The sequence below is a fragment of the Pipistrellus kuhlii genome, unplaced genomic scaffold, assembly GCF_014108245.1.
Source record: "Pipistrellus kuhlii isolate mPipKuh1 unplaced genomic scaffold, mPipKuh1.p scaffold_m20_p_3, whole genome shotgun sequence".
NCBI classification, from domain to species: Eukaryota; Metazoa; Chordata; class Mammalia; order Chiroptera; family Vespertilionidae; genus Pipistrellus; species Pipistrellus kuhlii.
The window spans coordinates 186,864,874-186,936,549 of record NW_023425529.1 but is presented as its reverse complement, the minus strand read 5'-3'; the positions used below and the strand labels follow the sequence as shown (position 1 = coordinate 186,936,549).

At 45.4% G+C, this 71,676-nt stretch overlaps 3 protein-coding genes across 3 annotated transcripts in view; 1 reads left to right on the top strand and 2 right to left on the bottom strand.

The window, feature by feature from the left end:
* Window positions 1-6,589, bottom strand: part of LOC118729191 (zinc finger protein 596-like) — a 10,395-nt gene extending 3,806 nt beyond the window's left edge. Inside the window, 5 exon segments of the mRNA XM_045588991.1 lie at window positions 439-530; window positions 1,945-2,040; window positions 3,019-3,145; window positions 4,745-4,828; window positions 5,798-6,589. Of these exon segments, the coding sequence (XP_045444947.1) occupies window positions 439-530; window positions 1,945-2,040; window positions 3,019-3,145; window positions 4,745-4,756 (327 nt within the window). The 5' untranslated portion in view covers window positions 4,757-4,828; window positions 5,798-6,589.
* Window positions 6,590-31,162: 24,573 nt separating this feature from the next.
* On the bottom strand, window positions 31,163-35,219 carry LOC118729738 (zinc finger protein 239-like). The gene is made up of 2 exons (XM_036457155.1): window positions 35,065-35,219; window positions 31,163-32,110 (listed from the first exon to the last, which is right to left on the bottom strand). Exons 1-2 carry the CDS (start codon window positions 35,207-35,209, stop codon window positions 31,170-31,172), a joined length of 1,086 nt encoding a protein of 361 aa, XP_036313048.1. The 5' UTR covers window positions 35,210-35,219; the 3' UTR covers window positions 31,163-31,169.
* A 10,069-nt stretch (window positions 35,220-45,288) lies between these two features.
* LOC118729737 (putative protein FAM90A20P) lies at window positions 45,289-49,856 on the top strand. Its single transcript, XM_036457154.2, has 6 exons — window positions 45,289-45,459; window positions 45,901-46,100; window positions 46,554-46,659; window positions 47,013-47,212; window positions 47,645-47,750; window positions 48,481-49,856. The coding sequence occupies exons 1-6, from the start codon at window positions 45,382-45,384 to the stop codon at window positions 49,261-49,263; spliced, it is 1,473 nt and encodes a 490-aa protein (XP_036313047.1). The 5' UTR covers window positions 45,289-45,381; the 3' UTR covers window positions 49,264-49,856.
* The last annotated feature ends 21,820 nt before the right edge of the window (window positions 49,857-71,676 follow it).

Here is a 71,676-nt window from a genome sequence, read left to right as displayed (position 1 = left end):
TTACACAATTCTCTCTTTTTTAAATCCTCCCCTGGGAATATTTTTCCATTGATTTTTAGAAAGAGTGGGAGAGAAGGAAAAGACAGAGTGAAATATTGGTGTCAGAGAAAAACATCAATTGATTGCCTCCTGACCAGGGTCAGGATGGGGAGGAGCCTGAAACTGAAGTACGTGTCCATCACTGGAATAGAACCTGGGACCCTTTGGTCCACAGGCCACAACTTTCCTGCGGAGCAAAACTGGCTAGGGCACAATTTATAAGACCTCAGGTTATGGTTTTGACTTCAGGTTAATTTCTTCCCTAAAACCAAACTAACAAAACTTTCTGCTGTGAAAGTCCTTGATCTCAACTTTAATTAGATAATTATGCCAAACTCATAACTTATTTAATTTTCTGTTCTTTATTTAGAAGAACAGGTTCACACTGATAAAGCTTACCACTGCATTGATGAGGGATGTGTCCTTCTTGAGAAAATGTTGAGTGGATAACATTTCTTGTTTTTTAAAATCATCTCTCCTTTCTGAAATGACTAGGGGGAAATTATTAGGGAGATTAAAATGTTGAAGAGACCCAAAGCCCATTTGTTTTAAATATTAACACATAAATGGAAAGCACATCAAAGTAAGGCATACTATAAGGAAAAACACATTATAGGCATCAATTGACATTTTTTGGACTAGAATATGAGAAAAATAAAATGAAGATGGCAAACTGGGGAGGAAAAGAGAGGGACAGATTTATAGAATAGGTCCATAAAAAGGGATATTTTGTGAATTAAAAACACACACAAACACATCACTTTTATTGATGTCAGACACAATGGACAGTTTCATGAAGTAATACAGTCCCAAGACAATGGAGTATAAAATGACAGCAGACAAGTTAATACTATTCCTCCCCTTACTCTCACCCTCAGCACTATATCCTCCAACCTTCTCAAAGTCTTTATTAATGACAGCCATGTCCTCATGGGACTCATAAAACTCTCCTTCCTCCACTCTCTGACTCACATGCCAGTGAATAAAGGCATGCTTGGCATAAAACAGGTCAAATTGTGCTCCAGGAGAGCCCATGACTCAGCAATGGCTATGGTGTTTTGAGGCACTGCTCAACATGCACATATCTCACTGTATTTTGGCCAGATTGCCGTCAGATATACAGTGGTAGGTTGCTAATTAATACAAACTCAAAAATCATTGGGGGAGCAATCCACAGACTAGATGGCATGCTTGGTCTTGATGGTGGGAATGGCAGCACTAACTATGTCACCAAAGTAGAAAAGGCAGCAAGCCAGGAATTTCCCAAGGAAGGGCCATATTTCACCATCTGGTTGGCTCGCTCAAAGCACACACTGGTAATCTCTACTACAGTAAGCTGCTTATAGTAGGCTTTCTCAGCAGAGATAACAGGGGCACATATGGCCAGAGGAAAGTGGATTTGGGGTTATGGGACTAGGTTTTCCTGGAATTCTCTAAGATCGACTTTCAGTGACTCATCAAACTCGAGGGAAGCCACGATGGAAGACACAATCTGGCTAATAACGTGGTTAAGATTAGTGTTGGTTGAGTGCTCAATATTGAGTTTTCTCCCACAGGTATCAAAGATGGCCTTCCTGACAACCGTGAAGGCACAATCAGAGTGCTCCAGGTGGTGGTGTGGGTGCTGAGATAGAGTTACAGGGCTCAATTCCAGCTATGGAAGTCTGGGGGGGATGGATGTCAATAGAGAACTCCTCTAAGTACATGAATATAACCTTCCCTGAAGTTAAGAGAGACACCTGAAGAGAAGTTACTACCTGCAATGTATAATGACATCTCAAGAATTTATCTCCTACGTTTTACAAAACATCACTAACCTCAGATATCTCCATTAATCATTCTTAGTGCCTGCTTACTCACTGACAAGGCTCTTTCTTATATTGAAACACAGCCTCTGGAGCTCACCTGGATTCTGGCCTTGCAGAATAACAATCTCTTCTCCTGAAAGTTGCTTTCCCTCCTTGAAATGAGAAATCACGTATGAATCGTAGAGCTGACTGCCTGTTTGTACGAAAATGATACATGGATTTTGAATTCTGTGCTGATAACAGTATATGGTAATCAAAATAGGGTCAATTAAATGAGAAAAATAAGATAATCTCTGAAAGTCAGCCCAGGGAAGCGTATACTGAAAGTAACATGGGTAGTCAGCCAATGACATCTCTTAAACTTGTCCCAAAAGATATTAAGGACATATCATTGCTGTTGCCCATGCCCAAGTTCAAAGACAGACTATAAAATCATCAATATTTTCATGTAAGTTTTCACAGTGCTTAACTATTATGACCAAATAAATACAACTTCTACCAGGGGAGTGGGGGGAATCTAAGTTCTATGTGGAAAACAGTATGTCTTGTATTTTTAATACTTTGTTCTGATCTAACAGTACCTGCAGCAAAATAATTATTTATATATTTTAAATCAATACATTTACTTACACATTCAAAAACTGAGTTTCTGCCCTGGCCAGCTTTGCTCAGGGGTTGAAGCATCGGCCCTCAGACCAAAAGATTCCAAGTCAAGAGCATGTACCTCAACTGCAGATTCAATCCCTGGCCCTGTGAGGGAGGCAACCAATTGACATTCTCTCTCACACTGATGTGAGACTCATTCGTCATTTAATGAGTGTGTGTGTGTCTATCTCTCCCTCCCCCCACATCATTCCACTATCTCTAAAAATCAATGGGAAAAATATCCGCTGGTCAGGATTTAAGAAACTAAGTGAGCTCCCACCACTGTGTGAGAATTGGAAATTTAGTAGCAAGCAAGGGAGACATAAAATTGTGTCAGGAAGATTACATTCTATTGGGATTACAAAATGAATAAAAGCAAAAAGTAAAGAAAATTTCTGACTGTAAAGTAGCTGTAAGAGTGATGAAAGAATCAAGACAAAGTTTGGAATAAGAAATGGGAAAGTTTTTCGACATATGTGTAGACTGAATAAATATATACATGCACAGTACATATGAAGAGACTCACCAATCGAGAGCAGATGACAGATGCTCTCCAGCATTACGTCTGTGAATAGTTTTCTCTGGGGTATGTCCAGCAGGGCCCATTCTTCCTGGGTGAAGTCTACAGCTACATCCTCGAAGGACACTGCTTCCTACAACATTATGGACATTGTTTCAGACAGTGCCAGGACTGCCAACCTCTAGGGGAGGATGGTTCAGGTAGGTCACGGCATTAAGGAAGTGGCAGCTGAGTGATAGAAAGTTCAAACAGTATTTTGGGTCCAGCCACATCATTCTCATTGCTGATATACCCACAGTAAATATATAAAACCTCACTGTAAAGAAGTATAAAATGAGGTGTGATGTAATATAACCTGGAAACATAACAATAAACTTGTAATGATGACTCCAAATCATGATTATGAAATTTGCACTTGAAAATTTATAATTAAAACACTTCACCAATTTCAAGGAAACCTACAAACTCATCAGAAGGACTTGGGATCGGCAGGTGCAGCCTCTTGTCTCCACACAGCTCAGATGCTCATGACGAAGCATAAAGATAAACTGCTCAGCAGCATGTGCTGAAGGCCAGGAGTACCCCAACTCTTTCTATGGTCCGGGGCCTCTGGGTCTCACTTTCTCTGGGACCTCCAATTACAGCTGTCATTGCCTCTTCTGTTTCTCCATCTTATGTCTCTATTCAAGTTTACCTGAAGCCACCTGATTACTCTGGGCTCTTCACTTTATCAAAAATTTCCACAAGACTCTAAGTTTTACTCTACCTTCTATGTTCCTCCTCCTGAATTACAACCAAAATTGAGGAAACAATACTCGCTATGCATTGCCTCCACTTAATCAAATTTGAAGAAAGAGAAAATTACAAGAAGAAAATTCATGACTTGGGACACGGGTAATAATGAGAATTTTGGTTTTCTTTTTTGGATTTCAAAAGTGCAAACATATTCTATAAAAATTTTAAAAGGCCTGAGATTGGAAAAAATAAATGAATGACTCCTGATTGCCTTCTCTGGCATAATCATGACTTATTTTCCCCCCAATACTAATCAGCACGCCTGTCAGCACCTGTAATTGGCTGAACTCACCTGTGGAAACACCTGCTGCCCTTCCTGGCTATAATATTATGCTCCTTCCTCACGTGCACTCACCTCAATCCTAAGGCCATGACAGTTAATGATATGATTAATGTGGAACTTTTTTTTTTTTTCTAACCAAGCCATAAATTAGATGAGAAAACTAAGCCTTTCCAATATCTCCTATAAATATACAGCATTACTAAAGGCTGGGATATCTTATTATTATTTTTTAAAATATATTTATTGATTTTTTACAGAAAGGAGGAGAGAGAGATAGAGAGCTAGAAATGTCGATGAGAGAGAAATATCGACCAGCTGCCTCTTGCACACCCCCTACCGGGGATGTGCCCGCAGCCAATGTACATGCCCTTGACCAGAATCAAACCTGGGACCTTTCAGTCCGCAGACCGACACTCTACCACTGAGCCAAACCGGTTTCGGCTGGAATATCTTAGTTTAATGTTGGGAAAGAGATTGCCATTTAATGAGTCCTTGACCCAATACGACCATTCCAGAGTACCGGGGAAAATGAACTGAAGTTCAGATCTGTGAAAAGTCTCGCGTGTACTCAGCACACCCATGCCTGTAGAAACAATATACCCACATACTGGCAATGGAGATGCATTTCAGTAGAAAGGCTAATTCCCAACTCACCTGTGATGCCATGGTCACTAGCTCAGCTGTCAGCTGTCTCTTGGGTTTTCATTGACACACAGTCCAAGCAACAGGAGGCAAAGCTGTGGGAGGAGAAAGAAGCCATGAAATTTACTTCTCTACAATTTCTAGACCCAACTGTCACGAAGCCCCACTGCTTCACCTGGAGGTAACCCCCAGCCCAACCAGCAGAATCGGCAGTGTTTGCTGAGTGAGCAAACACTGTTTGCTGGAGAGTTCTCCTCTGCAGATCAAAGGAAGACACAAACACCTATAATTTAGAGAGGAGGGTGGTACGGGAATCAATCCAGGTGTTCAGGATTTTCCAATTCCCTCTTGAGACCAAAACACAGAGATCCCTGACTCAGGCCACAGGTGTCCCCACCTCTAGCAACAGGCTTAATTAGACATTTCTCAGGCTTCTATTCTTAGCTGGCACACAGCAGTGTTTCTCCAAGTCTACCCTGCTCTCTGGTGCCCCAGTCCATTCCTATGTCCTGTCCTTGGCCCTCCAGACACTTTTGTCCTGAATCATTTTTGTCTCCTCCAAGTGAGGCTCCAGAAATATCAATCTTTCAACAATGATTTTTAGATAAGTCCTGCAGGAATTTGGTTATGCACCAAGAGAATTAAGATTACATTTTATTATAGTGTTAATTCATTGATGGATTGACTTATTCCATTCAGTGTAGCCAATGGCATCTACTTTGAAATTTATCCCTGAAGAGACCCTGCATCAGATAATACGTGATCACGTGGGTTACAGAACTCCTATCATGTTTGACAATCCTCTCAGGGAAGTAGGCTTAGGAAATATAGGATGAAAGCATTTTAATAGGAAATTCTGTTGCTCCATCTGATATTTTAGAAAAGTGGAAGCTGAACTGCTGCCCTTTGCCAGTCATATTAGCTGCAATTTTCTTTAACCTCATTATTTCAGTGTGCCTGAGAAAGCATTTATAAAGTTAAACCCACCCTTAAAACAGCAATAATCATGTATATTTCATAAACAAGTGATGATAATGAATCGTAACAGAAGTAGGTTTAACTCACCATTTGTAACTTGGAATAGTCAAGTTTCATTACATGTGATTCTGTGCAAACAAATATACATACAATTGCTTATCTGTTCCTCAAAGTAACCCTACTGATTATGACTTATTTATAAAGTTAATAAATGGCATGATTAGAAGTTCAGAAAACTTTAGTAATGTGGCAAAAATCACACAAATACAAGCATATACCATGCATATAAGCATATGTCAAAAAGAAACAGATATAATTTGCATTTGCCTCAGCCTGCCTTTTAAGCAGAGAATCCTTAAAATCCAGAGGCCCATGCCCTCTGAATGGCTCAGCTGGTCAAAGCATTGTCACGTATACCATAAAAGACTGAGTTCAATTCCAGCTCAGGGTATATATGTGGGTTGCAGGTTTGATTCCCAGTTGGGGTGTATATAGGAAGCAATCCATCAATGTTTCTCCTTAAGATTGATCTATCTTTTTCTCCCAATTCCTCTCTAACAGTCAATAAAAACATATCCTTGGGTGAGAATTAAAAAAGAAAATTCAGAGGACCCATCCTTTTTTGCAATGTATTCTCCTTTTTGCTCTTTCACCAAAAATTACTGCCCATGCTGGTATTCTGTACCACACAGGAACCATTCCATCACCCTCATTCCAGAACTTCACTTCCACTCTTCTTCCTACTGCGCCCAGTGTAACGTGGCTACCGGTTCCAACAGTGTTCCCTAAGACCAACATCACTTCCTATTCCTACTGACCGTTTGCTACATCTGCGGAAGAATACCGCCACAAGAAATCCAAAAAGGACCACACCAAGATACATCGTAATTAAAATGCCAAGAGCAAAAGACAAAGAGAGAATCTTACAAGCAGCAAGAGGAAAACAGTTAGTTACCTGTAAAGGAGCAGCTGATTTCTCAACAGAAACTATGCAGGCCAGAAGGGATTGGCAAGAAATATTCAAAGTGATGAATAGCAAGAACCCACAACCAAGATTACCCAGAAAAGCTATCATTCAGAATGGAAAGGCAGATAAAGAGCTTCACAGATAAGAAAAAGCTAAAGGAGTTCATCACCACCAAACCAGTATTGTATGAAATGCTGAAAGATATTCTTTAAGATGAGGAAGAAGAAAAATGATAAAAATTATGACCAACAAATACATATATATCAACAAGTGAAACTAAAAATCAAGTGAACTAAAAATCTGAGGACCAGAATAAACTGTAATAGAATCAGAGGCAAAGAAAGGGAGTGGATTGATAATTATCAGGGGGAAAGGGGTGTAGACGGTGTAGGAAGAGACTGGATTAAAATTGTACATCTATGGATGAGGACAATGGGGGGGAGGAGGTAAGGGCAGAGAGTGGGGTGGGAACCGGGTGGAAGGGAGCTATGGGGGAAAAAGAAGAAACAATTGTAATAATCTGAGCAATAAAGATTTATTAAATTTGCCAAAACCGGTTTGGCTCAATGGATAGAGCATCGGCTTGGGGACTAAAAGGTCCCGGGTTCGATTCCGGTCAAGGGCATGTACCTTGGTTGCGGGCATTACCCAGTAGGAGGTGTGCAAGAGGCAGCTGATCGATGACTCTCTCTCATCGATGTTTCTAGCTCTCTATCCCTCTCTTCCTCTCTGTACAAAATCAATAAAATATATTTTAAAAAATTTATTAAATTTGGGGGGGAAAGAAAAAAAAGAGTACTGCCACACAAGGCATCTCCAAATAGTGCCTTTTTCAGGGCTGCCCCGACAGTAGGAGTCACAGCTCACAGTGGCTTTGAAATGGCACGTCCTGCTTAGTTAACAGGTCTTCCATGCTCCCAAAGTATTTCCAACTCTCTCCAGGCCTTTGATTTCACACCTTCTCACCCTCCCCTCACTTTCAATAGATGAGGTATTTCCTTCCAAGTGGATATGTAGGTTGACAAGTTCCTGGGTCTAACACCATAAAATGTGCACATTTTCCTGCACTTATACCCTTTAGTTACTCCTTCTCTCCCATTGCACTGAAGAACCATCTAGACTGCAATGAAACCACTGTCTTCTGTTTTGTCAGGAACCTTGTATTATTTACTAAAATGTTTATTTCCTTTACAAGCGACTTGCCCCTTTTCTCAAAGCATCCCCCCATCATTTAAACTTATCAAATCTCCTGCATCTTCAAACTAAAACTCCTCTGAACTATTTCCTCTTCTGGTCCTTCTCTACTGTCCCGTCTTTACAATCAAACCAAAAGCTGAAGGTGCAGTTACCTTAGGCTCACATCCCTCCCCCGCTCTCCCCTTCCCCCCAGTTGGCTAACTAACATCACCACCAATGACATCGGCATAAATAAATGCAATGTACACACATCAGGCTTTTACTAGGATCCAAGTAATAAGTGTAATATGACTTCTTTTGAGGAATTTACTTTCCCCTCGGCTCTCTAACATGTCAGCCTTAAGGCTAATATACTCATCCCAGCTCCATATCACGTGAGCAGAACTCAAACAACCCTGCAGGAAGATGACAAGGCTCCATGCTAGGGGTGTCGAACTCAATCAGAGAAGGGGCCAAAATCTAAAATCCAGCCTAAATCGCGGGCCGAATGGTTTACTGAACAGTCATAAACTGTCATTGTGATGGAAACGCAGCGGAGTGCAGTGATGACAGCGCGGTGCGGGCCACATTGCAAGGCCTGGCGGGACGGATTTGGCCCGCGGGCCTTGTGTTTGACACATGTGCTCCATGCGAATTCTTCATCCCTTTCTACTGATGCATGCTGTTCACTCAGCTTCTTTGTTACTTTTTCCAAAATGAAAGCTACAGAGCTCATGTCTGAGGCCCACTCTGAGCTCTCACCTCTGCTTTCCAGCTATCATGCGCTTTAAGAGATATGTCTCAGGATACTGTCTCCCCTAAATATCACTCTTTACCTACTCCACGTTCCTTTCCACGTCTTTACCAGACAGCTAACGTTTGAAATGTTGTAGACTCACTCAGACCATATCGAACACTATTAAGTATTGCTATCATTTCTACACTGTTCACAATTATCATTCTTCATTCCTGTAGGGAGCAGTTATAGGGTTAAGCCTCCGACTGACCTGCTGGCAAAGCTGCAAACAAGTCCCAGCTTAGAGGGCACAGCCCTCTTAGTATGATTAAGCTTGATCTTATGACATTCCCTAGTTCTTTCTTTATATATATATCTATATATATATATATCTATATATATATATATATATAGATATATATAGGTATATATAGATATATATATATTTTATTGATTTTTTACAGAGAGGAAGGGGGGGAGAGAGAGAGCTAGAAACGTCGATGAGAGAGAAACATCGACCAGCTGCCTCATGCACACCCCCTACTGGGGATGTGCCCGCAACTCAGGTACATGTCCTTGACAGGAATCGAACCTGGGACCTTTCAGTCTGCAGACCGCCGCTCTACCACTGAGCCGAACCGGTTTCGGCATTTTTTTTTTTAATTTATTTTTTATTTTTATTTTTTTAGCTCCCTAGATCTTTCCTGGGTAGCTAATGGGCTGTGGGAGGTGCAGCAAGTGCTGCCAAAACCAGTGAAACTTATAAGAACATTGTAAATCACCCCGTTTACTCTGACTATAAAATAAACCATCAGCTTGCAGTCTGGATCTGTTCTGTTATCTCAGTCACACAGAGAAGATCCACCTAGAACCCAGCTTATCCTCTTTGTCTGTCTTCATCCTTTGCCGGCCCTCCCTCAGGCTCGCCAAACCCTTTGCTGTGCTAGTACAGCCCACATTCCCACCCAAATTCACAAACACAATTTCCCACCCCATCATTACTTCTCAGTTTGAAAGGCAATTCCTAAGATATGTCCTCAATAAATTCCCAACAAAATGAACACTTCCCTTCACAAAAATTCATCCATAAAATAAAGGAGGTCTGTCTGGTATTGTGAAAACAATCGCTAGTACTTACCAGAACCCAACAGATGGCAATCCCATGAAGCCCAATCTTTTTTTCTTTTTTTTTTAAAATACATTTTTTGATTTTTTACAGAGAGGAAGAGAGAGGGACAGAGAGTTAGAAACATTGATGAGAGAGAATCATCAATCAGCTGCCTCTTGTACACCCCCTACTGGGGATGTGTGGGCAACCAAGGCACATGCCCTTGACCGGAATAGAACCTGGGACCTTTCAGTCCGCAGGCCAACGCCCTATCCACTGAGCCAAACTGGTTTAGGCATGAAGCCCAATCTTTTCTGAGGACGCTGCCCCGACTGCCCTGACACCCCAGGGCCAGAGCGCCTTCCGCTCTGAAAAGTGCGCCATTATGTTGGTGGGCTCCCTCCCTTTCATGGAGCCGATCACCACACCAATACTGGGATCCAGGGAAGCAACCCGACTAATGGAGAGAACAAGTCCAGTAAATCTACCAAGAACGCCTCTGTCAGGAAGTGTTTCCCCTCTTATTACATAAGTCAAGCAGATGAATTTAAGAAGACAAACCATCATTTAACTCTGTATTTCCTCTAAAAGCTTCAAAGGCAGCCTGCACGCCTCTTCCTAGTTTATGGATTTTGGTTGTTCTGGGCAGTATTGTAGAGAATATGCAGTGAGAGAATGCTTTCTGCCCTTTATTTTGTAAGAGGGTTGTAACCTGCCAACATATTTTCAGGCTGCAGGCATCAGTCTGATTCTACATCAACATAAACACTTTTGCTGAAGACACCCGAGGGAAGTATTTTCCCCCTCCACAACGTGCATTTTTACTACCAAGCAAGAAATAGCTCGTACAGTGTCGGATGGTCTCTTCAATTCACAGTCATGCGATGTCCCCCAAACCATAAAACTCTACCAGCTTTGAAATATTAAATCCCCAGAATAACCAAGTTCTCCATTGATATTACTATAAATAGAATTTTTTTCCTTTTTTATTTTAGTAAGTCTTCACCGGGGATATGTTTTTTTTTTTTTTTTTAAATTGAAATAAAAAAGAAAAATTTTTTATTGATTCCAGAGAGGAAGGGAAGGAGGGAGGGAGAATCATGGATCTGGGGCCTCCTGCACGCCCCGCCCCTTCCTGAGGGTCCATCCTGCATCCCGCACCTGCCTGACCCTCCGGGTTCACAGGCTGTGGTAACCCCGGAGAGACACCGCACTCGGACACAGACTAAAAATGTTCAGGAAAGCGCGTTTATTTCCTGCGCAGGGTCTGCAGCCAGCTGGTGCAGGGAAGGCGGACGGACCGCAGCCCCAGGCTCTAGGAGCCTTTTGACTTCTCTTCCTCAGCAAGCAAGCAAGCTACGTGTACAGAAGCGGGTGTCTGCCCTTGGCCATCAGCCAGCCATTCCTAATCCTTTTACAGGCGGCAGGTCAGTCCTCCCTCCCTCCTCCGCCCCCGGCCTTACCCTCTGGCATCAGACAGTGGTCAGCAGTGAGTTGTTTAGGAAGCCGGGCAGCGGCCAGCGGAGTTTTTCGGTCCACAAGGCGACCTCCGCCGCGGAGCCGCGCCGGCCGGCTTACCCTGGATTCTCAGAGGGGGGGCGGGGGGAGAGGAATATGGACCGGCGGCTCCGGGATGGACCCGGGTGTCTGCCCGCACCGGACACTGGGCCCGACCCGACCGCACTGCAACAGCCGCCTGCCCGCCGGGCTCTCCCTTTGGGAAGCGCGCACCTGCCTCCCCCGGTGCCCGGTGCCCGGTGCCCGGTGCCCGCTGCACCCTCCTCCCTCCTCCCTCCTCCCGCCCCGCGCCGCCTCCGCCCTCCCCCCGGGCACCGGCGGGCGGGGACGGGGCCCGGGGGCGGAGGTCGGGGCCCGGGGGGCGGCGGGGGCGGGGACGGGGCCCGGGGGGCGGCGGGGGCGGGGGCGGAGGCCGGGGCCCGGGGTCCGGGGCCCGGGGGGCGGCGGGGGCGGGGGCGGCGGCCGGGGCCCGGGGGGCGGCGGGGGCGGAGGCCGGGGCCCGGGGGGCGGCGGGGGCGGAGGCCGGGGCCCGGGGGGCGGCGGGGGGGGGGCGGCGGCCGGGGCCCGGGGGGCGGCGGGGGCGGGGGCGGCGGCCGGGGCCCGGGGGGCGGGGGGCGGCGGGAGGGTTCGGGGCCCGGGGGGCGGCGGGGGCGGGGGCGGCGGCCGGGGCCCGGGGGGCGGCGGGGGCGGGGGCGGCGGCCGGGGCCCGGGGGCGGCGGGGGCGGGGGCGGCGGCCGGGGCCCGGGGGGCGGCGGGGGCGGGGGCGGCGGCCGGGGCCCGGGGGGCGGCGGGGGCGGGGGCGGCGGCCGGGGCCCGGGGGGCGGCGGGGGCGGGGGCGGCGGCCGGGGCCCGGGGGGCAGCGGGGGCGGGGGCGGCGGCCGGGGCCCGGGGGGCAGCGGGGGCGGGGGCGGCGGCCGGGGCCCGGGGGGCGGGGGGCGGCGGGGGCGGAGGCCGGGGCCCGGGGGGCGGCGGGGGCGGAGGCCGGGGCCCGGGGGGCGGCGGGGGCGGAGGCCGGGGCCCGGGGGGCGGCGGCGGGGGCGGGGGCGGAGGCCGAGGCCCGGGGGGCGGGGGGCGGCGGGAGGGTTCGGGGCCGGGGAGGTGCGCGGGGAGCCGGAGGCCAGGACCAGGCGGGGCGGGCGGGCGGGGGCCGGGAACCGGCCTGACAGCGGGCCGTCCGCTCCTTACCGCTCAGGGACGGCCGCGGGGAGCAGCGCGAGAACCGCGTCCCGGGCGCCGGGCGCCGGGCACCGCCCCGGAGGGCGGCCAGCGCGGGGCCGAGCGCTGGGCCCGGGCTCCGCGGAGGGCGGGGGGAGCCCGGGGCGCCCACAGCAGCCGGTCCCGGGGCGGAGGGCGACGGAGACCTCACGGGCGGACCGCACCCCGCGCACAGCCACCTCCTCAGGAGCCTCTTCTGCCGCAGGATCTGCCGCAGGGGCGGGGCCTCCGCCGGAAGAGGCGGGCCGAGGTGACGTCATCGGCGGGGCGGGCGGGGCCCGAGCCTGCCGCCCCGCCCCCGCGCGTTTCCCGGGGGCCATCTTGCCGCAGGAGCCTCTGCAGGCTGGGCCCATGGGGACAGGACTGCCTCCTCCGACTCCGACTTCAAAGGAGCTTCGAGCTGTGAGCCCTTCAGCGGGAGCTGTGCACGGAAAGAGCCGCACGCTGCCCTGACAGCTCAGGGAGGCCTGCGTGGCGGTCTTGCAAACCCAGAGACCTCAGATCACCACAAAGGATGGTTTGAAAAGTAAATGTCTCACAGGTTGTAGTGGGTAGTCATGTCCCAGATATTTCACCTGACAAAGATCAACTTTGATCTTCTTTACTGAGCCCCTCTGCCTTCCCGCCTCTGAGATAACATACCAGTGAGATGTCTGGGTAACTTGTAACTTCCTTTTTACCCTGGACCCCTCAGGGCACAACAAATGGCCTGGAGACATCCCTCATTGTTATTGTTATCAAGGTAATTGTCAACTGTTAACGTTAGAGCATCCTGTATCCATCTCTGTGAAAGAAGCTCACATCCTGCTATCCGGTCTTGCGGGGTACAGATCACTTTATCTATTTCCTACATACAGGCCACTCAAGGGTGCTTATCAGTTTGTTTCCATTCCATTCCATACTTTGATATCACACTTCAGTTCCACACTTTAATACTTATTCAATATTGTATTTATCCTTATTGCTATTACTATTTATCCTTATTTATCCTTTATTTAGTATTTATCCTTATTACTATTACTATAGCGGCTCGCTGGGTCCAGGTGGGCGGAGGTGGGATTCCAGGTCTGCGGCTCCTGCACTGAGAAGGGGCGAGGACAGAGTGGTCTGTGCTGGAGGGGGAAGCGGCTGTGAGAGGTAAGGACGCCAGACAGCGTGCTTTTATGCCGGATTCCTGGTTCCCCAGCGAGGCAGACGAAGCCCCTTCACACTTAACTTTTTGTTGCACGATTACTTAGATGACTTGTAAGTTCAAGACCTTTGGGATGGATCCACAAGCACAGATGGCATCCCATGAGTTGGTTAGGTCATTAATCACTACCTATATCATAGCTGCATTATTTTCTTTATTCACAGAGCTATCAGAAAGTGATACCTTGAAAGGAATATTCAACGACATGTACTAGAGCACAGTAGGACTTTATTCATGAACTAGTGGCCCAGTGCCTGAAATTTGTTTACGGGAAGGGGTCCTCTCAGCCCAGCCTGCACCCTCTCTAATCTGGGACCCCGGGGCAGTCAGACATCCCCCTCACAATCTTGGACCGGTGGCTCCTAACTATTCATCTGCCTGCCTGCCTGCCTGCCTGTTTGCCCCTAACTGCCCCCCCCCCCCCCCCCGCGCTGGCCTGATCACCCCTAACTACCTCTGCCTGCTGATCTGATTGCCCCTAATTGCTCCCCCGCTTCTGACCTGGTCACCCCTAACTGTCCTCCTCCTCCTCCTCCCCACCAGTCTGGTTGCCCCATGCAGCCTGCTGTTAGGTTGACTGGTTGTTTTGGTCATCATGGTAACTGCCTATATATATATATGGCTATCTCCATAATTGGTGTAGGGACCACTGCAAAGGGGAAGAGAGATTGGGCTCAACTCTAAATGCAGGGTGGGGGTGGGGCATGTATTGGAATTTATAGCCAAGAGCAGAGTAGGGTTCAGTGGGTAGAGAAGAGGAAATGATGCCAATGGAATTAGCTAATTACTAATAAGAGAAACGGAGCAAAGGGCAGGGCAGACATTGTAGGCATGTTCCCTGCAAAACATTGCTGGGGCGAAAGTGAGGGGATGGGGTGGGGTGGGGAACCGGACAAAAGGAAGGCAGAAGCAGACCCAGTACGTTTGGGATGACTAGGGAAGGTACTTGTCTGTCAGTCACCCCTGGGGACCGAGGTCATAGGCCAGGAGGGACGTGGCCACTGCCAGCCTGAGCAGATTTGGGGACATAGAATCCTTTAAACTGAAATCCCTTCTCTGGCACATTGTGACTCACGCCAGCTCTCGAGCCTGTTTTGCTCCTGCTCCCCTGTATTTGCCCACATTTTCCACGGCCCCCACACACTGGACCAATGGCTGAAGCTACAGGGGTGCTGGACTGGACCCACTCCAACATGGAAAGGAAACTCTGGACACCAGCTCCGTGTCTAGCTGTCCTGAAACCCCAGCTACACTTCTTCTGTGACTGGGCCAATGGGAAACCCTGGCGTGTAATTCCATGGAAATTAAGATTTCTACCATATTTCATCCTCCCAGGGGGGCTCCCTAAATGCTCCCTCCTGTGGTACCCCAGAACCCCATTCCCACTAGCAATGGGGGAAGACGAGCCATGTTTTTCTCAGATAACAGAAACATCAGGGGTCAGGAGGGTTCGGCTCAACTTAACAGGTTTCTTGTTGAAGACAGTCCAAGGTGACCAGGTGATGTCTGGGCAAAGATGTAGAATGAGGAATCCGGTCAGATCCCAAGGGAGATCCTATCCCAAGGATGGGAGATTCTGGTAACATGACTTGGCAGGGTTCTTGCTAAAACTGGATTCTACAGGGAAGCACAAGATGGGCCTAGGAAAAAATAATTGGGATTAAATAATTATTGCCACAAGTTCATATCTCTTTATTTCCTTTGAAAACTGGAAGTTCATGCTGGCTTACTGTTTTAGGTTTAATATGGTGTAAAACTTGTGCATTTTCAGGTTTTATTTCTAATATTGATATATACATTTAAGGGCACACTTTTTTTTTTTTTTTTTTTTTTAATAAGTTTTTATTGTTCATATTATTACAAATGTTCCTTTCCCCCCACCCACCATTGCTCTCCTCCACCAGGTTCCCATCCCACCCTCTGCCCTTTCCCCTCTCCCCATTGTCCTCATCCATAGGTGCACAGTTTATGTTCAGTCTCTTCCCACGCCCCCCTCTCCCCTTTACCCCAAGAATCGTCAGTTCACTCCCCTTCCATACCTCTGATTCTATTATATTCAACAGTTAATATTGTTCATCAGATTTTTTTAATTTCCTTGGTTTTTAGATTCACTTGTTGATAGTTATGTATTTGTTGTTCATAATTTTTATCTTTGTTTACTTTCTCTTCTGAAAGAACCCCCTTCAGCAATTCATATAATTCTGGTTTGGTGGTGATGAACTCCTTTAGCTTTTTTTTATTAGTGAAGCTCTTTATCTGGCCTTCGATTCTGAGTGATAGCTTTGCTGGGTAGATTATTTTTGGCTGTAGGTTCTTGCTATTCATCACCTTGAATATTTCTTGCCATTCCCGTCTGGCCTGCATGGTTTCTGTTGAGAAGTCAGCTGACAATCGTATAGGTGCTCCTTTGTAGGTTACTACCTTCTTTGCTCTTGCTTCTTTTAATATTCTCTCTTTGTCTTTTGCTCTTGGAATTTTAATAATGATGTGTCTCGGTGTGGTCCTCTTTGGATTCCTTTTGTTTGGAGTTCTGTGCGCTTCCTGGACTTGTAAGTCTAATTCTTTCACCAGGTAGGGGAAGTTTTCTGTCACTATTTCTTTCAGTATGTTTTCGATATCTTGCTCTCTCTCATCTTCTGGGACCCCCATAATTCTGATGTTGGTTCGCTTGAAGTTGTCCCAGAGGTTTCTTACATTATCTTCAATTTTCTGGATTCTCTTGCCTTCTAGCTTCTGTGGAGGAGTGTCTTCTGGCTCTTTATGTTCCAAATCTTTGACTTGATTCTTGCGATCTTCCCTTCTGTTTTTAGGACTCAGTAAAATATTTTTTATTTCAGACAATGTATTCTTTATTTCTTGTTGATCCCTTATCATTTCTTGTTGACTCCTTATTAATTCTAGTTGATCTCTTTTCATATCCTCGTAGCCCTTATCCATCTTTTCTAAGAAATTCTTGAAAAAACTTATAAGCGTAGATTTGAACTCTATATCCAGACGCTTTTTGTCCTCCATTTCTTTCGTTTGTGATCTATTTTGTTGTCGCATTTCGCAGTTACAGATGGGACGGGGTTTCAGGGTGGAGCCTGCAGCTTTGGCTTCTGTCAGCCCCGCCCTATGCGGGTCCTTCAGTGCTCGCTGCCGGCGCCTCTGAGAGAAAGGTGCCCTCGATTTTCGCCTGCTGCCAAACAGTCTATGCTCTCCCACAATGAGCCCGGTATTGGGGTTCAGTTCAGTTGGAAGTGGAGTTGGAGGTGGCGTTCAGAGCAGACTGGAGCCCAGGTCTCCTTCCCGTCAGGGCAATCTCGCGGCACAGCCGATCGTCCCTTCTCTGCACGCAGTGTGCGCGCCTCCGGGACCTCCTTTCGCCTCTCCCCGGGGTTCCGCCTTACAGCCCGGCTCCCTATGGCTGAGCCTGAGTCCCCGGGGTCTGGCCTAGAACTGGGGTTCAGAGCAGTCGGGGGCCCAGCACAGTCGGAGCTTTTCTCTCCTTTCCGCTCAGGAACGCCCGCCAGGCACTCGGCCTCCCTCCTCTCCGGCTCCGTCCTCTCCGCGCGCCGCGTCTCCGTACCTTGGGCTTTTCCAGCTCCTCCGCGCCTCCTTCTGGTTTTCTCCTTGCTTCTCGCTGTAGAATTTCCAGTCAACCTTCCTGTAGTTCTGGGCAATGTCCGTTTTATATTTTAGTTGTATTTTATTGAAATTGTTGTGTGCGGCTGCGGCTAGGTGTTCACCTGGGCGCAGCCATCTTGGATCCTCTAAGGGCACACTTTTTAATGTAGTTACAATTTTTTTTTTTTTTTTTTTTTTTAGTTTTTATTCATTTATTAAGGGTGCACTTTTAAAAAATGAGTTTTGGTATGCAGTGTTTTTTTTATTATTCAGTTCACATTATTTTCCGATTTATTTTGGGGTTTGTTTAGAAGTGTGTGTTACAACTTTAAAATACAATGTCTTTATAGTTACCATAGATTAACTGCAATGAGAGCAAGAAGCATACTTTATATCATTTCAATCCTTTAAAGGTTGTTGAACCCTGTTTTATAGCAATATGGTCCTTTTAAAAATGTGTTCCAAGTGTGCTTCTCTGCTGCCATCTAGTGTCCATCATGGGAATAACACCTGGGAGCCAGGGAGCAGGAAGATTTGTTTGGTAGAGTGGATTATCTATATGAATGCTGAATTCAGTGTGATTTAGACATGTATCTCATAGCTTTTAAACAAGAACAACTTCTTAGTGTCCCTTTGCCACTGACTTCTAGATTAACTGCCTTAAGTGCCAGCAACATACTTTACCTAGTTTCAATTTTTTGAAGTTTGTTGAAGCTTAATACAATATGGTTACTTCCAACAAGGTACCAAGTGTGCCTCTCTGCTGCCATCTCCTGTGCATCTGGGCGGTAACACTTCCGTGCACATCAGCAGGCAAAGGGGTCGGGTGCAGGGGTCATCTATGCACCACTCTCAGGAAGACCTCTTCCCTCACACACAAGAGTTAGAGGTGAGCCGAAACCGGTGTGGCTCAGTGGATAGAGCATCGGTCTGCGGACTGAAAGGTCCCAGGTTCGATTCCGGTCAAGGGCATGTAATTGGTTGCGGGCACATCCTCAGTAGGAGGTTGTGCAGGGGAGGCAACTGGTTGATGTTTCTCTCTCACCGATGTTTCTAGCTCTCTATCCCTCTCCCTTCCTCTCTGTAAAAAAAGTCAATAAAATATATTTAAAAAAAAGAGTTAGAGGTGATATGACACGATACACATTTCCCAAGGAGAGACTTCTTCTCACATCCCGGGACACATAGCTGAATCGACAGGACACCCCACTTTTATAGGACAAGACTCACCCCAGCACTCCCAGGACCAAGAGCTGTTGTGATAGGACACTCCAATCTCCCACATGTGATTCTCTCCACAAGAACAGGACTCAGAACTGATGTCACAGGACCTGTCACTCTCAGGGTGGACTCCTCCCTCTACACTCACAGGACCCAGAGATGATGTCAGAGGACCCCACAGGCTCTCAGTTGTGGCCATATTCCTCAGTAAATGGACCCAGAGCTGACATGAATGGAGCCCCTACTCTGTCAGGTCAGACCTTTCCCCACAAGCACAGGGCCCAGATCTGAAATGGCAGGACTTTAAACCCTCTCAGGTACAACCCCTCCCTACACTCAGAGAATCCAGAGCTGATGGGACAGGACACCCTGCTCTCAGAGGGGAACTCCACACAATCAGATGCATACTGGAAACAAGTGCTCTTCTCTGCTGCCATCTAGTGTACATATTGGCGTACCTTTCTATAACCCAAATACTGATGTCACCATTTGGCAAGAAGTCTCTTTCACCTGAGTTAGTATAAAAATGTGTAACTGAGTGGCAGAGTAAGTGGATGCTGCATGGACACACTCTCAGAAACAAACTAGAATTATAACTAAAATACAGAAAAACTACCTGAGTAATCAACGGAAGACTCACTGCAGAGAACCCTGTTACCCAAGGACTGAAAGTAGAGACCACAAAGAGACTGGTCAGAGGGGCGGAGGTGTGAAAGAGCTGGCCCAGATGCCCACAGACAGGAACTAAAGTACCGGAGACATATCTCAGCTGTGGGGGCTTGTGACTGAGAACTCTGGAGTTTAATCCCTAATCTGCCCCTCCCTCCTCAGCCCCCAACAGAGAACACCAGAACTGACAAAGGTGCCCATATACCATCTGACTTGTGAAGAGCAGTGGTATAGCTGTCTGCCAGGGAGCAATGGCCAGAAATCCAGGCACCCTATTAAAGGGCCAACACAAAATTCCCAGTGGATCCACCCATTTTGTGATTAGGCAGAGGGAGGGACTGGAGCTGTGTGAGTAGTATCCAGGATTGGGGACTTGGGTTAGAGCTCAGAAGGCAGACACCCCAAGTTTCTCGTGCTGAATTATTCCCTCAAGCGGCAGAGGACATCTTTCCCATACAGACATTTTTTATACAGGAGACCTTGCTTGGGGGGAACACAGCTGACCCACCCTATTGGAAAACTCCTTGCCCTGAGGCCATTTAACACATTGTACACCAGTAGTTTTATTGCTAGCTTTACCCAGTGGACAGATAAGTCTCTATTAAATGAGTACACAAAACATTTTACAAACTATCATACTTTAAAAAGATATTAGCTTGTAAAAACATGTAGTAAATAACTTCAAAGGGCAATGAGCACTTAATTTTAAGGCGTGTCTTTAACATTTATGTAAAACACTAATATGAAAACATGAGAATGCTTATGATCTGCCCACAATGTGTTAATATAAAATAACTCCTCTCCAGGCAAAAGCAACTGTCTTGCCCTACTGAAAAAAGTTCTCACCACCCCTGAGAACAATTGCCTGAGGGCAATTCAAGTTAGAATCCTATCAGTCTATAGGCAGAGGTGTCTCTGGAGGATTTGAGTCTCTGCCTGATCTAATTAGTCAGAAACAGTGTTTGATACTGTTCTGCACTTGAGGTTGAGAGGCATAGCAGATATATCTAATACAGAGTCACAAAGCCAAAGAGGAAGCCAAAATGAGGAGACAGAGAGACAACCTTGAAATGAAAGAACAAGAGAATTATCCTGAAGAAGAGGTAAATGAAGCAGAGATCAGAAATTTATCTGAAACAGAGTTCATAATAATGATGGTAAAGATCAACAGCATGAGAAAAAACATAGTAACTATGAAGACAGAAATAAAGGATGGCATCACACAAATAAAGAACACATTGGAAGGAATACACAGCAGATTAGGGGAAGCTGAGGTGAGTTCAAAGACAGGGTTAAAAAACCTCACTCAGAGAACCAAAAAGAAAAAAAAAAACCTAAAAATACAAGAGGACAGCTCAAGAGACCTGTGGGACAACATGAAATGTAACAATATTAGAATATCAGGTGTGGCAGAAGAGGGAGAAAGGAATAGAGAATGTGTTTGAAGAAATAATGGTAGAAAACTTCTCTAACTTGATAAAGGAAAAAGTCACACAAGTTCAGGAGGCACAAAGAACCCCCAGCAAGAAGAACCCAAATAAGCCCATACCCAAACACATCATAATTAAAATGCCAAAAATTAAAGACAGAGAGAATCTTAAAGGCAGCAAGAGAAAAGCAAACTTATTTACAAAGGACACCTGATTTCTCATCAGAAACTCCACAGGCCAGAAAGGAATGGCATGAAGTACTCAAGGTAACGGGAAGTAAGGCTCTGAGACCAAGATTACTATATCCAGCAAGGTTATTATTCAAAATAGATGGTCAAATAAAGAGCTTCCCGGACAAAAAAAAAAAAAAAAAAAAAAAAAAGAAGGCTAAAGGAGTACATCACCACCAAGCCATCATTACAAGAAATGCTGAAGGGACTGCTGTAATGAGAAGGAGAAACACAGAGAAACCTAGCCAAACAGGATTAAAATGCCAATAAATAACTACCTATTAATAATGACTTACAAGCAAATGGAATAAGTGCTTCAATCAAAAGCCATAGGGTAGCTGGGTAGCTGAGTGGATATAAAAACATGACCCAACTATATGCTGTCTACAAAACACCCACCTCAAAACAAAAGACACACACAGGATGAGAGTAAAGTTATGGAACAAAATTTCCCATGCAAATGGAAAAGAAAAAAAAAATCAGGAGTAGCAATACTCATATCTGACAATATAGACTTTAAAATGAAGGCCATCACAAGAGACAGCAAAGGTCGCTACATAACACTGAAGGCATTAATCCAACAAGAGGTTATAACTCTGGTAAACATATGTATTCAATATAGGAGCACCTAAATATATATATTAACTTCTAGAGGACACATGTGGCATCTAAGAAACAAAATAAACAAGAACAGAGTGGACTGAGACATAGGAGCATGGAAAGAGTGCCTGTGGAATCTCAGAGGGAAGGTGGGGGATGGTGGGTGGGAGATAATCAACCAAAGACCTTGTTCACATATATGCATAACCCATGGACACAGACATTAGGGTGCTGAAGGCCTGGGGCAGGCTGGAGGGGTCAATGGGGGAAAAATGTGTTACTGGCTACTTGGCCGGCTGTGTTGTTAGCAATGGCTCCTATGTTTGCTGCTGCTGTCCTGTAGGCTGCTTTGTGGAACTACATTAAAGAGCTGCTTTGTCCGGCTTCTTCTTAGCAATGGCTACTTGGTCTGCAATAAGGTCGCTCTTATACACCTATGACCTCTCATGCCTTCTCCGTCTAATGCTCAGTCTCCATGACGGTCCAGTTCCTGGCAGGGGAACTGAGACCCCACAGCAGCATAGATCTTGGATCTTGGGGTAAGCAGTTAAAATTGCAAATAGACTCATCACAAAAAATGGAAAACACAAATAGTCAGATATTGGAAATGTGGGGGTGAATGAATATTGACCCAATAAAACTTGGAGATCATGAGAAGCTGCTTTGATATGACATAATTTCATGGGAATGAGGCCAGTTCACATCTTCGTGTTTGGATAACTCACCAGATGGAAAACTGGAGGAGACAGTGAAGCCAAATGGATGCTGAGGCCAGTTCCACAAAGCAGCCAGTCCTCTTCTTCCAACACCCACCCCCCAAACCTCCAGTTTCCTCTGCTGGGTGGAAATGTATCCCTTTGTTTGGTGTCTGAGTCCCTTTATCCTGGGAAGACCATAAATCAAATATCCTGATCTCTGAGATACTAACTATGTAAGAACACCTTCAGGCCCGTCACCACATCCTGTTCAATTTCATTGGATTTTCCAGACTCGTACTCAGTTATAATTTTCCTGCAACAAAGAATGTCTTGGAACTCAAGCATCAGACACAACAGGATGCTACCAGTCTGGGGACTTCAAAATAACAGAAAAGATGGAAAACCCTGAGATACCAACACAGAGGGATGAAACCCAATTTCAATGTGATATTTTTCAGAATATTACTCATATCAAACAAACCATAAACCAGAACTTTAATATAACATTTCATAAACAAAAGGTGCAAAGTTGCAAGGAGAGTTCCCAACCCGATTTCCACTGAAATTGCACAGCCCAGGGACACAGTTTAGCCTCAGGACCACAGGCAACTGCTTACAAACTGCACATCTCCCAGGGGGCCCTGCCCCACGTCCCCCAAGGCAGGCAGGAGAACACCTGATAGAGATTCATTCTATAGCTTCCTCTTTCCATTAGACTTCGAGGCCAGTGTTGCAACTTAATTTTCTATACAATGGATTAAAATTTACAAAAAAATAATCACCTTCCTGTGCCCGTTGTCTAAGTACCAAGTACAGTTTCCTATCAAACTTCCATTTGACTTATCACTACAGCTTCTCACATTGAAAGCGCAGCAACTGGGACTCTGTGTCAGCAAGCCTTTGCAGACTTCCCAACATCTGAACACACAGCACAGCAGGGAGGCTCTGGTCCACCACAAATAGCTGCATGAGTAGCTATGCCCTCCCCAGCTCCACAGTCAGAACCAGGAGGCCTGGGGCCAAGGAACAAGTCTTTGCTGACAAAGGGCTTCTCACTGGCCGTCCTCACTCTCTGCAGAGGAATAGGAAAGCTGAGGTCCTCCTGGAGGACACCCAAGGGACCCTGTGACCGAGTCCCTCTCTCTTCTCCAAGGTGAGGGGGATCTGAGAAGCAAAGAATGGGCTTCTAAACAGGAGGGATAGAGGAAGATGGCACCAGATAGCAGCTCCACTGGCCTTTTGACCTCTTAAAGACCATTTTGATGGGACACGGTGGAGTGGCTGGGTTCTGGGGCTCCTTTGAGGGCTGCAGGGTCTTGGCTAGAGGGCTCTCCTGCTGAGGCTGGGGGTCTGCTCTCTGCATGCTCTCCTGCGGGGACAGGCAGGGGCTGAGTCTGGGCTCCTTTCTGGCCTTCTTGCAGTGGTGGATGGAGGTCGGGGCTGCTCTCTTGCCTGGCGCCTTGATGCTGAGATTGGAGTGCTGGCACACACTCTTTGCAGCAGGACGTGGGATGCTGGGTGAGTTCCCAGCAGGGAACTTGGCTTGTGCCTGAGGCTTGAGGGTGTGGCCCAGGCCATTGGTGCTGGAGAGAGAATGAGGCTTGTTGTGTGTCTGCTGGACATTGTGCGTGGTGGCATCCTGGACAAAATGTGTGCCCCCTGGTCGAGGTGTGTCGGTGACAGGAACTCCCTGCCCACCATGTAGTCCAGAAGGTGAGCAGGCGCTGAGGAAGTCATTTCAGGTTCCCTGACAGGTGACCAGTGGTGGAATCTGGGACCCGCACACACATTCTCTTGTTGGTGGTGTCTGGCGCTGGCCCCTGTGGACGCTGTAGGAGACACCACATCACATTAGAGTTTTCTCATCATCAAGTGTAAGTAAAATTAAACAAATATAAAAAAAGTGATCCTAATACAAGCCACGGGCAGTGAAAGAGACACCAGCAACGAGTGTGCAGAGGAGGAGGTCCTTGAGCTCCATGTGAAACGGGTTACAAAGTGCCCTTGACAGGTTTTGCCCTTGACAACATCAGGTAAGAAAACACACAGGTTCTCACATCTGTCTCCTGTTAGTGAAGTGGTAACAAGCCTTTCCCACCCTCTTCCTAGTGATTGGACGCACATCATGGTGTTGTGTAGGCAGTTTGGGGACTAATGAGCTTGGTTGGCCTTATGGAGGCAGGGATCCTGATTTCAAGATGCCTGGTTGCCCAAAGGGATTATACCTTTCGGGAAGCATCTAATGAGATCCTGCCCATGCCCTCCACTAGCATAGAGTGGGGGGAGGGGGGTGGGGAGGGACGGGGAAAATAATGTTTACAGTTTTACTCCTTTTTAAAAATTTCTTTACTGATTAAGATGTTACATATGTGTCCCTTATTCCAGCATTACCCCCCTCCCCCACTTATGCCCTCACCCCCGTTGTCTGTGTTCATTGGTTAGGCTTATATGCTTGCATACAAGCCCTTTGGTTGATCTCTCCCCCTTACAGTTTTAGTTACTCTTAAAACAAGTTTATTGTTGGATTATTATATATTAATGATCTTATTATTTTCCAAGGTGTAACTGTAAATCTTTTACTTCACCCTGTATTTTTGGTGCTCATGCAAGTAGAAAGCAAAATCAAAACACCAAGAAAAATGGTATTAGGAGACTACTCTGCAGAAACCGCCTGGGTCCCACAGAATTTTTACCATTCTCTCAGACGGAAAACAAGGAGGGAAGTGGGGTGACCCTGATGAAATTAAAAGGCCAGCAACTAGGGATGCCTACCTTCACAGAGTCACTGGATTCCGCCTCTTTCTTCCAGCTCTGCTCCTGGCGACAGTGATATTCCCTCCCCAATTCCACCGGGTGGAGCAGGGTTAAATATTTCTCGGGAAACCTCTGGATCAGAGCCTGTCTGTGTTCTTCAGGTCTGCCGGACAGAACGTGGTGTGTGAGTCCCCCTATTTCCTGTCGCCGATGAAACAAGCCTTCCCATGGTCCAGACCCTTCCTCTGTGTCCATGTGATCTAGGCAGTGAGGCCCCATGCGTTCACTAGACGTGCCCTTGGTCATCTCAGATCCTCCCCTCCTGTGGGCACTCAAGGACTTTTCACAAAGGACTTTCCTTTCCCTGGATGGTCTCTCTGCCCGTCCTTGGCAGAGATCCAACATGTCTCACCCCAACCCCACCATCGTTCACCCTCTGTGACTCTCAGGGAGGGACCCCTTGAGGCCACGAGCAGCTTTCTCACTCTCTCCAGCTCCATCTTTGCCTGGAGATGGCAATGCAGACTGTGTAGATATGAGACACATGGGCTCCCTAGATTTCCCCCAAAGTTTGACTCTACCATTCCACCGTACTCACTGAGCTCTCTGCTCAGTCTCCCCAGTAGCGTTGTTAAAGGGCCCTGGGTTATGCAGGTCCCAGGGAGTCCACAGTTTCAGGTTCTCCATCCTATTGGAGTATAGGCGTAGGTGGCCATTCCATTCCAATGCTTCACGGGACCCCTGAAGCTGCTGGCTTGGTTCCCAAAGGTCCCACATTCTTTGCATTTCACCTGGGGGGAGATAAGGCTGGCCAGTTAGCCCAGAGCACAGGCAGAGTTCACAGGTAAATAGGAGGACAGAGAGTGAGGGTGCAGAGGGACATAAGCATAGGACTCAATGAGGTGCTGACTTCTGAGGGTATTATGGTTTGTTCCGAAGCCCAAGTTAGTTAGGGTCGAGTGAAATGTCCGGAGGTCTAAGCATGACTACACAGAAATGGATGGATGTGGGCACAAAACAGGAAGTGTGATCCTAGGAATATCATACTAGCTAGGAAGAGAGGTGGTTTCTCTGAGTCCCCAAGGACCAGTCAGCCTGGTGAGCACGTCCCAGGGCAAGGGATGGTGGGATAGGAAAGGACACCTGTGCCGCTCCCTCAGGTTCCCCGCAGAGCCAGTCCCCTACTCACCCCGGGATGCCCCTCTTCTGGCGACTGAGGCTTGTGTGCCACTGAGGCCCTCTGTGGTTTCTTCCGTTTCTGAATCAAGGGTCTGCACGGCCCATGCTCTAGGAAAGGACCAGCCATCTGCCATATCGCCTACAAGCTTCGCGGCTTTCGCTCTCAGCTATGGACTTGTGAATCTCCTGAGAGAAAGGAGATCCCACACAGGGCAAGCTCCTCAGGCACTGTCTGCTTCAAATCTGCTGAAGAGACTTCACGGCCTCAGGAAAAACATCCGTCTGCCCTGTGATCCCTCTTTCTGATTCTTTGTCCTCTCGTGATTGCCTGTCCCAGGACAGGACTCTAAGGCGACACAGCTGAGACTCACCTAGTGAAATGGACGTGCATGCATAAAGGAGGGATTTAAAAGACGAGTAGGATTTGGTCTACCCTCTGTGTCCTAGTAGGACAGAGAAAGACAGTACTTACTGATACTTACACCGTCATCAATGCACTGAGGTTGGGGCTCACATACTAGCAAAGAAAAGTGTCCTCCTCTCTGGAGAATTCGAAGTTTCCATTGGACAGTAAAGGTGGCAACTCACAAATAAAAACCCACCCAGACGAAAGTATGTCCTCCTCTGCTAGGCTAGAAGCTTTGCAGACTAGTGTCTGGATGGGTTTCTTTTGTTTTAATTGTACCCTCAGCGTCCTGTCCTTAACTACTTTCTTTTTATTTATTTATTATTTTTTAAAAATATATTTGATTGATTTTTTACAGAGAGGAAGAGAGAGGGACAGAGAGTTAGAAACATCGATGAGAGAGAATCATCAATCAGCTGCCTCTTGCACACCCGCACACCCCCTACTGGGGATGTGCCGGCAACCAAGGTACATGCCCTTGACAGGAATTGAACCTGGGATCTTTCAGTCTGCAAGCCGACGCTCTCTCCACTGAGCCAAACTGGTTTCGGCCTTAACTACTTTCTAACAAGTGTGAAGTGGATGTTAGAAATTAAGACTGAGTAGATCAATTATTTAGCTTTAAGTGCCTACAGCCCTATCTACCAAGTTCCATATGCGCTCACACAGATGTTCACACAAATCACAATGCTGGGATCCATTTCCTTGGAAATTTGCTCTTTGAGTAACAGTGAGCATTGAGAACATGTAGTTTATTCATTGCTCTGCTCAGGTTTTCTATTAAAATGAAGGAATCCTTACCACACTGCCTAAAGCCACATCTCTCCCTAGTTTTCCTAATGTCCCAATTCTCTAAGAACCCAATGGAAAGGAAACCTGCCCAGTTGGTGTTGCTCAGTGTTTAAGCGTGGGCCTTTTAATCCTGAGCTCAAGGGTTCGATTCTTGGTTAGGGCACACGTCCAGGTTTCTACTTGGTCCCTATCTCAAAGCCTGCAGGAGGCAGCCAACTCTCAATAATGTTTCTATCTCTGTCTCCTTTCTTCTCTCTCAAAACCAACAAATACATACTAAAGAAAGAAAGGAAACCCACCTGAAATCGGTCTGTGCTCCTCCGGTTGTCAGCAGTTCCTCAGGGCAATCTGTGCTTGACCATCCGCACTGGACGCCAGGCAGCTCTGAAGGTGCCGGAGGCAGGGTCACGGGGAGAGCGTGTAGTGCTGGAGGACTATATGCTGGGTTTAGGTCACGTGGCACGTGGGCGGTGACCATTCAATTAGCATAATCCTCCAGAAGGAAACAGGGCTTGAAGCGAAGCTCTGCGGCGGGTCCTTTAGGGTTTTCAGGCCTTTTCACTTTATATGGACCCACGTGCTCACTATTAGGAAGATGGACCTTCTGTAAGAAAAACAAATGTTTGTGGGTGCACCTGCTGTTTCCTTCAGCGCTTTGCCTTGTTGAAAGTGATGCCATGCGTGGGAGAGAGAGTGTCTCGGAATACACAGAGTTTAGAGAGCTCTGGCAAGAAGTCCATTCACAGTGTGTGCAGCCCATGAAATGGCCAACCCCCAGAACTCTTCAGGTTTCCAAATGAAGCTCCGAGTCCGTGAAAATCCTCCCTTCTTCCTGGCCTCGCTGCTCACCGTCTTCTGCCCTTGTCTCCTCTGTGCCTGGGAGGCGGAGCCCAGGAGATGCACAGGAATGGAGCCCCCAATGTTGGCCTTGTACCATTACCTGGTTTTACACTTTGCCTAGTGACTCAAGTCACTTTCCCCAGGCATTCCATGTGGGCACACCGATGGCTGTGTGGCCACAGGTGACAGTATTTTCCTGGGGTGGATGTCCAGGAGCTGGGACTTTCTCTTTTAGGCGATTCTCCTCCTGGGAGATACCTGAGAGTTTCTTCAGGTGCTCATGCACTGGCATCTGGCCATGGAGAGTGTGAGGCACAGGCCTAGGTTTTTACTAAGAGACACTGAGGAAGAGAAACTCAAATAATCACCCTTTAGTTGTTTTTTTTCCTTCCCTCCAGGGAGTATTTTGTTTAAAGCAGGTCATCCAATCCACTCTGGGTAGTTTCCCATCTTATAATTTGCATATGTTTGAACCCCAGTTGCCTTCCCATTTGTCTTTCCTCTTTTATGGATGAATGTGCCTCCCTGGTGACCCTGGAAACCTGGCTCCTCCCCTTGGGTCCCTACACTCTGGGGCTCATCTTGGTCACTGAGTCTCCTGGGGCTGCCTGCACCTGCTGGTCCTGCCTCTGACATTAACTCACCGTGGCCCACTTTCCAGCTGGACAAGGTGGGACCGCCCACTTTCAGAATCACTAACCCAAGTCAGATTTAACAGTGACCTGCCTGAAAAATGGAATTATATGAAAATGGCACGTTCATCTAATTCTTATAATTAGTTGTTCAATTTGTTTCTCATGTCTGCAATGGAATATATCAGAATTATGAAATTTATTGAAAGTATTTTCATGTGAAAAATTTTCCCAACTCTGAATGTGTTAACTACCACTTATTCAATGTCACATATTTCAGTTAGGGGTGTTTTACATTTTTTTTATAAAGAACTTTAGAAATTCTTTTCAAATTGGACTTTAAAAAATTGTGCTGTATATTGTCAGTAATCATTATTCTAAATCATCTCACATAGTAGTTGAGTATCTTGGTATAAAATGTGAGGTTGGGTGGGCTTCTTATGAAACGGCCAGGTCTCCTATGCTACACTGGACTCTCCCTTGGACCCTGAAGTCTGACCTGCATTGCATATCATGTCTCCAGCAGGACATCACACTGATGGACCATCAGTCCTCCTGGGAGCATCTGGGTCCCCACATCTCAACCCATTGATGTTGACCGCAGCTTCTTCTATGCTCCTGGGCCAGTGGGAGGAGGGGGGATAAAGGAAGAAGGGACTGAGTGAGCACCAGTGCATCTGGCCTCCTTTGGTGGAGATGGAAATGTCTGAGTGTTTTCAGAGGGACAGATGCCCACTTTGAGATTTACTATTATACCAAGGGCATCACCTTTCCACGGACACATGACAGGACATTGAAAATCCAGAGGTGCACAGCCTTGGGATGTCCTTGGCATAAGTTGTTAGAAATAGTGCCTCCTATGCACCTAAGCTGACCTGGACCCACCTTCTAATGAAAACAAGGACATGAAATCACACACTTTGAGAGGTGTTTGCTCAGAATTGCAGCTGAATTCAACTACAGATGGGAGGAAGCTATTCTCGCAGGCAGACCTTAATACACTTAATTCCTCATCTTCCTCAGTTGTGGTTAACATTTCCCCACCCTGCCTCTACAGTGAAATCACCTGGAGAGAGATTTTAGAAAAAAAGTATATTTCCATTTCAACCACAGCATTACTCCTCTACTGGGTCTCACCGAGGCCCATGGTTTAGGAATGGTGATTGTTGGGAAGAGCACAGGTCAGCACGTTAATGTTTAGGTTCAATAGGGGTGTTTGTTGAAGGCCAATATTTTCTTTTCTTCTTCTTTTTTTTTTTTAAAAAAAAATTTATTGATTTTTTACAGAGAGGAAGGGGGAGGGATAGAGAGTTTGAAACATTAATCAGCTGTACACCCGCTCCTGGGGATGTGCCTGCAACCAAGGTACATGCCCTTGCCCAGAATCAAACCTGGGACATTTCAATCTGCAGGCTGATGCTCTATCCACTGAACCAAACCGATTTGGGCAAAGGAAACATTTTCATCTCTAGGAACAAAGTGGGAAAATCCGTTCATTTTGTTTGGGCAAGCAAATTTTCTTAATTATTTAAAAAGCATCTTAAGGACTGCCTAATAGGATTATTACAGCTTTATTTACAGGGCTGCTCCTTGGGGTGGAGGAGAAACAGCTGGGGTTCAATTTGGGTTAGTGGTGTGCAAAAATACAGATTTAACTAAGATATGGAGAGTGCTAGAGACTTTCAGTCTATCCCTCCACCGCCACCATGTAGCTCAATCAGAGCTTTTAGAATAAAAATCAAGAGCTTTCTGGGTCTGTGTGGGCAGCATTCTGTCTTCTGTCCTCAAATTGTAGAGATATAGGCAGAGGTACCAGCAAGACTTTAGGTGAGATGCCTTTGATATGCCCTCATGACCTTGCCTGAGCAGATTCATGTTACTCAGAGAAACCTGGCCCATGGGTTTTGTCAGCATCAGGGCCTGGAAGGAAACCAGCGTGTTAAAGGGAACATAAATAAATGGACCTGAGGTGTGTGGAAGGAGCCACTGGGAAAAGGGCTGTGTGAACCTGAGTCCTGGTTCTCTCCCCACCAGCCAAGAGGTACAGTGTTGAATGTATGCGTTCAAAACTTCAAAAGGAAAAGTAGAACACCAATAGACAGCCTTTTTAAGCAACAGATTTTATTGTTGCTATATTTAAAATTGAATTTCTTACAAAATTTCACATAGAATGTTTCCAGATCAATGTTAGCCTCTTACATCTGATGCCACAAGTTTTATTGACAATTTTTATTTCCTCAAAAGATCAATTATTTGCTGAGTTGTGTGTTGGAGAATTCTTTAACAAGTTGGTGATACATAGATTTTTAGACATTGTTTACTGAGGGTTTCTTTCATGTGTGAATGTATATGCTGTGTGTGTGTGTGTGTGTGTGTGTGTGTGTGTGTGAAAACTTGTGCTGGTGGGTTTAAATTATAAAGCTATGATTGATGTTCTTCCACATTTATTACGTGTGCAATGCCATCTCTTGTGCAGCCAGGTCAGACTATCTACTGAAGGCTTTCATGATTTTCTCTCCTGTGTTGGGTTCCCTCATGCCTTCTAAGGGAAGAAGAATGACTAAAGGCTCTGCCACAAAGCTTACATGCATAAGGCTGTTCTCCAGTGTGGGTCCTCTGGTGTCTTGTGAGATTAGCTTGTTGACTGAAGGCATTCCCACACTGACTACATTCATATGGTTTTTCTCCGGTGTGTGTTCTTTTGTGACGTGTTAGCTCAGAACTTTGACTGAAAGCCTTATCACATATGGAACATACATGTGGTTTCTCCCCACTGTGAATTTTCTTGTGCTGGCTAAGGCCAGAACTTTGATTAAAGGATTTCCCACACTGATGACATTTATACAGTTTCTCCCCGGGATGGATTCTCTCATGTTTTCTAAGGTAAGATCTTTGACTGAAAGCTTTGTCACATAGGGGACATTCATATGGTTTCTCTCCTGTGTGAATTGCTACATGCTGTCTAAGGTAAGAACTCTGACTGAAGGTTTTCCTACACTCATCACACTTATAAGGCTTTTCTCCAGTGTGCATTCGTTTGTGGTTTCTAAGGTCAGACTTTTGCAAAAAGCCTTTCCCACATACATTACATTTAAATGGTTTCTCTTCACTGTGAATCATCTTGTGTCGTCTGAGGCTGAAGACACTACTAAAGCCTTTCCCACATTTACATATATTACCCCTGGTGTGACTTTCATTGTATCTACGAAGGCATGACTCTTCTCTAGGTGACTTTCCACGCTGCTGGCTCACATGAGGTTTCTTTCTTATATGAATTAAAGAATGTCGATTCACAGATGATCTATGAGTAAATTCATCACTCAACTCAGTACTTTCCCCTGCCATCTGGCCTTGGGGAAACCCAGTCCCTTCACTCTTCAGCTGTCCTTGTTCGGGCTGGAAAGTCACACCCAAGTTGCAGATTCGATACCCTGTTTGTGGAAGAAAGGTAAATGGATTATGAGTCCTGAGCAAAGCAACCATTGCAGTTAACACGTCTAAGATAGATTACTGACGAGGAACACAGAGGTGAATGAAGGCGGGTCTTGGCAACAACGCTTTCTCTAGAGAAAGCATTGCAGGTCCTGTATCAAACCAGGAAGAAACACAGACATGTGGCCAATGCAGGAAATACTGATTGATATTTATTTCCATGATCAAGTTCAGTTTTCTCAAAATGTGAGAGGTTAATGTCTCCACAGTGGGTTCAGTATTATTTTCACACAGAACCCAATAAACATAATTTCCATAACAGTAGTTAAAATGTTCTTACTTTCAATACTCTTCTCTTAAGTCTCCAAGTACACAAGAACATAACAAGTAGTTTAAAGTTTTTAATATAGATTAACGATATCCATTGATTTCTCTTTTATAATTTGAGTGTTGGAGACAGAGTCGCAAAGTGATATGAACTTGTGGTCAAGATGAAATTTTAATGTGGAGATGAAAACAAAATGTAAAAACACAAACCTCCTTCTAAGCAGATATGATGGTTATGAGAGAACCAGGGCAGTGCCTGGAGCAAGATAGTAGCAGCTGTTCTATGTCTGAAGGAATGGACACTTACATACATAGATACACTTACCACCTTACATATACAGACACATCTGCGCACGCGCGCGCGCACACACACACACACACACACACACACACACACACACACATGTTTTAGGACTCACCCATAGAGACCAGGTCGCTGATGTTCTCCAGCACCACATCTCTGTACAACTTCTTCTGAGGAGTGTCCAGCAGGGCCCACTCCTCCTGGGTGAAGTCAACAGCCACATCCTCAAAGGTCACTGATTCCTAAAACATGGACATCCCAGATTAAACGGAGCGCTTCCTGCCAGAGTGCGGAGGAGGAGGGTTGGGATGACAGCATTGAGGAATGGTGGGGAGCTGGGTGTATGGAAATATCTGTATTTGGGGTTCTACTTAGGTTACTGTGAGTGTGGAACCGGTGTTATGCCTTTTAAACACATTCATAGGAACAGGCCAGGTATGAATTCATATTCTGCTTTGTGAACAGAGATGACAAGATGTAAATGATTTGCTCACATACACCCATACATTTCTTGCTCACATATCAGTTCTAAATGTCAGTCAGTAATTGTCTCTGGTGAAAATACTTCAAGCACGCACATGTTCTGTGACTTGGCAAGCACAAATATTCTCATATTCTCTCTTTTTAGTATCACAATCAGAGAGTTATTAGATAAATTTGGAAGATTATAGTATGTTTCAACAAGTAGCTAACGAACTGATTTTATGATATTATCTCTGTTTAATACTCAGATAATTGTTTTGGCTCTTCTAATTTCTTCCCTGATTTCAAACTATCAAAAAGTTTTTGCTTGGAAAAAGCTTAATCCTAAATTAACTATGTAATTCCATTCAGGCAGTTGCGTTCATGACTAACTTATCTCATCGCCACATATTTAATTTGGATGATTAATTTCACATCTATTAGCCTTACCATTGGCATGGTGGGGGACATGCCCTTCTTGCTGAGCCGCTGCATTAATATTGTCTCTGGTCTTTTAAGGGGATCTCTCATGCCTAAGGGGAATGAAAAAGTGTAACTTGTTACAACGGCTTTAGTGGGAGAAAAAAATATACATGTGAACCAAGATCAATATATGTATGTTTTCAAACCTGGCACTTCATTAGAGAAAACATCCAAAGAAATAGTCTAGCTAGTACAAACAATGTAAACTCAATTGAAAATTAGGGAAAAATAAAAATAAGACATGAAAGCAGGAAGTGCTGCAGAGATTCTGTGTCTGCCTATGGTGGTAAAACCTTAAAAGGGATTATCTCAACAGGAATCACTATGTCAAAGTTCAACTGCAAGAAGTACACGTTGATTCTTTCCCCTAAAATGGAAAGAAAACTGGAGGAAGGACACCTGCCTTATGATATGCAAGACATGATAAGATGAGGAGTCTTTTCTGGTTCCCCTCCCTTGGATTTTGGGGTGTATAACTCATTTCCTAATATTCAAGCTGTCACTTGGTATTCTAAGGGTGCATTCAGTCACTGACAGGCACCTCCTCACACTCGAGCCCCCACCCCTGCTGCTCACCTGCCATCTGGCCCTGGGGAAAGCCAGTCCCTTCACTCCTCAGCTCTTCTCCTGGCTTCAGCTGGAAAGTCACGCCTGCGTTGCAGATCGGATACTCTGTTTGTGGAGGAAAGGTACATGGATTTTGAGTCCTGTGCAAATTAACCATTGCTGTTACGAAGTCTAAACCAGGTTACTGAGGAGGAACAAAGAGGGATTGAAGGACAGTCCTGGTAACAACATATTCTAGAGAAACCACCGAAGGCCCTTGACTCAACATGAAGAAAATACAGACTGGTGGCAAAACCAGAGAAGACTGCTAGATGAATATACCCATGACCAATTTCAAAGTCTGAAGTCAGAATACTTAGTTTTCTCAAAATGTGAGAGGTTAATGGCTCCAGAGTGGGTTTAATATTATTTTCAAACCAAACCTCCTCAACATAATTTCCATAAGAGTAATCAAAATGATCATATTTTCAATAATCTGCCCTTTTCCAAATACACTCAACCTATTTTTAAGTATTTGGTAAATTAATTATGGGTGAACAAAATCCAGTGATTTCTCTTCTATAATTTGAGTGTTGGAGACAGAGTTGCAAAATGATATTAAGTTGTGGTCAAGATGACAGTCTAGTGTGGAGATGAAAACAAAATGTAAAAAAAAAAATATTCCTTATGTGAGTTATGAATCAGGACAGTATCTGGAGTGGAATAGTGGCAGCTGTTCTATGTACTTGCTCAATATACGAAGGAATGGACACTTACATATATGAATACTTTCACACACATGCAAACATACATACAAGTTTCAAGACTCACCCACAGAAGCCAGGTGACTGATGTTCTCCAGCATCACATCTCTGTACAGCTTTCTCTGGGGTGTGGCCAGCAGGTCCCACTCTTCCTGGGTGAAGTCAATAGCTATATCCTTGAAGGTCACCGATTCCTGAAACATCATGGACATCCCAGGTTAAACAGAGCACAGTGTGCGGAGGAGGAGGGTTGGGATGATAGCATTGAGGAATGATGGGGAGCTGGGTGTATGCAAAGGTCAGTCTGTGTTTAGGGTTCCATTCAGATCACTGTGAGTGCTGAGCTGCTATCTGCCTATCAGACACATTTTTAGAAGTGTACACACTCTAAATTCATAATAATTTGTTTTAAAGAAAAATCACATGTGGTGTGGTTTTACACAGCCTGAGATTTTTTTCAGTATCCTGATCATTAGGATATCTGGACAGGTGATTATAAAATAGTCACTTATAAATTCATAACACAAACTCTCTTTTCCATTAATTTCAAGTAAATACATAAATTCATCACAGCACAACAATGTCCATGTTGGGATACATTTGTGACATGACCATTGGTTGGATCATGTACATAGAGGAACTTTTGTTTCCTCATCTATAAACTGGTGTCATTGCTTCTAAATGTTGAAACATTTAATATCCTAATGTACGAAATGTTTCTTGTCTAGCAAACCTGCATAAAATACTAGACATTACTCAGAACTGAGCAGGTTTAGCCGAAACAGGTTTGGCTCAGTGGATAGAGCATTGGCCTGCGGACTGAAAGGTCCCAGGTTCGATTCAGGTCAAGGGCATGAACCTTGGTTTCAGGCACATCACCAGTGGGGGTGTGCAAGAGGCAGCTGATGGATGATTCTCTCTCATCAATGTTTCTAACTCTCTACCCATCTCTCTTCCTCTCTGTGAAAAATCAATAAAATATATTAAAAAAAAAAAAAAAAAGAACTGAGCAGGTTTATACAGAGCTTGGTACCAGTAGACATTTTCTGTTTTATTTCTACAGAAATCAGGTGTTCAGAACAAACAACAGTTCAGATGGTCAGCAGCACAAGCCAGGGCTGTGAGGGGCTGTGTTTAAGGCCAGTCCTAGCCTGACCATTCTGTGGAATGAGGCTTCCCATTCTCGACTTTGTCTGGGTCATCATAACCAATTATTACTATTTTCCTGGTAGAATTATCTTGTATTGTTCTAAAAGGATAACAGAAGCCTCATAATTTGGTTCAATCTATGTATTTTTCCAAAAATTTACCAAGGACCCAGCTGTTTCTCTACCTACTATATCCCTTCTCCTTCATGGGTGCCACAATTAAGGAAATCCTACTCCCTGCCCATTAATTTCTATGAGGTAAAAGTGGGATTCAGGGGTAAGAGAAGGAATTGTAGTTTTAGTTACACATCTTATAAAATTTCAAAAGTGCAAATGCGTTCTTATCATTGTCAGTTCAAAAAACGGGGAAAATAAAAATAATTTATCTATTGTCTTGCTCCTCTCCACACTGAGCAGCCCTCACCTTGGGTCTTGAAACACTGGATTAATTGTACTCATGTGCTCACACAGGTGCCCCCACAATGGACTATTATGTTCTATTCTTTGTGGGTTTCTGTCGCTTGCAAGCATCATCACCCCAAGCTCATTTCAACCAAAGACATGGATAGTGTGTTTGAGGTTGGCCACTGACCCTATGGAATGGATTGAAGAGAACTTCTCTGATCTCTTCTGTAAACAAGCAAGGCTAGTGTAGCCTGTCATAAATCTGTGCAATGTTGAGAAGGAGATTCCCTATTGATGAGTTCCTGACCGCTGATATCTATCCCGTTATTCTAGGCAAACCTAATTGGAACTCAGATGCCTGAACACTACCTGGTTATACTTAAGACACCCATGCCAATACCGTGTTTCCCCAAAAATAAGACATCCTCCGAAAATAAGACCTAGCACATGGAAAGATAAGACATCCCCTGAAAATAAGACCTAGTGCAACTTTGGGAGAAAAAATTAATATAAGACATTGTCTTATTTTTGGGGAAACAGGGTAGGAGACATTTGCCCATCTAAAGGCCCTGGGATGTAATTTCCATAGAAAGACATATTCTCTACTCACCTGTGGCTCCATGGTCAATGAACTAGTCGCCAGGTGTCGTTCTCTGGGTTTTCACCCACAGACAGTCCAAGCACTAAGGAAGGAAAGCTGGGGACAGAGAAAAAGCCATGAGATGCTAGTCTTGTGCATAATTTCCAGACCCATCTGTCAGAAAGGCCCAGTGTTCACCTGGGTATGTTCCCTACTTCTGGCCTAACAAAGTGAAACCGGTGTTGAACTCTCAGAATAACATGCCAAGATCTCTGCTCTTTAGGGTCAATTGCAATAGGGCTGTAGCTGTGGTTGCTATAAAGAAGGTCAAATTACAGATATCTTACAGAAAGGAACAAGATGAATATTGAGTGTGATATGTTAATGAGCCTATGGCATCTACAATTATTCAAGTCCCTCCCTGAATCCAAAGTGTATAGATCCGTGACTCATGCCTTATGTAGACATTGGTTTCCACCTGCAGGTAAGCACTGTGGAATTTCTTAGGTGTCATTATTATTGCCTTATGCACCTGCATGGTTCTCCAAGCAGTTAAGCCCTTAAAATCTCCAACATCAGAAAGTAGCAGGAGGACATACACTAGTCACAGAGTTAATGTCATGTATTGCCTCAGTTCTCAGGTCAAGAGGGATCAGAGAGTAAAGAATGGCTGGGCTTGATGAGGAAATCTACTTGATCCATCTGGTAACTGGTTAAGTGGTAGCTGATACCCTCAAATCCAATTCTGTACTTACATTCCTTAGCTAATGACTATGTATTTGTGTGTGACAGAAAAGGTTTACAATCTATAATTTCTCCCCTAACCAATCAGAATTAAATGTATTTTATGGACAAATAATGAAAACTGATCATAAACAAAGAACAATTAATTCACACATTTCTACTTGAGGCCTAGGGGGAAAAGTTAAATTGGGATTAAATGTGATGGTGCACTTACAGATTTACATATTTCCTTACTATATTTCCACAATAGTCATGCTAATTATGGTTTATTTACATATTTTAAAATGTCATATACATAGGTTCCAAAATCTCTAGTGACATGACAAAGCTCTACAACTAGAAAATGGAATAGCTGTCCTTTAATTTTATTGTGTGAGTCCTGGGCTCCAATTCCTTTAGGGTAACACAGCACTAATAGGTCTGACCTGCAATAGTACCTCAGGACCCTCCCTAGGCCTTCCCTCATTAATAATTTCTCAGAAGGAAGACTGGGAAGGGTGGGTGGGAGAAGCTCAACCAAACACTTTTAAGTATATATATATATATATATATATATATATATACACACACAAAAACAAGACACGGACAGTAGAGTAGTGAAGGCCTGGGGTGGGGGAAGGGCAGCTCAGAAGAGATCAATGGGGGAGGGAGGAAGGGGGACTTATGTAATACTTTCAACAATGAAGACTAAAAAATTAACAGAAGTCACAATTCCATTGAAATTCAAAGGTGAAGAATCATTTGGATATCATTATACAAGCTGGAGGAAAATGTGGGTGATGTTCTCTCACCCACATGAGGTATCGGAGAATGCCTGGAAAGAATCCAGCCATGACTCTCAATATGGAGACTCTTTTTAAAAAATATATATTTTATTGATTTTTTACAGAGAGGAAGGGAGAGAGATAGAGAGCTAGAAACGTCGATGAGAATCATCAACCAACTGCCTCCTGCACACCCCCTATTGGGGATGTGCCCACAACCAATGTACATGCCCCTGACCGGAATCGAACCTGGGACCTTTCAGTCCGCAGACCGACGCTCTACCACTGAGCCAAACCGGTTTTGGCTCAATATGGAGATTCTTTTTAAAATATTGCAAAACAAGAGATAGACTTAGAGAAGACCTTTGTAATCATACCCAGAAGGCAATGTCACCATAATTCTTCTTTTTTAAAAAAAATATATTTTATTGATTTTTTACAGAGAGGAAGGGAGAGAGATAGAGAGCTAGAAACGTCGATGAGAGAGAAACATCGACCAGCTGCTTCTTGCACATCCCCTACCAGGGATGTGCCCGCAGCCAATGTACATGCCCTTGACCGGAATCGAACCTGGGACCTTTCAGTCCGCAGACCGACGCTCTACCACCGAGCCAAACCGGCTTTGGCCAATGTGACCATAATTCAATGGTCACATAGAGACGGTGCCAGAAACTTGGGAGGATGTATATTACCAGAAGGAAATAAAAGTAAACCTATTCTGTGGTGGACTCCAGTGTGGAGGTATTTGAAACTTATCTCTGGGAATGGAATTAAATTTATTTTAAAACTATTGCTACAGTAACAATCTTTAGAAGAACTAACAAAACATACATAATAGTTCTAAACTATTCATTAGTTCCTGCAAATATACTGACCATCTTTTGCCTAAACCAGGGAGAGGGACACGTGTCCTAGTGACGTCAGGATGACACGTGTATCCTGGCGTAGACACAGCTGATATTCACATCCAATTGTCCTGGAGGTCAATTCCTCCCAGTGTTACCAACAACAATCAAGACTTAACTACAACAAGGCTGTACACGCAGTCCACAAAGGGAGCACCAAGAGTGTCTACCTCAGGTTACTGGGGAGGCTGACCCACCGGGTCATATAGGACACCAAACACATAAAGCCACCCTACCAACTCTGGGAAGCAGCGGAAATGAGGAGACAAGGAAACAGATCTCAAACAAAAGAAATGGAGAAAAAAAGACTGGTTATAGAGTTCAAAACCATGGTTATAAGGTTTTTCAAGAATTTCCTAGAAAAGGCTGATAAATTTAACAAGACCCTTGAGGATATGAAAAAGGACCAACATAGAAATACAGTTATCTTATGCATAAGCACAAAGGGAACAAAGCTAAAGCAATATTCATGAACAATTATGTTAATTTTTAAATGATTAAATATGTTAATTTTTTATTTTTTTAAAAATATGTTAATTTTTAAATGATTAAAATAAATATAAGCACATATCTCAAGACATTTGAGAAACAAAATGAAAAAATGTCACATGATGAAACACATGAAAGGAAATTAATTCAGAGAAGCAAAAAATAAAGCATGTACAAGTATAAAAAGGACAAAAACATAAGATATAGAAAAAAGTGCCAACAGCACTTTCCGAGGGAAGGAAATGCCCTACAGCAGTGATTGTCAACTTGTGGTCCTCGGACTACTGGTGGCAACCACTGCCCTATAGCATGTGGCAGACTATCACTGCCAGGCTCTCTTATTATAGAACACTGGGCCTTGGGCCAGTGCTATCGGGGGTCTGAAGTTTAGCTATTTCATTTCATTAATTTAAATCTTGCATCCCATGCAGTTGGCAAGTACTATGTTGGGCAGCAAGATCTAGGATCTTGGGGTAAGCATTAAAAATTGCAAATTGATTCAAGACAAAAGTGAAAAAGAGGCACACACAGTCCACTATCAGAACTGAAGAAGTGAATGAGTATTGACCCAATAAAATTTGAAGGTCATGAGAAGCTGCTTTTATATTCCATATAATTTTAAGGGAATGTGGCCAGCTTGCATTGTAGTGTTTAGAGAACTCACCAGATGGAAGACTGGAGGAGACGGTGGAGCCAAATGGATGCTGAGGCCAGTTCCACAAAGCAGCCAGTCCTGTTCTTCCAGTGTCCCAAAATCTTCAGTTCCCTCGTCTAGTGGCAAGTGAATTGGTTTGCTATCTGACTCCCTTTTTATCTTGGGAAGACAGTAAATCCTGTCAGTGCTAGCATCGTAGGAGACACCCTAATCCAGGAAATAACAATGAACGTAAACTGATTACGGTTCACTGTGATTGGATTGGTCACACCCTGTTCACTGTGATTGGATTTTTCAGACTAATATCCAGTTACAACTCTCATTTAATGACATCAAAAAGGACTGTGTGAAAGTATGTTAGCTCCATCCACTCCTTTATTCACTGGTAGGTCTTTCTGAGTGCATTCTATGTAAAGGGAACATTCTCTGTCTTGGAACTCAAGCAGGCCATTGGACACGATGGTATGCTACCACTTGTGGCTGGAGTTTTCCGTGGGACCTGTAGATATAAAGATAAAAGGAAAGATGGAAAAATCTGAGATACCAATAAAGAGCTGACCTGAAATATATTACTGGGATTAAAAGAAGTCATGATGTGACATATTTTGCAGAATTTTATTAATAGCAAACAAAAAATGGTACACCAGAAATTTAATATAATATTTCATAAAAAAGGGGCAAAGTCATGAGAAGAGTCCTCTAGGTAAGAACAATGACTAGAGGTCTTCCCACAGAGCTGATGTGCTGTTCTCCAATGTGAGTTCTCTCATGTCTTATTAGATTAGCATGCTGACTAAAGGCATTCCCACACTGACCACATTCACGTGGTTCTCTCTAGTGTGTACTCTGTTATAATGTGTAAGCTCAGACTTTTGACTGAAAGCCTTCCCATACATGGGCCATACATGTGTTTCTCCTCCAGATGGATTCTAAGGGGCTGGCTAAGGCCAGAGCTTTTGACTAATGACACTCATAACGTTTCTTCGAAGGATGGATTCCCTCCTTTTTTCCTAAGGTAAGATCTTTGATTGAAAGCTTTGTCACATACGGAAAATTCATATGGTTTCTTTCCTGTGTGGATGGTCTCATGCTGTCTAAGGAAAAACCATGACTGAAGGCTTTCCCACACTCATAAGGCTGCTCTCCATTGTGCATTGGATTGTGGTTTCTAAGCTCAGACCTTTACCAAAGGCCTTCCCCACATGGATGACATTCACATGGTTTCTCTCTAGGCTGAGTCATGTTCTGCCATCTGAGGTTGAAAATATGACTGAAGGGTTTCCCACGGTCACATATTTTCCCTGTGTTGTGAATGTCATTGTATGTATTAAGGCATTCCTCTAGTCTATGTGATTTTCCATTGCCCCACAGTTGGAAACCTGAGAGCTCTGCAGGTCGACCACTTCGTGGGTTGCACACACTGAGGGTGGACTTCTTGCCAGAGCTCTGTGGGCTCAATGTATCCTTTTTTTATTTTTTAATTTCTTTTTTAAAAATATATGTTATTGATTTTTCACAGAGAGGAAGGGAGAGGGATAGAAAGCTAGAAACATCGATGAGAGATAAACATCGATCAGCCGCCTCCTGCACACCCCCCACCAGGGATGTGCCCGCAACCAAGGCACATGTCCCTGACCGGAATCGAACCCGGGACCCTTCAGTCCACAGACTGATGCTCTATCCACTGAGCCAAACCGGTTTTGGCATGTATTCTTTTTAAAAAAATATATATTTTATTGATTTTTTTTAATAGAAAGGAAGGGAGAGGTTTAGAGAGAAACATTGATGAAAGAAAAACATTGGAGACATAACACCCAAGCCGCCTATGCATAGCTGCCATCGCTGCCTCTGGGAGTTGCAGTTTCAGAAGGAGGACTCATGAGCGGTACCAAGACCACTCCAGAAGGGCTTTCTGAGCATGCTCTCAGGCTCCCTGAAAACCCCTCAGCTCGACAAAAGAGGAAGGAAAAACACAAGAGCAAACAATTGGAGTGGCAGTGTCAACTGGAATCAAACTCAGATGGAAATGATAGAAAACATATTCGAAGAGATGTTCACAGCACGCTTAGCCTTATCATTGACTGTAGTTTTGACAGCTTGATGGTATTAAAGGACATTAAGAAACTTCCTAAGCAGATTCAATCACGTTATGCAGAAAATCAACGAGCACTGCATTCTGTGCAGTTTCACTTGACAAGCCACGGAGGCCAGTTGAAAAAGAACATGGATGAAAATGACAAAGGATGGGTCAAATGGAAGGATATCCACATTAAACCAGAACACTATATTGAATTCACAAAGAAAGAAGATCTGATTTGTCTTTCATCAGATTCACCTAATGTACTGAAGGAATTAGATGAAACAAAGGCTTATGTGATTGGAGGATTAGTATATCACAACCATCAAAAGCAGGATGCAGTTGGTGAAACTGTAGGTGGTGATTGAACCACAAGATGGAAGGGACCCAGGCCTCTGGATCACCAGTAAAGGAAAGTCATCTGATGACTTGAAAGACACACTTTGAACTCTTAGGTGAGGTATAAACTTCTATTGTATTTGAAAGATGACACTTGTTATCAATGTATATCCCATCCCAATGAGCAGAACCCTCTTCCTCACTTTTTCTTATTTTTTAAAAAGAGAGAATAACAACAGTAGCTACCTCAAATAATATTATGACAATTAAAAGTTAATATATTTAGCCCAGCGGGGATGGCTCAGTGGTTGAACATCAACCTATGAACCAGGAGGTTTTGGTTGATTCCTGGTCAGGGCATATACCCAGGTTGTAGGCTTGATTTCCAATGTGGGATGTGCAGGAGGCAGCCAATTAGTGATTCTCTCTAATCATTGATATTTCTATCTCTCCTTCTCCATTCCTCTCTGAAAATAAAAGTATATATATTAAAAAAAGGGAAACATCGATTAGCTGCCTCCAGCACACCTCCCATTGGGGATGTGCCTATAACCAAGGTACATGCCCTTGACTGGAATCAAACCCGGGACCCTTGTGCCCGCAGGCTGACGCTCTATCCACGGAGCCAAACCTGTTTCGGCTCAATGTATTCTGAGACACATTCTCTCCCATGAGTGGCATCTCTTTCAACAAGGCAAAGCATTGAAGAAAACAGCAGGTGTAACCACAAAGGTTCCTTTTCCTTAAAGAACGTACATCGGAGAGTCATGTGTAAATGACTGAAAACGCTAAACGACTCAGAAGAGCAAATCACGTCCAGTCCTGTGTACCTCCACGAGATTATGCTAATTGGGTAGGCACCGCCCACTCCCCTGAAAACAGCATAAAAGTCCAGCCGGACTCGGGCTTCTGCCAGTCTGTCTCAGACCGTCTCCGTGGAAGCAGCAGCGGATCCGGAGAAGCTGGGCCAGCACTCGCTGTCCTGAGGATTTTTTCACGGACTGAGGAGCTAACTGACATTGCAGGTGGGTGACCTTCCTTTAACCTTTTCTTTTCCTAAAAGTAGATTTTATTGGCTTTAGAGGAAGAGGGAGGGAGAGGGCTAGATCCAGAGACATGGATAATGGGGAGATATCTATTGGCCGCCTCCAAGCACCCCTCCTTCTGGGGATGGAACCCCCAACTCGGGTTTGTGCCAGGAAAGGGACTGGAACAGGTGACCTCTCGGTTCCTGTCTGGATGCTCCAAGTCTGAGCGACACCTGCTTGGCTGGTTTCATTTCAGTTGAGTCCTTTAATTCGGATTTTCCATCACAATGATGAGAAACTAAAGAAAACTTGTGAGTGATTGGATTTTAGGCAGTGGGTCAGAATTCTCTCCTAGCACAGTCCATCCTATAAGGACAAATTGCATTTCTCCATGCTCATTATAACACTAGGAATAAGTTAAAAAAAAAAAAAGCACTTAAGCATTGTAATTTGTGAGAGTTTGTGGGTAAGCAGTAATGGAAAGTTGCTAGATTGAACTATGGGGACTTCAATATATTTGATTTATTCAGACTTAGTTCAAATATATTCATTCACATTTACTAGAAACTAGATAATTATGGGCCATGAATATAGATTAAAAAATATTAGATAAGGTAAACAAACATAAAAGCCGTCCACAATCTCATTTGTGACGCTTCCAGACTAGCGGAGCAGAACATATTTCCATCTGGGTGAGTTTTATCAATATTTGAAATTTGCCTCCTCATCGGTGCATTGGGAACTTTGAATTTTCCAGAGGGGAGCATATTTTCCTTTGATTTTTGAGAAAGTCTCCCACAATCCCAAATGCTTTGATGATGGTGAAAGCCCCGAGAAATATTGTCTTTTCTGGCCCATACTAGGACACGGAGGATAGAATTAATCCCAGTCTCCACTTTGAAATCCCTCCTTTATGCATGCACATCCCATTTAGCAGGTGAGTCTCAGCTGTGTCACCTTAGAGTCCTGCCCTGGGGAAGGAAATCATGAGAGGACAGACAAAGGACTCAGAAGGAGAGGTCACAGGGTAGACAGAGATGTTTTCCCTGAGGGCATGAGGTCTCTTGGGCAGATTTGAAATAGACTGACCATGCCAGAGCAGGTTGCCCTGTATGCGATTTTGAAACTTTTCTCTTTCCTTTTTCCTCAGGAGATTTGCAAGTCCTTAGCTGAGACAGGAAGACTTGAAGGTCGTGGGTGGTGTATCACAAAGAAGGCTGTGACCCAGAACCTGCGCCCATCAGACCCTTATGGCCAAGAAAGGGAAGCAGCCACAGAGGGCCCCAGGAGCACACCAGGCTCCCCCACCGGAGGAGGACAATCCTAGGGTGAGTAGAAGCCTGACTCTGTGGAGGACCTGGGGAAATGGTGGCCTTGATGACAGAGTCAGAGTTTGGACAAGACAAATTCTGTGTCCCTAAGTGGGGTGTCATTTCCCACGCAATGGTCCCCTAACCTAGGACATCCTCACCTGTCTGACTGGTCCCTTTGAGTTTGAAGGAACAACCTCACTTCTTTATAGTGTTCTGTGCAGCCTGCTTTTTTGTCCACAACTTTCCACTTGGTTCTATATATTAATGTTCATCCCTTCCATCCTTTCTCCTATGTTCCTTCCAAACTAACCTGGGCTTTGGGATCCACCCTAAGACCTTAAGCAATAGCTACCTGGTGAGCCCTCCCTGGGGTGACCCGTATTCCACCTCCTGCTGTTCCCCTTTGAAATGTGCCTGTGTTTTGAACTGACTCTCTGAGCTTCTTCTCTCCTCCAGGTGAGATGTTGGAAATGTGGGGCCTTTGGGCACAAGGCAAGCAGCCTCAGGTGTCCCATGAAGCGTCAAAGTGGGGCCTTAGCCCCCCATGCCCTGGGCTCCAAGGATATGAAGGAAAGCTGGAATCCTTGGAATCCGAGGGACCTGTGGAACAGAGGGCCCTTCAACAAGGCTGCTAGATTAACCCAGCAGAGAGTTCGGTGAGTTTCATGAGTGAGGGAGGCCAAACTTTGGGGGGAAATCTAGGGAACCGGCACCCCTTACCTCTCCAATATCTGCATTGCCACCTCCAACCAAAGACAGGGACCTGGAGAGTTTGAGAAAGCTGCCTGTGGCTTCCAAGAGTGCATCAGAGTTTCATTCCCTTCCTGAGAGTCACTGAGAATTAATGGTTGTGGGGGTGGGTGAGACATGGTAGATCTCTACCAAGGACAGGCGGAGAGACAATGGAGGGAAAGTAACGTCTTTTGTGAAAAATCCTTGAGTGCCCACAGAAAGGGGAGAATGTGAAATGAGGCAAGGAGAAGTCTAGTAAATGCATAGATCCTACGCCCTGGTTCATAGTAATACAGGGAAAGGGACTAGACCATGGGAAGGCTTGTTTCATTTGGGACAGGAGTGGAGGGACTCATATACTATGTTGTGTCCTCCAGGAATGAAGAACACAGACAGGATCTTCGTCAGAAATTACAACAGAGAGCCCAAGGAGGGCCCCAGCACAACTGGAAGGACAAGACAGAACCCTGTGACTACGTGCGGGTGAGTGTCCTCAGGTTCTTGGCCTTTTATTGCATCAGGGTCACAAAGTCCCCCTGGGACTCCGAGAAAACCTCACTTTCTAGAAATAGTCCTGTGCAGCCCATTTTGTGTCCAAATCTTTGCACGTGGGTCTATGTATTCATGTTGAGAACTGGGTGCCTTTCACCATGTTCCTTCCCAACTAATATGGGCTTTGGCATGCACAACAACATCTTAATAACGGGCACCAGGTGAGCCCCCTGTGTATGACAGTCTCTGTACCCAATATTACACCTCCATAATCTGTCCTCCTATTTCCTTTGAAATATGTCCCTGCTGTGGGCTGATTTACTTACCTCCTTCTTTCCCTGCAGGTGAGATGCTGGAACTGCAGGGAATTTGGGCACAAGGCAAGCAGCCACAGGTGTCCACTGAAGCAGAGGAATAAGGCCCTAGCCCCCCAGGCTATGGGCTCCAATAAGATGAAGGAGAACCTGAAACCACGGAATCTCCGGGTCCAGCAGAAACCAGGAAGCATTAACAGGCCTCCTAGGGAGACTGAGCAGAGAGCATGGTGAGCATTGTGGGAAGGTGGAGAAAACATTGGGGCGGAATCTAAGAAGCCTGTGTTCTTACCTCTACACTGTATGCCTTGCCATCTCCACTTAAACTCAGAGATACAGAGAGAAAAATCTCCATGTTTTCACCAGTCACACTCCCAGGTTCATACAATTCCTGGGCAATCAATGAGGGTGAATGGTGGTAGGGTTGGTCCTGAGAACATCTTTAGTCTATAAGGCTATCAGGCAGAGGGGAAATGGAATGAAAGAAAGCCCTTCATGAAAAACATGAAGGGGATCTGAGTTGAGGCAAAGGCTAGTCTGGTAAACAATGGGACTTTGCTCCCTGGATCATGAGAAGTGGGAAGGTGTGTGGGGCAGGGGAAGCATCGCCTTCCTTGCAGAGAAGAAATGGAGTGTCACAGGTGTTATGTGCTGTGTTGCAGGCATGAAGAGCAGAGACAAGCTTCTTGCAGGAGACTTCCTCGGAGGCCCACAAGCAAATCCCAGCAAAATGGGAAGGAAGAGACAGAATCCTGTGCCTTTGTGAGGGTGAGTGTCCTCAGGTGATGGGATTTTCATTGCATCAGGGTCACCCTTCTTCCCTTTTTGTCTTCTCTCTGAGGGAATGGTGAAAGTTCAATTCGAACTCCCATGCTCTCTCTACTGTAATTTCCTAATTCATTTTTCTTGATGTCTTTTATTTGGCCTATACTTGCATGTGTCTCAACAATACAGGATGGGGGGAAAAGTGGGGTTACAGTATTCTTTTGGAAAATGGTAAAGTAATAAATCATAATACAGCAATAAGCTCTGTCTTTAATGGACCAAAAACTGTAAACCTACTTTTGACCCACCCTGTAAGCTGATGGAGGGCATGGGTGTGGTCTCATTTGATGTTTCCACCAGACACCATCCCTTCTTGGAAACCAGGCATCATGAAATCAGAATCCCTTCCCTCTAATTGGTTACCCAAACTCATTATTCCCCACACTGCCTTTCGAACACCAAGAAGTGTCTATTCCCTGGAAGAATAGACAGGAGACAGCTGTGAGAACTTCCTGTTTTCTTATCTGATGTTAGACAAGGTATCAAGGGGACATTGTATATTCTATCCAACAGAGCTCAGGGGCCTCACCTTCTTTACTTTTGTTATTGGCTTATCCTTTGCAGTCCATATCATGTCACAAGATCTTGTTTTCCTTGTAGTTGGTTTAATTTTATTTTCTACTTGATAGTGAGAAAATTTAAATGTGTAACATCTGTGTTGTGTCTCTTATAGGATCCACACACGAAAAGACCTGAGCACAACACTAAGAGGAAATATGATGGAGACCCTGATCTCACCACTTGCTCACCAAAAAGAAAATGTGTCATGACATCCACAGCATCTCCCATCAAAGGTGTTGAGAGAAGCACCTGCTTACCTGCTGGATCAAAGAATGGACAGGAAGGGCCTGCCACAGACTCCCCTCACACAGAAGGCACACACGTTGTCCAGGATCCCACCCATGGTGTCCATGAGAAGGATGACAGACCCCAATCTGCATTCAGCACCCAGGGCCTGGACCAAACCCTCATCCACAAGCCACAGGCCAAGTTCCCTGATGGGAACTCACACAGCATCCAACACGCTGCTGCACACAGTGTGGGCCAGGACTCTGATCTCATCATCAAGGTGCTTGGCAAGAGATCTGCCCAGACCTCCAGCCAGACCTGCCAGAAGCCCACAAAGAAACCCAGACTCAGCCCCTGCCTGAAAAGCACACAGAGTCCTGACCCCCAGCCTCTGCTCCAGGGCACTCTCCTCAAGACTCTCCAGCCCTGCCACATGCCCCAGTTCCCACCAGTTCCTGGGGTTCCAGGCCAGCCCTTAGACAAAGGACCGTGGAGCTCCATGCCCATGACACCTCCTTCCCACCCTCCTGCTGAGAAGCTCACTGCTCCTGCTCAGATCCCTCCCACTGCTGAGAAGTCAGAGGAAGCCTGTCTCTGTGTCCCTTTGAGTGTCCTCCTTGACGCCCTAAAGCTTTCCTCTTCCTCTGAAGAAGGTGATGGCCAGTGAGACACTCCATGTCAGGAAGACATGTTCCTCAGCCTCAGGCCACCTGGAGATGCCCCAGAAACTCTAGAGGGCAGATCACTTGGAGCAAATGTTTCTGGGGAATCAGAGCTTCCCTTCTGTACTACGTGGACAGATGGTGGGAACGCTGATCAGGCCTGGGGCACACAGACCCAGTTATTGCACTTTTAATTTACAGAGTGTAGTCAAATTTTATAAGAAACTATAGTTTGTACTATTCGAATGGGAAAAAGAAGTAGGTTTTTAGAAATTTTCACCCATTGTTTGTAAAATTAAGCTAAGTTACAATAATTGTCCTTAAAGTCGAACGGGAATAGGAAGCTATGTAATGAATTTGTATCAGATGTGCATCTGTGTGCTTTGGGGAACCCGGGGCAGGGCCACCTGTGTAGTCTGTAGATTTGAAGCAGTACCTGTTGTCCTGAGATGAGATTGTTTTATGCTACTGTGTTATCTCAATGGAAATTAGGAAGGTGACCCTTCCCATGACTTTGCATCTTTGGTTTATGGAATGTCATATTAAAGTATTGTTTTAAGTATAGTTTGTGTTTGGCATCAATAAAGTTTTGCAAAATAGGTCACATTGTGAATGGATTTCATTTCTGTCCATTTGAATCATTTGAAAAACACCGATTGTTCCCAAAAGCTCATGTCAGTGAGAGTAGATGGGAATATGATGTACCTTGAGGTGGATGAGTTTGGGCAACACCTGTAGGTTCCTGTATCATGCCTTCTTCTCAGTCAAGATCGTCTCCCCCCTAAGGGGCACTAACAGCCTTTAGGGCCTCACCCTCCAAAGTTGTCCCTCTCTGTGGTCCTTCAGCAGCCTTAGTTCCCCTCCCTGGACTCCTGAGTACCTGATCTCCCCATTCCCTCTCCAAAAGCAGTCTATGATTTTTGTGACTTGTGAACATGCCTGTCCCCACCATCTCTGAGATTGAGAGATCTCCACTGGTTCTAGGAAAAGGGATTTCAAAGGCTGATCTGAGTGATGAATTTTCTCATAGATCTGCTGTGTCTCCACATTTGTAAATTAATTTAAGAAAGAAACATTAGGTCAGCCAGTGAAGAGGTGTGGCCTAGAGACACAATGAAATTCACACAAGAGGTAAATTATGTGAACATGGGAAAGCCTTTAGTGATGCCTCAGCCTTAGAGGACATAAGATGACTCACATGGGAGAGAAGCCATTTGAGTATCTTCTATGTGGGAAAGGCATTTTGCAAAGATCTGTCCTTGGAAAATACAATTGAATGCACATTGGAGAGAAACCTTATGATTGTCATGACTGTGGGAATGCCTTCAGCCAACATGCTAATCTCATAAGACAGCAGAGAACTCACATTGGGGGACAGCATATGTAAGTCAGTTATGTGGGAAAACTTTCAGTCATTGTTCTTCCCTTAGAAAACATGAGGGAATCCAATACAGGAGAGGAAATCATGAAAGCCTCCAGTAGATAGTTTGATCTGACTGTCATGACATGGCATTACTTATTTAATAATTATGGAAGGAATGTCAATAATAGCTTTAGTATTTGAACATACTGAAAACTCATACATGAAAGAATCACTCAGTAAGCAATGTGGGAGATCCATTGTGTTGGTGGTACCTCAGCCTAAGTCTCTGCAACATGAGGACAGGAGACAGAATGCTGCCCACACGGACCAATAAAGCTCTTGATTTTTGTTCTAAAAGCTCTCATTGAGCTACATGGTGGCGGTGGAGGGGTGGATGGGAAGTCTCCTAGAACTCTCTATATCTTAGTTAAATCAGTATTTTTGCACCCACCACTAACCACAGATTGAACCTTAGCTGTTTCTCCCCATCTCAAGGAGCAGCTCAGTAGTAAGATAATTTTCCTAATCCTATTAGCCACTACGGGAGCTGCTTTTTAAATAAGTAAGAAAATTCATGTGTCCTAAGCAAAATGAAAGGATTTTCCCACTTTGTTCCTAGAGAAGAAAATGTCCTTCAACAAACACCCTTTATAGAACCTAACCATCAACATGCTGACTTGTGCTCTTCCCAACAAGGAGTAATTCTGTGATTGAAGTGGACATACACTTTTTCCTAACATCTCTCCCCAGGTGATTTCCCTGTAGAGGCAGGGTGGGGAAAAGTTAACCCAACTGAGGAAGATGAGGAATTAAGTGGGGTCTGCCTACAAGAATAGGTTCCTCCCATCTGTAGTTGAATTCAGCTGCAAGATGTCAGAAAATAAGAGATCAATGTGTGTGATTTCATGTCCTTGTTTTCTTTAGAAGGTCAACTTAGGTGCATAGGAGCCACTATTTATAACAACTTGCGCACCATACATCCTGAGATTGTGCACCCCTGGATTTTTAATGTCCTGTCAGGTGTCCATGTTAAGGTGTCCTCAGTAGTAAATCTCAAAGCAGGCACCTTCCCCCTGAAAACATCAACACATTTCCATCTCCACCAAAGGAGGCCAGATCCACTCCCTCCTCCTTTCACACAGCTCTCCTCCGTCCGATGGCCCAGGAGCACAGAAGAAGCTGCTGCCAACATCAGTGGGCTGAGATGTGGGAACCCAGAGGACCCTGAGGCTCGCAGGAGAACCTGATGTCAGAGCCCCTGGTCTGTCAGTGTGATGTCCTGCTGGACACATGATGTGCAATGCAGGTCAGACTTCAGGGTCCAGGGGAGGACTCAGTGTGGCTCAGAGACTGTTTTGTAGGGAGCCCACCCAACCTCACATTGTACACCAAGAAAATGAACTACTATATACGATACTTTAGAATAACAATCACTGACCATGTACAGTACAGCAACAATAAAAAAGTCCCCTTGGGGAAAACATTGTAAAGTTCTTTTTATAAGTTACACATATTTTATTGATTTTTTACAGAGAGGAAGAGAGAGGGACAGGGAGTTAGAAACATCAACGAGAGAGAAACATCAATCAGCTGCCTCCTGCACACTACCTACGGGGGATGTGCCTGCAACCAAGGTACATGCCCTTGACCATAAGGGAACATTGCACCATTCAGCCTGCAGGCCAATGCTCTATCCACTGAGCCAAACTGGTTAGGGTGAAAGCTCTTTTTTTCTTAATGTAAAACACCCCTAACTTAAATGCTTGACAATAAATAAGTGGTAGCTAACACAATCAGAGTGGGGAAAATTTTTCATGAGAAAACACTCTTGATAACTTTCAAAATTCCAATAGATTTCATCTGTAGGTATGAGAGACCAATTTGATAATTTATAATTATGAGAATTAGACCAATGAGGTATATGCAGTTTATCATAATTCACACAGTAAAAAGGACATATTTTTCAGACAAGACACCATTAAGTCTGACTTGGGAGAGTAATTCTGAAAGTGGGCCATCCCAACTTGTGTGGCAGAAAGTGGACTGGAGTGTGTTGAAGTCAGTCGCAGGACAAGCAGGGACAAACAGCCTCTGGGAGACCTTTTGGACAGGCTGAATCAAAGGGTGAGGGTCCCAAGGGATGCAGCCAGGGTTTAAGGGCTTGACCAGGGTCATCTTGGTGGCACATTCATTAATAATAAAGGGAAGATAAATGAGAAGGTCACTGGGAGTTCAAATATATTCAAATTCTAAAATGGAAAACTACCCAGAATGCCCACAGTTTGATATCAGACACTCACAGGTATCACCTATACCTGTGCCAGCTGGTGCTGAATTGAATGAGCAGATTTAAACACAATATCCCATGGAATTGTGGTTAAACCTTTCAAGCCCTGCATGATTCAGGGTTCCGGTTCATGGTTCGGGTTCTGTAGAGGCCGCACACAAATGAAAAAGAAAAAAAAAAGACTTTAGAAAAGATTTAATTTGGGAAATGGGGGCCAGACGGTAGTCCAACTCTAGTGGGAGGACTACTACGTACTCGGTCTGGATTTTCCACCCCTTTTTATTAAGATTAAAATTATATGATATACCCATATTACCTAGGCAGGAAACTGCAATAAAGCCAACCAGTGAATTTAGGACTAACCGGTGGGGGCTGCTTCAACTACGAATATCTAGTATTTAGCTCTGATCCTTGCAGTGTTTCCCAAAGTGGTACAGATAAGTTTGGTGGGGGTACATGTTGCACCGGAGTTTGGTGGGGATATGCACTGCACTGTGCTTAGCTGCGCCTAATTCTACATTCTCATGAGTACGAGGGGGTAATCAGCATTACAAAAATTATAGAAGGGGTACACATATGTCAAAAGTTTGGGAAACACTGCCGGAGAGCAATTAAGGCTGACCAGCCCTCCGAATTCCCTGTCCCACAGCTCTCTATTATTAAAACAATGATTGGCTTCTGGCAGGAATGAAGTAGAAAATGCTCAAATGGGATGATTTGTATTTCTGTTCCTCATTGTCTCTTAGTAAAAACACAGGCACATGCCTCCAACAATCTACAGTCAGAGGAAGAGAAACTGATAAATTATCAAGTGTCACCCAATAGAAGATGAGGCCAAATGAATAAGTCCCAGTTCATGTACAACGACCTGTAGGAAAAGACTGATTTGCAGGGACATAGAACTTCCTGTGTCCACACGGGACGACTCAGGGAAGTGACGTGAGTCACAAGGCAGAGTACAAAAAGAACTATTCGCACAAGGACAACATGTGGGCTCCTTTCCTGTGCATTTCCTAGAGCGTCACATCAGAGAGACAGAGGAGGATGGTGGCAGACAGTCTTCAGTGAGGCTAGGAAGAAGAAAGACTTTTCAGGGAATCAGAGCTTCAGTTGGAAATGTGAAGAGCTTTGGAGATGGAAATGTTGTTGGTTGCAAACACCATGGGTGGACTTCATGCCAAAGAACTCTACATTCGGATTATGAGACCATTTGTCTCATATGCATCTCACCACATTAAACTAGGCAAAGTGCAAAAGGAAGCAGCAGGCACACACACAAATGTTTGTTTTTCTTATAGAAGATAGATCCTTCTAATAGTGAGCACGTGCGTCCATATAAAGTGAAAAGGCCTGAAAACCCTAAAGAACCCACAACAGAGCTAATCTTCAAGACCTGTTTCCTTCTGAGGGATTATGCTAGTTTAATGGTCAGCTCCCACATATCATGTGACCTGAGCCAGCCTATAAATCTACCAGGACTGCAGGATCTCTCAGTGACCCTTCCTCAGACACCTTCAGAGCTGCATGGCATCCAGTGAGGCTTCTCCAGCACAGATTACTCTGAGAATCTGTTGACAACAAGGGGAGTAGAGACCGATTTCAGATGGTCTTTCTTTCTTGATTTAAAAACAATAAGTATTTAATGATTTTTGAGAGAGAAAAAAGGAGAGAGGTAGAGATAGAAACATTGATGAAAGAGAAACATGGATTGGCTGCCTCCTGCAGGCCTGCAACTGGGATAAAGTGTGAAATTCTGGCAAGTACCTTAACCAGGAACCAAACTGGTGAGCTCATGTGAATGGGTCCACACTTAAACACTGAGCAACCCCAAGTGGGCGGGTTTTCTTTTAATTAGCTTCTTAGATAATCCCTCAGAGAAATGGTACACTAGGAGAACTTGGAAGAGATGTGGCTTTAGTCAGGGGGGAAAGGATTCTTCTGTTTTCATAGAAAACCTGAGCAGTGAGAGACAAACAAACTACATGTTCTCAATGCTCACTGTTTCTAAGGAAATGGACTCCAGCTTTGTGATTTGTGTGAACATCTGTGTGAGCACATATGGAACTTGGTAGATAGAGCTGTGGACACTTAAAGCTAAATAATTTATTTACTCAGTCTTAATCCCTAACATATTCATATCACATTTATTAGAAACTAGTTAAAGATAAGATGCTGAGGATAGGATTATTTAAAAAAGAGAAAGAAAATAAAACAGTCAAGACCTTCATTTGTGAAGTTTCCAAACTGGTAGAGGAGGAAATACTTTTGTCTGGTGATTTTGCAGTAGAAAGTTGCCTCTTCTGTCCAATGGGAATTTCAAATTTCTCAGGGAGGAGCATACTTCACTTTGCTTTTCTAGTATGTGTGCCACTGTGGCCAATGCCTTTCTGATGGTATAAGTCTCAGGAAATCCTGTCTTTCTGTCCTACTAGGTTAAAAGGGTGACGTGATCAGTTTCCTCTTTTAAATCACTCATGCGTACCTGCACATCCAATTCACCTCAGCAAGGGCCCTACAGATGCTGGATGGCCCAGGAAGGGAAGCAGCCACAGAGGGCTGCAGTGGCACACAAGGCTCCCCCACCAGAGGAGGAGAATCCCAGGGTGAGTAGAGGCTTGGTCCTTAAGGGAACCTGGGAAGTGTGGCATGCGTCACAGAGCCATGTTTGGACGTGGCTCATTCTATGTCCATGAATGGTGGATCTATTCCAAGGACAGGCAGTGAGACAATGGAGTTAAAGGAAAGTCCTTTGTGAAAAGTGGGGTGTTCTTTCCCACCCGATGGTCCCCTGCTCTGGGACATCCTCACCAGGCAGACTGGTCCTTTGGGACTCAGAGAAATAACCTCACTTCTAGTTAGTATCCTATTCAGCCTGTTTAGTGCGCCAAAATCTTTCCATTTCTGTCTATGTAGTCATGCTTAAACCTCTAGTTTTCTTTCTCCTGCAATGCACACCAACTAACATGGGCTTTGGAATGCTTTATAATATCCTCAAAAATTGGCAGCTCATGGGTCTTATGGTATGTTCCCCTCTAGTACCTCCATAAATGTATCTGTCCTCTTGTTTCCCTTTGAAATGTGCCTGTATTTTGTGTTGATTGACAGACCTATTCTCTCCTAGTTTAAATGCAAGGACTGTGGGAGCTTTGGGCACAAGGAAAGCAGCCTCAGGTGTCCCATGAAGCTTTGGGATGGGGCTGAGCCCCCCCAGCCCCGAGGACCCAATAAGATGAAGGAGAATCAGAAACCATTGGCTCCCCAGGATCCACAGAACCCATGTCGTTCTTACATGACTGCTAGGCAGACTGAACAGAGAGCAAGGTGAGCATCATATGAGGTGTAGACAAATTTTGGGTGAATTCTATGGACCCTGTGTCTCTTACCATTGCACTGGCTGGGTTCCCATTCCAGGCAAAGATAGGGACATAGAGAGATTGATAAAGCCGCTCTGGTCTCCCAGGAGTAACACTCAGAGTATCATTTTGTTCCTTGAGAACTGCTGAGGGTGACTAGTGGTAGGGGTGGGCATTTTCTATTTCTGCCAATGACAGGCAGAGATACAATGGAGTGAAAGAAAAGTCTTTCATGAAAAATCCTGGAGGGATCCCAGTAATAATGAGTATCTGAGATGAGGCAAGGGCATGTCCAGTGCATGCATGGGGCCCCACTCCCTGGATTACCTGAATCCATGGACTCCCTGGGACCTGTATCTCTCGGGGTCCTTTAACAAGACTGCTGGGGAGATGGAGCAGAGAGCTCAGTTAGTGTGGTGGGACGGTGGAAACAAACTTTGGGGAAATCGAAGGAGCCTGTGTGTCTCTTATCTCTACACAGTCTGCATTGACATCTCCAGAGCAAAGACAGACACGGAGAACCTGAAAAAGCTGTTGGTGTCCTCCAAGGGGTCACACTCAGAGTTTCTTTCGCTCCCTGGGAATCACCAAAGAAGAATGGTGGTGGGAGTGGGATGGAACTGTGGGTTTATTCCAAGGACTGGCAGAGAGACAATGGAGTAAAAGGAAAATTCTTTGTGAAAAATCCTTGAGTGCTCCCAAGTGGGGGTAAGATCTGAGATAAGGCAAGGGCAAGTCTAGTGAAAGCAGGGGACCTCGCTCCCTGGATCACACAGACACAGGGAAAGGGTCTGGGCCATGGAAAAGTTTGTTTCCCTGGCTACCAGCAATGGAGGGATTCAGTACCGTTTTGTGTCTGACAGACTCAATGAAGCACCGAGACAGGCTATGAGACAAAGATTTCCCCAGAGATCCCCAAGGAGGCCCCAGAAAAACTGGAAGGACCAGACAGAACCCTGTGCCTATGTGAGGGTGAGTGTCCCCAGATGCTGGGCTTTTTATTTCATCAGAGACACACAACTTCCTTCCTTGTTATCTGTCTGAGGAAACAGAAAAATTTGTGGGGTCCCAGGTGGTTTCTACAGTTAGTTTCCTATTGTCATTTTCTTGGTGTCTTTGATTTTGCTTCCTACTTGACTGAGTGCAAACAAGTGAGGCAATAAGTTTTACATTTTCCTTTGGAAAATAGGAACATAATTAATAAAAAATAAATCAACAATAAACTCTGGATTTGAGTACCTAACATTGTAAACCAATGTTTGCAACAACTCTATCCTGGTGGAGGGCACGGGGGCCTCACTAGGTGCTTCCAGAAAGGTATAATCTCTTCGGGCAACCAGGCATCTGTAAAACAGGACCCCTACCTTTTATTGTTACTCATTACTCCCCAAACTGCCTATACAACGCCATGATGTGTGTCCAATCCGTAGGAAGAGGCTAGGAAAGGCTTGTTTCCACTTCACTAACAAGAGATTTTGTGATATCTTATGTGATGTTACAAAATGTGTCAAGGTCACTTTGTAACCTGTTTCACATGGAGCTCAAGGACCTCCTCCTCTGTGCACTGATTGCTGGTATATCTTTTACTGTCCATACTTGTATTAAGATCTTTTTCTTTTTTGTTTAATTTTACTTACACTTGATGATGAGAAAACACTAATAATAAACCTCTGTATTGTGTTTCTCACAGCTTCCAACTCGGCCGATGCCCGTATTCACAAAAAAGAGAAAGTGGGTGCAAGACCCAGATTTAACCACTGGGTTACCTTTCAGGAAACCTGACATGAGATTCCCAGAGCCTCCAATCAAAACACTGAGGGAAGCGCCTGCTCATCTGGTTGATTAAATAGTGGGCATGGAAGACCTATAGCAGACACTCCTCACCCAGCAGGCAAGCTTTGTCCAGAAACCCAACCACAGTGTCCACCCCGAAGAACATGCAGAGACCAGACCTGCAGCATTTGGACCAGAGTGCACACTATAAGTCTGTGCAGCTCTGTAAGGTACCCTGGCTCCCACCAATAACCCAGGTTCTCTGCCAGCCTATCCAAATGGTCTTTGAGAGAATAGATGGAGGCCATGTGAGCTACAAGTTCCTGAAAGCCACCTCTCTCCTTCCTTCTGAGAAGCCCACCTGTGCTGCTTAGATCCCTCCCACCTCGAGAAGTCAGAGGGACTCTGTTACAGAGTACTCTTGAGTGTCCTATTTGAAGCCCTTCAGGTTTCTTCTTATTCTGAAGAAACTGAAGACCAGTGTCACCCTCATGTTACCTATGACTTGTTCTTCAGCCCCAGGCAACCAGGCAGTAACTGTGAAGCTGGGGAGAAGTAGTCACAAGGAGCAGCTCTTAATGCTGGGTCAGAGCCTGCGTGCCATGAAGTGAAGACGGAGGGTGTGAAAGAAAATAAGACTGTAGACACAGAAAACAGACAAAGCACTTGCAATTAGTGGTATTTTAAATGATACTTTTTAAATAAACTGAAGATGGTTTTTATGAAATTGGTATGGAAATTGCAATTTTAAAACTTTTAATCCATTTTATAGGAAAGTAAGTTGCAACAATGGCCTCAAAGTCTAATGGAAAGAGGAAGCTACAGAATAAATCTCTATCAAGTGTGCCCCTGTCTGCCTTGGGGAATGTGGGGCAGGGACCCCTGGGAGACCTGCAGTTTGTAAGCAGTGCCTGTGGTCCTGAGGCGAAACTGATTCACTGTGTTGTGTAATTTCAGTGGAAATCTGGATGGGGACTCTTCTGACGACTGTAGCTTGGCTTTATGAAATGTTTTATTAAATTCTATTTTATATACTGTTTCTTCAATCTTTTTTTTTTTTTTTTTTTTTTTTTAAATATATTTTATTGATTTTTAACAGAGAGAAAGGGAGAGATAGAGAGCTAGAAACGTCGATTAGAGAGAAACATCGACCAGCTGCCTCCTGCACATCCCCCACCGGGGATGTGCCCGCAACCAACGTACATGCCCTTGACCGGAATCGAACCCGGGACCTTTCAGTCCGCAGACCGACGCTCTACCACTGAGCCAAACCGGCTTCGGCTGTTTCTTCAATCTTAATAAAATTCTGCAAAATGTGTCGTGTTGAGGTTGGTTTTTTTCATTGCTGATCCTTTCAGTCATTTGTGCAATAATGATGGTACCACAAAGCTGAGGTCCCTGAGATTAGAGTGGAATCTCATGTCCATTAAAATGACATTAGCTTGGGCCCAATATTAGGTAGGTGCCTGACTAATCCTTTCTTCCCTGTAAAGGTCTTCTCAACCCTAAGGGGCACTGACAGCCCTTAGTGATTCACCCTGCAAAACTGTTCCTCTTATGTGGTCCCTCAGGAGCCTCAGTGTCCCTCCCAGAATCCCTCAGCCCATCCCCAACACAACCCACTCCATTCTAGGAGCACTCCATGACCTGTATGACTTCAGAACATGTCCAGAATCCTTCATCTGACCAAACCATGCCCTGAGAAGGAGAGCTCCCCTGTGTTCCAGTAAAAGGGTCCCAAGGGCTGATTGGAGTGATGAATTATCTCAGATCAGATGTGTCTCCACATTCCTTAACTCATGTAAGAAAGGAACCATATGTCAGTCAACAGCAGGAAAAGTCACCCAGAGTAGAGGAATGCCTTAGTACACACAATGACGTTCACAAACCCTTCAGTCATGATTTCAACCTCAGATGGCAGCACATGACTCAGCCTAGAGAGAAACCATGTCAATGTCATCCATGTGGGGAAGGCTTTTGCAAAGGTCTTAGCTTAGAAACCGCAATGCAATGCACACTGGGGATAAGCCTTGTGAGTGTGGGAAAGCCTTCAGTCATGGTTTTTCCTTAGACAGCATGAGACCGTCCACACAGGAGTGACACCATATGAATGTCCCCTCTGTGACTAAGCTTTAAATGAAAGTTCTTACCTGAGAAAAACAGGAGACAGTCTAACAAGGGAAGAGAGTTTATGATTGTCACTAGTCAAAGCACTGGCCTTAACCAGCACTAGAGAATCCATTCGGGGGAGCAACCACATGTGTGCCTCATGTGTGGGAAAGCTTTCAGGCAAAAGGCTGAGCTTATCCATTGCAACATAATGCACACCAGGTAGAAACCAGGTGAATGTGGTCAGTGTGGGTATGCTTTGGGCCAACATGCTAATCTCATCAGTCCCTAGAGTCCCTACACCAGAGGAGAGCCCTAGGCATGTCAGCTATGTGGAAAATTCCCCAGTCGTTGTTCTTCCCTTATAAAACATGACAGAACTCAACACAGGAGAAGGAATCATGAAACACAAACACTTCTTTACAGAGCATTCACTCTACTGATCTTATTCAGTGTAAAATCAGGCGAAACTTTACTTCATCCAACAACACTTATCATATAAAGTATGTGAGCATTCTCACTGTACAAACCCCTGTGTCTGAAATGCAAGGCATTACTTGATCACTTCCACTTTACTTAGTCTAAAATATCCTACACCAAGGATACAACAATCCTAAATGGACACAGAGATACTTAGTTAGATTTTATATTAGAAAAAAATGAGTGCCCATATGTTTGTGTGTATTGCCTGTGTGTGCGTGTGCGTGTGCGTGTGTGTGTGTGTGTGTGTGTGTATGTGTGTGTGTATGTGTGTGTGTGTGCATGAGCCGGTGTGAAGATTTTGATGAATCTTCAACAAAGCACTCAGCAGGTAGTTAAGTGTTTGTGTAAAGTAAAGTTTTTTTATAGAAGCATGGCATCAAATGCAAGTGGCTAGTGGGTTCTCTAAACTTTGAATGAACGTGTAAGTTTGTAGGAATTACATCCATTTGAAAAGCAATACTTGCAGATGTTTGAACATTAAAGTCTTTTGCTAAAGAAGCAAAATGTTGATGTTTGAGTTTTCCTCTTGCAATTGTGAACTCATCCATTCAGTTTGTACCCTACAGCTGTGGGGATAGAACCAAACCCCAGGTTCAAAAAGCCCTTTTCCCAATGGCTGCTTGGAAACATTTCAGTTCCCTGTGTCTATCTTCCCACCAACACCATGTGTCTCCTTTCAAACCCTGGTCATGACATAGCTATGACCTTCAGCCTCACCTGCTAGGTATCTCTGTGTGACATGACCCTGCTCAGGCAAAGCCATTGGGCCATATCAAGGCCTCTCGGCTAAAAATATTGGTGGGACACTTGCCTGTCTCTTCTAAGTGGGGCCAGAAGACAGGGTTCTGCCCACTTGATCTCCAGAAAGCTATTTAATTACTTTTCCCTCCAGACTCTTAATGCGGCAATAGGTTGTTGGTGGGTGGGTGGTGGACGGTGAAGTCTCTGATGACACCCTCAATCTTAGTTGACTCCAATATTTCTACCCACCACTCACTCCACATTGAGCTTAATGAGATTCTCACCGATCCCCACAGTAGCCCAGAAAAATAAAGCTGCAATCATGGAAAGTTCCTAAATCCTAATATTCATGCCTTAAGCTATTACCTTAAGATAAGGAACAAGATTTGCTGCCCTGTGGCAAAATCAAGGGATGTTCCCCACTCTGTTTCTCCAGATAAGAATGTGCTCCTTCAACAAACCCCAGTTTGAACTTCAACCACAAAGGGGGAGTTGCTCCCAGGAGATCCACTGGGCTGCCCAGTGTTCATCCCAATAAGCACAGTCGGGAGTGAGTTCAGGTGAAGGTCAGGACAAGCAGGGACAGGAGACTCTGCCAAGTTGGATGTCCAGGTTGAGCCCAGGGGAGGGCCCTGTGGGAGGGGCCAGGGTTCCTGGACCTTGATCAGGCTAACTCTACAGGCTCATTGATCCATCCCAGAGGATAGACAAATGGAAAGTCAGTGGCACTTCAGATACACAAAAATGGAAACCTAAGTATCCACCCAGAGTGCCACATTTTGCCAGTGGATAGGCCCCACCTGAGCAGCCAGCCGCCAAGTGGTGCGTGCAATTCCTCGTGGAAGGAAGAAGATAAAGATTCCCATGAGATGGCACCTGTTTTGCTTCCACAAAATTTCTTAGTATAAGCCGAGGTTTGGCCTCCACCCATCCTTTGTCATAGGTCAGTGGCCGAGCATCTGAAGAATCTCTCAGGTATATCCCAGGAGGAGAATCGCCTAAAAGAAAAAGTCCCGGCACCTGGACATTCTCCGCAGGAGAAGACTGTCACCTGTGGGCACACAGCCATCGATGTGCCCACATGGAATGCCTGGGGAAAGTGACTCGAGTCACCAGGCAAAGTGTAAACGCAGGTAGTGGCACCAGGCCTACATTGGGGGCACCATTCCTGTGCATCTCCTAGGCTCCGCCTCCCAGGCACAGAGAAGACAATGCGGAAGACAAAGTGTGCATCCAGGCAAGAAGAAGAGAACGTTCTCAGAGACTCCGGGGTGCAGTAGGAAACGGGAAGAGTCCTGCAGGTCCACCAAGTCCTCGGTTGCACGCACAGTGGGTGGAGTTTTTGCCAGAGCTCTGTCTGCTCAATGTATTCTGAGACACTCTCTCTCCCATGCATGGCATCACGTTCAACAAGGCAAGGCATTGAAAGAAACAGCAGGTTTCCTTAAAGAAGGTACATCAATGTCATATGTAAATGACTGAAAACGCTAAATGACCCAGCAGAGCAAATCACTTCCAGTCCCGTGTACCTTCACGAGATTATGCTGATTGAGTTTGAGGGGATTATGCTCCCCTCAAACCAGCATAAAACTCCAGCGGGACTGGAGATTCTGCCAGTCTGTCTCAGACCGTCTCCGTGGAAGGAAGCAGCAGCGGATCCGGAGAAGCTGGGCCAGCACTCGCTGTCCTGAGGATTTTTTCACGGACTGAGGAGCTAACCTGCATTGCAGGTGGGTGACCTTCCTTTAACCTTTTCTTTTCCTAAAAGTAGATTTTATTGGCTTTAGAGGAAGAGGGAGGGAGAGGGCTAGATCCAGAGACATGGATAATGGAGAGATATCTATTGGACGCCTCCAAGCACCCCTCCTTCTGGGGATAGAGCCCCCAACTCGGGTTTGTGCCAGGAAAGGGACTGGAACAGGTGACCTCTCGGTTCCTGTCTGGATGCTCCAAGACTGAGCGACACCTGCTTGGCGGGTTTGCTGTCAGGTGAGTCCTTTAATTCGGATTTTCCATCACATGACAAGAAACAAAACCAAGCCAAACAAAAGGGGGGGGGAAAAAAATTAGGAGTGATTGGATTTTAGGCAGTGGATCAGCATTCTTTCCTCGCACAGTTCATCCTGCAGAGACTGGACAAATTGCATTTCTCCATGCTCATTATTACGCTAGGTATAAGATTTTAAGTAAAGTACCTACCTACGCATTGCAATTTGTGGGAGTTGGTGGCTAAGCAGTAATGGAAATTTGGTCGATTGAACTATCTGGACTTCAATATTTGATTTATTCAGACTTAGTACAAATATATTCATTCACATTTACTAGAAACTAGATGATTATAGGCAATGGAACATAGAATTTAAAAATGTATTAGATAAGGTAAAGAAACACAAAAGCCGTCCACAATCTCAATTGTGACGCTTCCAGACTAGCGGGGCGGAACATATTTCCATCTGGGTGAATTTTATTTGAAATTTGCCTCCTCATCGGTGCATTGGGAACTTTGAATTTTCCAGAGGGGAGCACCTTTTCCTTTGATTTTTGAGAAAGTCTCCCACAATCCCAAATGCTTTGATGATGGTGAAAGACCCGAGAAATACTGTCTTTTCCAGCCCATACTAGGACACGGAGGATAGAATTAATCCCAGTCTCCACTTTGAAATCCCTCCTTTATGCATGCACATCCCATTTAGCAGGTGAGTCTCAGCTGTGTCACCTTAGAGTCCTGCCCTGGGGAAGGAAATCATGAGAGGACAGACAAAGGACTCAGAAGGAGAGGTCACAGGGTAGACAGAGATGTTTTGGCTGAGGGCATGAGGTCTCTTGAGCAGATTTGAAGCAGACGGTGCCAGAGGAGCTTGCCCTAGGTGGGTCTTTGAAAAGTTTCAATTTCCTTTTCCTACAGGAGATTCACAAGTGCATAGCTGAGAGAAAAGGACGGCAAGGTCTTTGGTGGTGTGTCCCATGGCGGATCGTGACCCAATTCGGGGGCCCTGCAGACCCTGGCAGGTCCGAAAAGGGAAGCAGCCACACAGGGCCCAAGTGGCAATCAAGGATTCCGAACCAGAAGAGGTGTTTCTCAGGGTGAGTATGGGTTTGGCTCACTGGGGAACCTGAGGGATTGGCATGGATGACAGAGACAGGCTTCGGACAAGGCAAGTTCTGTGTCTCTAGGTGGAGTGTCCTCTCCCTAGCCAGGGTCCCCTACCTTAAGACATCCCCACCAGGCTGGCTTCCTCATCTGCACATTGATGGCTAGTGTTCTTTCACTGTGCATAGCTCTTCTTCAGCTCTTGGTTTTGGTCTTGCTTTCATTTGATTGACACTTGACGGTGAGGACCTGCTCATGTGAAACCTCTCCATTGTGTCTCCCACAGCGTCCAACCCGGCCGATGCCCATCCCCACTCCCAAGAGAAAGCATGTGCCAGACGCCTGTCTCAGCACTGTGTCATCTGGCGGGAAACATAAGGTGACACCCTCAGCGCCCCCCATCCAAAAAGCTGAGGGGATCGCCTGCTCACGTTCTGGACTACATAATGGGCAGGGAGTTCCTGTCACCGACACGCCTAGGCCAGGGGGCACACGCCTTGTCCAGGATGCCAAGAACAGTGTCCAGCAGACACACAACAAGCCACCCCTTGTCCAGGATGCCAAGAGCAGTGCCCAGCAGACACACAGCAAGCCTCGTTCTTTCTTCAGCACCAATGGCCTGGGCCACACCCTCAAGCCTCAGGCACAAGCCAAGTTCCCTGCTGGGAACTCACCCAGCATCCCACGTCCTGCTGCAAAGAGTGTGTGCCAGCACTCCAATCTCAGCATCAAGGCGCCAGGCAAGAGAGCGGCCCCGACCTCCATCCACCACTGCAAGAAGGCCAGAAAGGAGCCCAGACTCAGCCCCTGCCCGTCCCCGAAGGAGAGCATGCAGAGAGCAGACCCCCAGCCTCAGCAGGAGAGCCCTCTGGCCAAGACCCTGCAGCCCTCAAAGGAGCCCCAGAACCCAGCCACTCCACGGAGTCCCATCAAAATGGTCTTTAAGAGGTCAAAAGAAGGCCAGTGGAGCTGCTATCTGGTGCCACCTCCCTCCATCCCTCCTGTTGAGAATTCTTTCTTCTCAGATCCCCCTCACCCTGGAGAAGAGAGAGGGACTCGGTCACAGGATCCCTTGAGTGTCCTCCAGGAGGACCTTCAGCTTTCCTCTTCCTCTGCAGAGAGTGACGACGGCCAGTGAGAAGTCCATTGTCAGCAAAGACTCGTTCCTTGGCCCCAGGCCCCCGGGTGCCGACTGTAGATCTGGGGAGGGGATAGCTACTCATGCAGCTGTTTGTGGTGGACCAGAGCCTCCCCGCTGTGCTGTGTTCAGATGTTGACAAGTCTGACAAGGATTGCTGACACAGAGTCCCAGTTCCTGTGTTTTTAATGTGTAGTGATAAGTCAAATGAAACTTTTGTAGGAAACTGTACTTGGTACTTAGAAATGGGGCATAGGAAGGTGATTACTGTTATAAAGTTGAATCCATTGTATAGGAAATTAAGTTGTAACACTGGCCTCTAATTCTAATGGAAAGAGGAAGCCATAGAATGAATTTCTAACAGGTGTGCCCCTGTCTGCCTTGGGGGAACGTGGGCCAGGGCTCCCTGTGAGATCTTCAGTTTATAAGTAGTGCCTGTGGTCCTGAGGCGAAACTCTTTCACTGTGCTGAGTTATTTCCATGGAAACCTGGATGTGAACTCTTCTGACGATTCTGTACCTTGCCTTTATGAAACGTTTTATTACATTCTGCTTTATATAATTTTTCTTTGATACTAATAAAATTCTGCAAAATATGTCATGTCGACATTGGGTTTCTTTCCTTGCTGATCCTTTTTAGTCATTTGTGGAATACTGACTCTACCACAATTCTCAGCTCTCTGAGAGTAGACTGGAATCTGATGTATCTTAATATGACATTATCTGGGCCCCACCTGTAGGTCCCTGACTAATTCCTTCTTTCCTGTCAAGATCATCCTCACCCTAAGGGGCACTGACAGCCCTTAGTGATTCACCCTCCAAAGTGTTCCTCTTTGTGTTCCCTCAGGAGCCTCCGTGTCCCTTCCAGAACCCGTCAGCCCCTCACAACCCACCCCATTCTAGGAACACTCCTTGACTTGGACGAATTAAGAACATGTCCAGAATCCTACCTCTGACCAAACCATGTCTTGAGAAGGAGAGCTCCCCTGTGTTTGAGGAAAAGGGTCCCAAAGGCTGATTGGAGTGATGAGTTGACTCATACATAGTTCAGCTGTGTCTCCACATTCCTTTACTCATGTAAAAAAAAGGGACCATATGTCAGCCAACAGTGAGAAAATTCACCCAGAGTAGATGAATGCCTTGGTGTACACATTGACATTCACAACAAATGGAAACTATGTGGTCGTGGGAAACCCTTCAGTAATGTTTTCAAACTCAGATGGCAGAACATGACTCAGCCTAGAGAGAAACCTTGTCAATGTCATCCATGTGGGGAAGGCTTTTGCAAAGGTCTTAGCTTAGAAACCGCAATGCAATGCACACTGGGGATAAGCCTTGTGAGTGTGGGAAAGCCTTCAGTCATGGTTTTTCCTTAGACAGCATGAGACCGTCCACACAGGAGTGACACCATATGAATGTCCCCTCTGTGACTAAGCTTTAAATGAAAGTTCTTACCTGAGAAAAACAGGAGACAGTCTAACAAGGGAAGAGAGTTTATGATTGTCACTAGTCAAAGCACTGGCCTTAACCAGCACTAGAGAATCCATTCGGGGGAGCAACCACATGTGTGCCTCATGTGTGGGAAAGCTTTCAGGCAAAAGGCTGAGCTTATCCATTGCAACATAATGCACACCAGGTAGAAACCAGGTGAATGTGGTCAGTGTGGGTATGCTTTGGGCCAACATGCTAATCTCATCAGTCCCTAGAGTCCCTACACCAGAGGAGAGCCCTAGGCATGTCAGCTACGTGGAAAATTCCCCAGTCGTTGTTTTTCCCTTATAAAACATGACAGAACTCAACACAGGAGAAGGAATCATGAAACACAAACACTTCTTTACAGAGCATTCACTCTACTGATCTTATTCAGTGTAAAATCAGGCGAAACTTTACTTCATCCAACAACACTTATCATAGAAAGTATGTGAGCATTCCCACTGTACAAACCCCTGTGTCTGAAATGCAAGGCATTACTTGATCACTTCCACTTTACTTAGTCTAAAATATCCTACACCAAGGATACAACAATCCTAAATGGACACAGAGATACTTAGTTAGATTTTATATTAGAAAAAAATGAGTGCCCATGTGTTTGTGTGTATTGCCTGTGTGTGCGTGTGCGTGTGTGTGTGTGTGTGTGTGTGTGTGTGTGTGTGTGTGTGTATGTGTGTGTGTGTGCATGAGCCGGTGTGAAGATTTTGATGAATCTTCAACAAAGCACTCAGCAGGTAGTTAAGTGTTTGTGTAAAGTAAAGTTTTTTTATAGAAGCATGGCATCAAATGCAAGTGGCTAGTGGGTTCTCTAAACTTTGAATGAACGTGTAAGTTTGTAGGAATTACATCCATTTGAACAGCAATACTTGTAGATGTTTGAACATTAAAGCCTTTTCTAAAGAAGCAAAATGTTGATGTTTTGAGTTTTCCTCGTGCAATTGTGAACTCATCCATTCAGTTTGTTCCCTTCAGCTGTGGGGATAGAACCAGACTCCAGGTTCACAAAGCCCTTTCCCCAATGGCTGCTTGGAAACATTTCAGTTCCCTGTGTCTATCTTCCCACCAACACCATGTGTCTCCTTTCAAACCCTGGTCATGACATAGCTATGACCTTCAGCCTCACCTGCTAGGTATCTCTGTGTGACATGACCCTGCTCAGGCAAAGCCATTGGGCCATATCAAGGCCTCTCGGCTAAAAATATTGGTGGGACACTTGCCTGTCTCTTCTAAGTGGGGCCAGAAGACAGGGTTCTGCCCACTTGATCTCCAGAAAGCTATTTAATTACTTTTCCCTCCAGACTCTTAATGCGGCAATAGGTTGTTGGTGGGTGGGTGGTGGACGGTGAAGTCTCTGATGACACCCTCAATCTTAGTTGACTCCAATATTTCTACCCACCACTCACTCCACATTGAGCTTAATGAGATTCTCACCGATCCCCAGAGTAGCCCAGAAAAATAAAGCTGCAATCATGGAAAGTTCCTAAATCCTAATATTCATGCCTTAAGCTATTACCTTAAGATAAGGAACAAGATTTGCTGCCCTGTGGCAAAATCAAGGGATGTTCCCCACTCTGTTTCTCCAGATAAGAATGTGCTCCTTCAACAAACCCCAGTTTGAACTTCAACCACAAAGGGGGAGTTGCTCCCAGGAGATCCACTGGGCTGCCCAGTGTTCATCCCAATAAGCACAGTCGGGAGTGAGTTCAGGTGAAGGTCAGGACAAGCAGGGACAGGAGACTCTGCCAAGTTGGATGTCCAGGTTGAGCCCAGGGGAGGGCCCTGGGGGAGGGGCCAGGGTTCCTGGACCTTGATCAGGCTAACTCTACAGGCTCATTGATCCATCCCAGAGGATAGACAAATGGAAAGTCAGTGGCAGTTCAGATACACAAAAATGGAAACCTAAGTATCCACCCAGAGTGCCACATTTTGCCAGTGGATAGGCCCCACCTGAGCAGCCAGCCGCCAAGTGGTGCGTGCAATTCCTCGTGGAAGGAAGAAGATAAAGATTCCCATGAGATGGCACCTGTTTTGCTTCCACAAAATTTCTTAGTATAAGCCGAGGTTTGGCCTCCACCCATCCTTTGTCATAGGTCAGTGGCCGAGCATCTGAAGAATCTCTCAGGTATATCCCAGGAGGAGAATCGCCTAAAAGAAAAAGTCCCGGCACCTGGACATTCTCCGCAGGAGAAGACTGTCACCTGTGGGCACACAGCCATCGGTGTGCCCACATGGAATGCCTGGGGAAAGTGACTCGAGTCACCAGGCAAAGTGTAAACGCAGGTAGTGGCACCAGGCCTACATTGGGGGCACCATTCCTGTGCATCTCCTAGGCTCCGCCTCCCAGGCACAGAGAAGACAATGCGGAAGACAAAGTGTGCATCCAGGCAAGAAGAAGAGAACGTTCTCAGAGACTCCGGGGTGCAGTAGGAAACGGGAAGAGTCCAAGTCCTCGGTTGCACGCACAGTGGGTGGAGTTTTTGCCAGAGCTCTGTCTGCTCAATGTATTCTGAGACACTCTCTCTCCCATGCATGGCATCACGTTCAACAAGGCAAGGCATTGAAAGAAACAGCAGGTTTCCTTAAAGAAGGTACATCAATGTCATATGTAAATGACTGAAAACGCTAAATGACCCAGCAGAGCAAATCACTTCCAGTCCCGTGTACCTTCACGAGATTATGCTGATTGAGTTTGAGGGGATTATGCTCCCCTCAAACCAGCATAAAACTCCAGCGGGACTGGAGATTCTGCCAGTCTGTCTCAGACCGTCTCCGTGGAAGGAAGCAGCAGCGGATCCGGAGAAGCTGGGCCAGCACTCGCTGTCCTGAGGATTTTTTCACGGACTGAGGAGCTAACCTGCATTGCAGGTGGGTGACCTTCCTTTAACCTTTTCTTTTCCTAAAAGTAGATTTTATTGGCTTTAGAGGAAGAGGGAGGGAGAGGGCTAGATCCAGAGACATGGATAATGGAGAGATATCTATTGGACGCCTCCAAGCACCCCTCCTTCTGGGGATAGAGCCCCCAACTCGGGTTTGTGCCAGGAAAGGGACTGGAACAGGTGACCTCTAGGTTCCTGTCTGGATGCTCCAAGACTGAGCGACACCTGCTTGGCGGGTTTGCTGTCAGGTGAGTCCTTTAATTCGGATTTTCCATCACATGACAAGAAACAAAACCAAGCCAAACAAAAGGGGGGAAAAAAAAATTAGGAGTGATTGGATTTTAGGCAGTGGATCAGCATTCTTTCCTCGCACAGTTCATCCTGCAGAGACTGGACAAATTGCATTTCTCCATGCTCATTATTACGCTAGGTATAAGATTTTAAGTAAAGTACCTACCTACGCATTGCAATTTGTGGGAGTTGGTGGCTAAGCAGTAATGGAAATTTGGTCGATTGAACTATCTGGACTTCAATATTTGATTTATTCAGACTTAGTACAAATATATTCATTCACATTTACTAGAAACTAGATGATTATAGGCAATGGAACATAGAATTTAAAAATGTATTAGATAAGGTAAAGAAACACAAAAGCCGTCCACAATCTCAATTGTGACGCTTCCAGACTAGCGGGGCGGAACATATTTCCATCTGGGTGAATTTTATTTGAAATTTGCCTCCTCATCGGTGCATTGGGAACTTTGAATTTTCCAGAGGGGAGCACCTTTTCCTTTGATTTTTGAGAAAGTCTCCCACAATCCCAAATGCTTTGATGATGGTGAAAGACCCGAGAAATACTGTCTTTTCCAGCCCATACTAGGACACGGAGGATAGAATTAATCCCAGTCTCCACTTTGAAATCCCTCCTTTATGCATGCACATCCCATTTAGCAGGTGAGTCTCAGCTGTGTCACCTTAGAGTCCTGCCCTGGGGAAGGAAATCATGAGAGGACAGACAAAGGACTCAGAAGGAGAGGTCACAGGGTAGACAGAGATGTTTTGGCTGAGGGCATGAGGTCTCTTGAGCAGATTTGAAGCAGACGGTGCCAGAGGAGCTTGCCCTAGGTGGGTCTTTGAAAAGTTTCAATTTCCTTTTCCTACAGGAGATTCACAAGTGCATAGCTGAGAGAAAAGGACGGCAAGGTCTTTGGTGGTGTGTCCCATGGCGGATCGTGACCCAATTCGGGGGCCCTGCAGACCCTGGCAGGTCCGAAAAGGGAAGCAGCCACACAGGGCCCAAGTGGCAATCAAGGATTCCGAACCAGAAGAGGTGTTTCTCAGGGTGAGTATGGGTTTGGCTCACTGGGGAACCTGAGGGATTGGCATGGATGACAGAGACAGGCTTCGGACAAGGCAAGTTCTGTGTCTCTAGGTGGAGTGTCCTCTCCCTAGCCAGGGTCCCCTACCTTAAGACATCCCCACCAGGCTGGCTTCCTCATCTGCACATTGATGGCTAGTGTTCTTTCACTGTGCATAGCTCTTCTTCAGCTCTTGGTTTTGGTCTTGCTTTCATTTGATTGACACTTGACGGTGAGGACCTGCTCATGTGAAACCTCTCCATTGTGTCTCCCACAGCGTCCAACCCGGCCGATGCCCATCCCCACTCCCAAGAGAAAGCATGTGCCAGACGCCTGTCTCAGCACTGTGTCATCTG

Bases quoted from the DNA above. Each gene is read 5' to 3' on its own strand.
- LOC118729738 (XM_036457155.1), bottom strand. From the start codon at position 35,209: ATGTCCATGATGTTTCAGGAATCGGTGACCTTCAAGGATATAGCTATT. The intron at 32,111-35,064 runs GTGAGTCTTGAA...TTCCACAAACAG, and splicing joins CAGTCACCTGGCTTCTGTGG to GGTATCGAATCTGCAACTTG.
- LOC118729737 (XM_036457154.2), top strand. From the start codon at position 45,382: ATGGCCAAGAAAGGGAAGCAGCCACAGAGGGCCCCAGGAGCACACCAG. The intron at 45,460-45,900 runs GTGAGTAGAAGC...TCTCTCCTCCAG, and splicing joins CGGAGGAGGACAATCCTAGG to GTGAGATGTTGGAAATGTGG. The intron at 47,751-48,480 runs GTGAGTGTCCTC...TGTCTCTTATAG, and splicing joins AATCCTGTGCCTTTGTGAGG to GATCCACACACGAAAAGACC.